Here is a 72089-nt window from a genome sequence, read left to right as displayed (position 1 = left end):
GTCTGTCTGATCCTAGGTGGGCTTACTAGGTCCTCAACTGTTTATTTCCTTCCCATAGTAGTACAATGTGTAGTGATCTTACTTATTTACTTGTTCACATGAACATTAGTATCTAGCTCTTTCCTCTGGCATGTAAATACCATAAACGTTAGAAACATACCACCTTGTTTACTGCTAAATCCCCAAAGCCTGGGAAAAGGCTTGCCTCTAATTAGTCACACACAGTATGTTGAATGAATAAACATAAGGCCTACCTAAGTCCTTAAGTAGACTTTCTTAATACTCTTATGAAATAAAGACAAATCAGTGAAATTATAACTTATAATTGCAATGCAAGATTACAATCCACGGGTTGAACCCTATGGCTTTTCAAATTGAGGCCAGAAATGTTCAGTATGTAACCCTAACCATGCTGCTGAATTTGAAAAGTAGGCTGTTGAATGTCAGCTCTCCAAATATCACTAATACCACCTGTTAGGACACTTAGTTTATTGCTTATTGTTATAATATAGAACATTATCTCTGACTCCACAAAGCTTGAAGGGAAAATGGCAAAAACAGAATTTATTAAGAATTGGGAATTTTGTGTAAGTTGAAGGAAAAGTGAAAGGGAAGACTTGATTAGAACTGCATAAGAACTGACCATCTTTTCTGGACTGCCGGAAATTGCAAGGTAAATATTTTGTCACAAAGGATTCAAAGATCTTTCAGTAATATAAACAGTAAGGTTTAGTTGTTTTGCTTTATTTTGTTTTGTTTTGGAGAGCATAAGAACTTAGGTAGCTTTGGTTCTCAGTGTACAAACAGTGTAGCGTAGATTATTTTGGTTTCAGGGTGAAGATTGAATCACAGTAACACTTTCCCAATCCCATGCTCCCACAACAAAACCAAGCCAAGAGTTTAGAAAATAAATGGATTATCTTTCCCTAGTCCTTCAAAATGTACATTTTAAAAACATGTTTCTAGAAAGAAGCTTACATATTTAATCTGATGAAGTAGGATGATTTTAAATGGGAAAAAATATGAACTCCATTATAATAACTTTGCTGCTCATGAGGTACCCCTGAGGATAGCTATACCTGCTAAGAGATTGATAAGAATTCCATCAATACATATTAATCTTTCAGTCTATTTAGAAAAATAAGAATATATTCACCTAAAAATGGTTCTTTGGTTTTGTCAGGTATAGCAGTAAAACATAAAACTTCCAATACTATTTAATATGTGGATAAATAATATAATTAATATGATATGTGTATTTTAGTGCCTAATGGGGGGACCACATAATTTGTATTGCATAATCTATGCAGTAGAGAGTGTCTTTTGATTCAACTGCTCAATGAAATCACTTAAATAACATGCTTAATTGATTGCTTTTCTCTTCCTTAAAAATAACCTTATTGGACTGAATATGCCAAAATTTCAACCAGATATTTTTAAGTTACTTGTAGTCAGAAATCAGGATATTCAATATTCCATGTCAAAAAAAAATCTCATAGGTTTTTACAAGCATCCATAAATTCTCTCAGTGTAAAATTATTTCGGTTTAACTACATGTCCTAGACATTTCTGAAAACAAAAATGATCAAATATTGCAGTTTTATGTGGCATACCTTAATAGAGTTTGAGAGCTGGATGAGGTCTTCGAAGACATTTGGTGCAACCAAGCTTCTATTGGAAGCTAAAGCTGATTAGAGATAAACAGGTTGCAAGAGTCAGTCAGCTTGTGGTCAGACTTAGGACTGAGAATCCAACCTTCTGAGGTTTGCCCACTGCATTCTGCTCAGAGTTCATGCCTTGACTTCCTGACAAGTTTTAAAAGTAACATCTTTTAAAAATAATTGTTGCATTTTGGATAATCCAGGCTACTGATTCATTCAATATGTTTAGCTTGGAAATGGTTGGATTTTTGCTTCAGTCCTTAGTTAGCAGAATATTTTTTCACAAGAAAGTGAGATTGTTCTGCCATTCTAGCTTGGTTCAAAATCCTCTTGAAAACATATTTGGAAGAGCTAATCTTTTTAGCAGACTCATTGTCCTTTGACTATGATCTAGTGTGCTTAGGCACATACGAAGGAGTTTCTGTTAACTGGCTAATGACAGACACACAAGACTCAAAACTCAATCACTAACTAATTTCAGTATTGATGTCTGTAGAGCATTCAGTTCCTAGGGCATTAAAACAATGGCAGATCAAAGTCTAACAACTTGATACTTTTATAATAATTTCTTTTATAAAGTTTTTTTAAGCAGGTTGGAAATCATTTCCTAATTCACCGTAGGGCCCCATTAAAAGAGTCAACAGAAGTGTCGTTATGCCTATTTAAACTTATTCTAGGCTCTGGGATTAAGTCATAAGATAGAGCATCACATGCTGATGGAAGCATTCTCCACACTATCCCTGTGTCTCTGTGGCTTCACAAGAGGTGGAAGATTGTAATCGCTTCAAAAGGAAATAAATAAATTTAGTAGCCTCTCATGCTATTTGACTGCATGTTTATAATGGTTCCTTAGTGGGGAAAATTTTTGCTAGAAGAAAAATAGATTTAGAAAAAAACTCCAAATAATAAAATGAGAAATAAATAATAAAATAGGTTTTTTTTATTGGCAAAAACATGTGTTATGTAAAATGTGGGAAAATGAAGACCTCAGGGTAGGAATGTAATTTATAACAACAGCTTTAGAAAACAATATAAGAAGATCTTGAAAATTATACAAGTCCATTCCATATGGCCCAGTAATTTCATTTCTAGACATACACTGTAGAAACATTTCCTAACTGTGCAGAAGGAGAGTGTTGTATAAATTATCAGTGTTGTATAAATTTATATTTTATTGGTGTTGTATACCTTTATCTTGGTGTTATATAAATTTATAGTTTACTAAGTTTTCCAGAATTTGAGCACCTTCTTACTTCTGGTGGGCAAGGGAAGGTCATAAAAGTTCTGTTTTCTGTCAATTGCCTTTAAGTTTTCTTTGTCTATTTTTAGATGGGCTGGTTATCTTTGTCTTATGATTCAGGAAGCATTTGTTTCTTAAGTCTAACTTATTGAGTTGTTTTTTTTTTTTTTTTGAGACGGAGTTTTGCTCTTGTTACCCAGGCTGGAGTGCAATGGTGCGATCTCGGCTCACCGTAACCTCCGCCTCCTGGGTTCAGGCAATTCTCCTGCCTCAGCCTCCCAAGTAGCTGGGATTACAGACACACGCCACCATGCCCAGCTAATTTTTTAAAAAAATATTTTTAGTAGAGACGGGGTTTCACCAAGTTGACCAGGATGGTCTCGATCTCTTGACCTCGTGGTCCACCCGCCTCGGCCTCCCAAAGTGCTGGGATTACAGGCTTGAGACACTGCGCCCAGCAGATTTATGTTTATATACACTAAAATATATCTGTTTTGAGTGTAGAGTTAAATTAGTTTTAATGAACATACTCCTGTTTAACAAATACCATGGAACAGATATAAAATATTTTCCTTATGGCAAAAGTTCCTTATGTTTATTGGCAACCAATCATACCTCTCCCCTCCTACCCTTGAGTCCCTGGAAACCATTGATCATTTTAATTCTCTGGAAATTATAATTTTCTCCTGGGCCCTGACAATCTTCCAACAGATGTTTTGCCACTGTTTTTTCATGATGGACAAATTCTCTCAAGGCAGGAGCTGGACCAACCTCTCTGGGTTCTCTTTTCTTAGATTTTGCATCAATCCTAAATCCCCTTACTAGATGGCTTCCTGCTAGTTTTGGCTAATAGGAGGCTAAAGCTTTCCTCAGATGACACCTTCTTTATGGCTCTAATTCTCACTGGGCTCCAGTAACATTTTTCAATACTTAGTTTATAACTCCTTCTTACTCTTCATTTTTTGTTTGCACAGCCTCAAAATCAATGAGAAGAGCCTAAGAAGTTTTCACTTCTGTTTTGAGTATGCTTTACAGTCACATGTATGTCTGCAGTGTTTTAGAATCCCAGGAATATCTTAGAGCTTTTCCAAAACTCCTACAGAATTTTTGTTAAACTGATTTTTCTTTTTAGCTTCATGGTTTGTCTACTATTTGCTTCAACAGCTATTCATGGCTTCAGTCAGACATGAAGTTAAGCAATTGCCTCTGATTGTTTTTGATAAACACCCTCAGAGAAGAGGCTTTTTGCACTGGTAGCTCTGACTGAGGCCAAATAAAGACAGCCTTGCAAGTGGGGGCTTAAGTAAACCATCAAACAGGACAAATAATGGCAATGCTCTGGCAAGGGTCTTGGAAGAAGCTCCAAACCCTTTCTACTGCCAGTTGCAGTCAGGCTGCATGTTTTCACTCTGATGCAGACTGTCAGTTTTCAAGGCTACCACAGAGCTGGACACTAGAAAATGGGACTATGATAAATTAAAACATCGCAAACTTTCTGTTCTTATTTAAAATTCTGCCACATTTCCTGGGATAAGAATGTACTTCATATTCCTTCAAGCTTTTTGTTAGTTTTTAGAGTTCTGAAAGTTTTGATTGTAACAAGTTTTTGCCAGTTATCTCATTGCTTTTATGGAAGAGAGAATTTTCAAAAATATTTAACCTGTTATTTTCACTAAAGTCCTACAATCAGTTTTAAATTCCCCAACTGTCTTGATTCACGTTAAAAAATTGCCTTAACCTAAACTTTGTTGATGATTTATAAGGAGTGTTTTTCCCTCCCCTTCTAGATATAAATTATTATTCTGACTATGCGGTCTAAAATCTCTATTTAATAGCTTACTGTGCACTTGGCATGAGCTAAAGACTTCATCGAGATTGTGTATGAAGTATGATTCTTTTGCAGTTATAAAAACAAGAATATAAATGCCGTTTTAAAATAGTAATAGAAATTACACAGTTCTTTCTTCATTAGGAGTAAAACCTAGCTGATAAAATTATATCATTTTCCTAAAAAAATCTAGTATTCTAATTTCAATTGGCACTATTTTAATGACAGCCTTCAAAATAAATCATTTGTCGAATTTATAAATATGCTAAATTTCACACTGATTGATCTCTGAATTACTTTAAGTTAGATAATTTGTAATGTGATTCATCTTTTTCAGGCAATACCTCTCGTGGCAGTGAAATGGATCCATGCATTCTTTTGTTTGCCTCCTTGCCCTGTTCTGATACTTAAAGCCATCATGTAAGTTTCTTGGAAAACAAAAATACTTTTTTAAGAGTTTTTTTTTTTTCTTTAATATTTTATTTTGACACTTTCTAACAATAACAGAAATACACCATATTTATCTATTCTAACTCTCTAGCATTGTGATGAATAGGCCATAAAATACCTACCAATTAATGCTGGTTTGACTTTTTTTTTTTTTTTTTTAATTTTTTATTGGATTATAGGTTTTGGGGTACATGAGCATAGCATGCAAGACAGTTGTGTAGGTACACACATGGCAGTGTGCTTTGCTTTTCTTCTCCCCTTCACCCACATTTGGCATTTCTCCCCAGGCTATCCCTCCCCACCTCCCCCTCCCACTGGCCCTCCCCTTTTCCCCTCAATAGACTCCAGTGTTTAGTACTCCCCTTTCTGTGTCCATGTGTTCTCATTTTTCATCACCCACCTATGACTGAGAATATGCAGTGTTTCATTTTCTGTTCTTGTGTCAGTTTGCTGAGGATGATGTTCTCCAGATTCATCCATGTCCCTACAAACGACACAAACTCATCATTTCTGATTGCTGCATAATATTCCATGGTGTATATGTGCCACGTTTTTTCAATCCAGTCTATTATCAATGGGCATTTGGGTTGATTCCAGGTCTTTGCTATTGTAAACAGTGCTGCAATGAACATTCGTGTACATGTGTCCTTATAGTAGAACGATTTATAGTCTTTTGGATATATACCCAGTAATGGGATTGCTGGGTCAAATGGAATTTCTATTTCTAAGGCCTTGAGGAATCACCACACTGTCTTCCACAATGGTTGAACTAATTTACACTCCCACCAACAGCGTAGAAGTGTTCCTTTTTCTCCACATCCTCTCCAGCATCTGTTGTCTTCAGATTTTTTAATGATCGCCATTCTAACTGGCGTGAGATGGTATCTCAATGTGGTTTTGATTTGCATCTCTCTGATGACCAGTGACGATGAGCATTTTTTCATATGATTGTTGGCCTCATATATGTCTTCTTTCGTAAAGTGTCTGTTCATATCCTTTGCCAACTTTTGAATGGGCTTGTTTGTTTTTTTCCTGTAAATCTGTTTGAGTTCTTTGTAAATTCTGGATATCAGCCCTTTGTCAGATGGGTAGACTGCGAAAATTTTTTCCCATTCTGTTGGTTGCCGATCCACTCTAGTGACTGTTTCTTTTGCCGTGCAGAAGCTGTGGAGTTTCATTAGGTCCCATTTGTCTATTTTGGCTTTTGTTGCCAATGCTTTTGGTGTTTTGTTCATGAAGTCCTTGCCTACTCCTATGTCCTGGATAGTTTTGCCTAGATTTCCTTCTAGGGTTTTTATGGTGCCAGGTCTTATGTTTAAGTCTTTAATCCCTCTGGAGTTAATTTTAGTGTAAGGTGTCAGGAAGGGGTCCAGTTTCTGCTTTCTACACATGGCTAGCCAGTTTTCCCAACACCATTTGTTAAACATGGAATCCTTGCCCCATTGCTTGTTTTTGTCAGGTTTATCAAAGATTGTATAGTTGTAGGTATGTTGTGTTGCCTCCGGTGCCTCTGTTTTGTTCCATTGGTCTATATCTCTGTTTTGGTACCAGTACCATGCTGTTTTGATTACTGTAGCCTTGTAGTATAGTTTGAAATCTGGTAGTGTTATGCCCACCGCTGTGTTCTTTTTGCTTAGAATTGACTTGGCTATGCGGGCTCTCTTTTGGTTCCATATGAAGTTCGTGGTGGTTTTTTCCAGTTCTGTGAAGAAAGTCAGTGGTAGCTTGATGGGGATAGCGTTGATTCTGTAAATTACTTTGGGCAGTATAGCCATTTTCACGATGTTAATTCTTCCAAACCATGAACATGGAATGTTTCTCCATCTGTTTGTGTCCTCTCTGATTTCGTTGAGCAGTGGTTTGTAGTTCTCCTTGTAGAGGTCTCTTACGTTCCTTGTGAGTTGTATTCCAAGGTATTTTATTCTTTTTGTAGCAATTGCGAATGGCAGTTTGCTCTTGATTTGGCTTTCTTTAAGTCTGTTGTTGGTGTAGACGAATGCTTGTGATTTTTGCACATTGATTTTATATCCTGAGACTTTGCTGAAGTTGCTTATCAGTTTCAGGAGTTTTTGGGCTGAGGTGATGGGGTCTTCTAGGTATACTATCATGTCGTCTGCAAATAGAGACAATTTGGCTTCCACCTTTCCTATTTGAATACCCTTTATTTCTTTTTCTTGCCTGATTGCTCTGGCTAGAACTTCCAGTACTATATTGAATAGGAGTGGTGAGAGAGGGCATCCTTGTCTAGTGCCAGATTTCAAAGGGAATGCTTCCAGTTTTTGCCCATTCAGTATGATATTGGCTGTTGGTTTGTCATAAATAGCTTTTATTACTTTGAGATACGTTCCATCAATACCGAGTTTATTGAGGGTTTTTAGCATAAAGGGCTGTTGAATTTTGTCAAATGCCTTCTCTGCGTCAATTGAGATAATCATGTGGTTTTTGTTTTTGGTTCTGTTTATTTGGTGAATTACGTTGATAGACTTGCGTATGTTGAACCAGCCTTGCATCCCCGGGATGAATCCTACTTGATCATGATGAATAAGTTTTTTGATTTGCTGTTGCAATCGGCTTGCCAATATTTTATTGAAGATTTTTGCATCTATGTTCATCATGGATATTGGCCGGAAGTTTTCTTTTCTCGTTGGGTCTCTGCTGGGTTTTGGTATCAGGATGATGTTGGTCTCATAAAATGATTTGGGAAGGATTCCCTCTTTTTGGATTGTTTGAAATAGTTTTAGAAGGAATGGTACCAGCTCCTCCTTGTGTGTTTGGTAGAATTCAGCTGTGAACCCGTCTGGACCTGGGCTTTTTTAGTGCGGTAGGCTGTTAATTGCTGCCTCAACTTCAGACCTTGTTATTGGTTTATTCATAGTTTCAGCTTCCTCCTGGTTTAGGCTTGGGAGGACACAGGAGTCCAGGAATTTATCCATTTCTTCCAGGTTTACTAGTTTATGCGCATAGAGTTGTTTGTAATATTCTCTGATGATGGTTTGAATTTCTGTGGAATCTGTGGTGATTTCCCCTTTATCATTTTTTATTGCATCTATTTGGTTGTCCTCTCTTTTATTTTTAATCAATCTGGCTAGTGGTCTGTCTATTTTGTTGATCTTTTCAAGAAACCATCTCTTGGATTTATTGATTTTTTGAAGGGTTTTTCGTGTCTCAATCTCCTTCAACTCAGCTCTGATCTTAGTTATTTCTTGTCTTCTGCTGGGTTTTGAGTTTTTTTATCTTGCTCCTCTAGCTCTTTCGATTTTGATGATAGTGTGTCAATTTTGGATCTCTCCATTCTCCTCATATGGGCACTTATTGCTATATACTTTCCTCTAGAGACTGCTTTAAATGTGTCCCAGAGGTTCTGGCACGTTGTGTCTTCGTTCTCACTGGTTTCGAAGAACTTCTTTATTTCTGCCTTCATTTCGTTGTTTACCCAGTCAACATTCAAGAGCCAGTTGTTCAGTTTCCATGAAGCTGTGCGGTTCTGGGTCTGTCTCTGAATTCTGAGTTCTAACTTGATTGCACTATGGTCTGAGAGGCTGTTTGTTATGATTTCAGTTGTTTTGCATTTGTTGAGCAGTGCTTTACTTCCAATTATGTGGTCAATTTTAGAGTAGGTGTGATGAGGTGCTGAGAAGAATGTGTATTCTGTGGATTTGGGGTGGAGAGTTCTGTAAATGTCTATCAGGTTTGCTTGCTCCAGGTCTGAGTTCAAGCCCTGGATATCCTTGTTGATTTTCTGTCTGGTTGATCTGTCTAGTATTGACAGTGGAGTGTTAAAGTCTCCCACTACTATTGTGTGGGAGTCTAAGTCCTTTTGTAAGTCATTAAGAACTTGCCTTATGTATCTGGGTGCTCCTGCATTGGGTCCATATATGTTTAGGATCGTTAGCTCTTCTTGTTGTATTGATCCTTTTACCATTATGTAATGGCCTTCTTTGTCTCTTTTGATCTTTGTTGCTTTAAAGTCTATTTTATCAGAGATGAGAATTGCAACTCCTGCTTTTTTTTGCTTTCCATTAGCTTGGTAAATCTTCCTCCATCCCTTTATTTTGAGCCTTTGTGTATCCTTGCATGTGAGATGGGTTTCCTGGATACAGCACACTGATGGGTTTTGGCTTTTTATCCAATTTGCCAGTCTGTGTCTTTTGATTGGTGCATTTAGTCCATTTACATTTAGGGTTAATATTGTTATGTGTGAATTTGATACTGCCATTTTGATGCTAAGTGGCTGTTTTGCCTGTTAGTTGTTGTAGATTCTTCATTATGTTGAAGCTCTTTAGCATTCAGTGTGATTTTGGAATGGCTGGTACTGGTTGATCCTTTCTATGTCTAGTGCCTCTTTTAGGAGCTCTTGTAAAGCAGGCCTGGTGGTGACAAAATCTCTGAGTAGTTGCTTGTTCGCAAAGGATTTTATTTTTCCTTCACTTCTGAAGCTCAGTTTTGCTGGATATGAAATTCTGGGTTGAAAGTTCTTTTCTTTAAGAATGTTGAATATTGGCCCCCACTCTCTTCTGGCTTGTAGTGTTTCTGCCGAGAGATCTGCTGTGAGTCTGATGGGCTTCCCTTTGTGGGTGACCCGACCTTTCTCTCTGGCTGCCCTTAGTATTCTCTCCTTTATTTCAACCCTGGTGAATCTGATGATTATGTGCCTTGGGGTTGCTCTTCTTGCGGAATATCTTTGTGGTGTTCTCTGTATTTCCTGCAATTGAGTGTTGGCCTGTCTTGCTAGGTGGGGGAAATTTTCCTGGATGATGTCCTGAAGAGTATTTTCCAGCTTGGATTCATTCTCTTCGTCCCCTTCTGGGACACCTATCAAACGTAGGTTAGGTCTTTTCACATAGTCCCACATTTCTTGGAGACTTTGTTCATTCCTTTTTGCGCTTTTTTCTCTGATCTTGGTTTCTCGTTTTATTTCATTGAGTTGGTCTTCAACTTCAGATATTCTTTCTTCTGCTTGGTCAATTCGGCTATTGAAACTTGAGTTTGCTTCGCGAAGTTCTCGTATTGTGTTTTTCAGCTCCTTTAATTCATTCATATTCCTCTCTAAGTTATCCATTCTTGTTATCATTTCCTCGAATCTTTTTTCAAATCTTTTTTCAAGGTTCTTAGTTTCTTTGCATTGATTTAATACATGATCTTTTAGCTCACCAAAGTTTCTCATTATCCATCTTCTGAAGTCTAATTCCGTCATTTCGTCACAGTCATTCTCCGTCCAGCTTTGTTCCCTCGCTGGTGAGGAGTTTTGGTCCTTTCTAGGAGGCGAGGTGTTCTGGTTTCGGGTGTTTTCCTCCTTTTTGCGCTGGTTTCTTCCCATCTTTGTGGATTTGTCTGCTGGTCGTCTGTGTAGTTGCTGATTTTTCGATTGGGTCTCTGAGTGGACACCCAGAATGTTGATGAAGTATTTCTGTTGCTTGGTTTTCCTTCTACCAGTCTAGCCCCTTCGCTGTATGACTGCTGAGGTCCACTCCAGACCTTGCTTGTCTGGGGTGCACCTCTAGCAGCTGTGGCACAGCGAGGGATGCTACCAGTTTCTTTTTCTGCTATCTTTGTCCCAGGATGATGCCTGCCTAATGTCAGTCTTTTGGATATAGAGGGGTCAGGGAGCTGCTTGAGGAGACAGTTTGTACTTTATAGGGGTTTAATTGCTGAGCTGTGCGCTCTGTTGTTCCTTCAGGGCTGTTAGGCTGCTATGTTTGATTCTGCTGCAACAGAGCTCATTAAAAAACCCTTTTTTTTTTTTCTCAAATGCTCTGTGTTGAGGGGTTTGGGCTTTATTTTTGGATGTTCGATGAGGTGTCCTGCCCAGCTAGAAGGCAGACTAGCCACTGTTTGGTTGCCAGGCTCCGCCCTGCTGTTTTGTGATTCGCCCTGTTCCTGCAGGCTCTGCTGTGGTCTCCGCCAGGCCCTGCGGCGGAGTCTCTTCGTTGTAGCGTGTTGCCTCAGCAACGGCAGGCTGCGTCAGCAGTGGGCGTGTATCTCAGTAGGGACAGGTTGCCTCGGCAACGGCTGGCTGTGTCAGCAGTGGGCGTGTATCTCAGTTGGGGCGGGTTGCCTCCGTAGTGGTGGACGCCCCTCCCCCACAGAGCGTCTCGGGCCGTCTGCTTGGGATAGTTTGAAATCGCGGTTTTGTTCGTCCCACTGGGTATCCCAAACGATCTGTCCCTGAAATCCCCTGGGCTGGGCTACTGTGCAAGTCTCGTTCAGTCTCAAGTCCAGCCCTCTCAAGTCTCAGGTTGCCGGTTCAACAAGGCACCCGGACAAGCGCGCCCTGTGGGGATTGCTGGGTAGGGCCGGCCGCCGCCGCCCCGGCTGCCGGCTTCGCCAGGCAGACCTACTGCCTGGCGTCCTGTGTCTTTTTATACTTGGGAGTTTCCCCGTTCTGTGGGCAACAAAGATCAGTCTGGAAATGCAGCACTGACTCACCGTTTGTGGATTCAACGCGGGCTCCAATCCTGGGTTGTTCTCACAGCGCCATCTTGAGTCCCCCCTCCGAGTTTTTGTTTTTGTATGCTTTCAACAATACTTTCGGGTAACCAAAACATTTGAAATGCGTTCTTCATTGTCTCCTTCAAAGTACTTGACATGGTCTAATTTATAAAACAGACCCTCATAAATGTGACATATTTCAACAAAATATACTCCATGATTTACAATTTATGAACAATTCTATGGTTGGAAAAAGTTATACTTACAGTCATGTTACAGCCTCCCACATCTGTAGATGTCTTTAATACTAGTGCTTTTTGAAAAATTCTGACACAAAGTATCACTTGGCTTAGAAAAGATGATAAAAAGGAACAGGCTATCTGAAAGAATCAACATTCATTCTCTATCTTTTTGTTCTTTCTTGGCATATCTTGTTTTACCCTTTTTATCTGGGAGAGTTTTGTGGAATTAAAAATCTAGCTTCACATTTGAGGCCCTGCTGGAAATATTGATGACAGAAAAATTTGCTAACATTGTCAAACAATCAGTAACCACAAGAAGATTGTAATTAGGTACAGAAGAGATGTATTTCCATCTGAATTTTAAACCATGAAACTGTGTGATAATTGTGCAAAGTTATATTTTTTCAGCAAACAAGCTGAATTGGCAGTTCCTAGAGTCAAAATGCCAGACAGCTCATATTCAAGGGAATTGAAATCTTGAAAGGAATTTCTTCCCTTGGTTCCTTTCATAGCCTTATATATCTGTTATAGTTAGAGGGAGAACACTTGAAATCATTTTTCGAAGACATAGGAAATTTGAGGTGAAAAAGGGCTACAGAATTTTTGCCTGTAAAGTCATGCCAATCTCTGTACAGAAATGTCTGACAAGTCAGAAGCTGAAACACAGCAAAATCTCTAAGAGTAAGATAAAGCCTGAAGTCAAAGGAAAGGGCAAGAGTCTCAGGAGAGAGGTAAGCAAATAAAATGAGCTCTACGATAACAATAATGTTGTTTAAAAATCTGTAATATCCCTGCCAGATTAAGTGTACTGAGAATTTATCAACTCAAAAAAAACTATAGAAAATGTCCTTTTACTGAGGGTATCGGGGCCCTGGAAACATTGTCTCCTTCTCTAAATTTTCTCAACAAACTCTAGAATTCTCTTACATAAGCTGCATAGAATCATAAAGTTGTTTATCTAATAAATTACAGAGATGACTAGCAGCATAACAGAATTAAGGGGTAGCTTTCACCTATCGCTCTCAGCTTTGGAGCTCTGGTAAAATCTGAAACAATTAGAAGTCTCATTGTACAAACTGTTAAACATATATTTGATAACAGTCAGGGAATAATCATAATAGTCCAGACAACGAAAAATGGCAACTTGAACTAAGCTTCTGTTGATGTAAATAGATTTGGACAGAAAGATATTATAGAATAAATATCCATTTTTAAATTATCTAAGTAATAAATTTGATTTATGTTGGAAGATGGGGGAAGATAAAAGTTGACACCTAGATTTTGGGCATGATGAAATGGATGAATAACAGTTCCATTTATCATATAAAAAATAGTTGAAAAGGATCATATTTGATGCAACAAAATCATGAGATTGATATTGTACCTTTGTAGTTTGAGAATATTTTCACATATCTGAGGGACAATATTAAGTGTATAGTTGAATATGTGTCAGGAGTTCAGAAAATGATTCTGGGCTAGAGAAAAACATCTGAGAGCTATAAACAAATAGGTACATGGTAATTGAAGCCAAGGTTAAAGATAACATTTCCTGGCTGGATGCAGTGGCTCACACTTGTAATCCCAGCACTTTGGGAGACCAAGGCAGGCAAATCACTTGAGGTCAGAGGTTCAAGACAAGCTCAGCCAACATGGTGAAACCCCATCTCTACTACAAATACAAAAATTAGCTGGGCATGGTGGCATCTACCTTTAATACCAGCTACTCCATGGTGGAAGCATGAGAATCGCTTGAACCCAGGAGGCAGAGGATGCAGCTAGCTGAGATCATGCCACTGTACTCCACCCTGGTGACAGAGTGAGACTGTCTCAAAAAGCAAACAAATGAACAAACAAAAGATGAGATTTTCTGATATTAAAGGAAAGAGTATAAAAATAAAAAAGATCTACAAATGAAATTTAAGAAATTTCAGTAACTAATGGCCAATATGAAGAGAGTATCCTCCCAGTGAAGACAAGAGATGAAATGCCAAAGAGGTTGGAGAAGAAACCAGAAAGGTGTATTGTTTCAGTAGCCAGTAAAGAGATCATTTAAATAAAGAGGCATATTCAATAATGTCAGATTGTGCTCAGACACTTATAAAGAATACCTTTGGTAACTTGGAGGTGGTTGGTGACCTTCGTCAGAGTCAGGCTGGAACAGGTTAAGGAATGAGTGAAGGGTTGAGAAAATAGTAATTGTAAGTAGATACAACTCTCTTGAAAGATATGCTAGGAAATGAGAGAAAACTGAGATGACAGAGGGAAGAGGTGGTGGGGTCAAAAAAAAAAATATATATATATATAATTGTACTTTGGGATCTGGGGTACATGTACACATCCTGCATCCTGCAGGATTGTTGCATAGGTACATACACATGCCATGATGGTTTGCTGTCTCCATCCACCCACACCTGTTGCCTACATCAGGCATTTCTCCCAGTGTTATCCCCATCCTCCCTGCCTCCCTGTCCCTCCTTCCTCTCCCCTCCCTTCCACCCTCCAACCTAGCCCAGTGACTGTGGTTCCCTTCCCTGTGCCCAAGTGTTCTCATTGTTCATCACCTGCCTATGAGTGAGAACATGCAGTGTTTGGTTTTCTGTTCTTGTGTCAGTTTGCTAAGAATGATGGTTTCTAGATTCATCCTTGTCTCTACAAAGGACATGAACTTGTCATTTTTTATGGTTGCATAGTATTCCATGGTGTATATGTGCCACATTTTCCCAGTCGAGTCAATAATTGATGGACATTTGGGTTGCTTCCAGGTCTTTCCTATTGTAAACAGCACCACAACAAACATACATGTGCATGTGTCTTTCTAATAGAAAGATTTATAATCCTTTGGATATATACCCAGTAATCAGATTGCTGGGTCAAATGGAATTTCTATTTCTAGATCCTTGAGGAATCACCACACTGTCTTCCATAATGGTTGAAATAATTTGCACTGCCACTGACAGTGTAAAAGTGTTGCTTTTCTCCACATCCTCTCCAGCATCTGTTGTCTCCAGATCTTTTAATGATCACCATTCTAACTGATGTGAGATGGTATCTCAATGTGGTTTTGATTTGCATTTCTCTAATGACCAGTGATGATGAGCATTTTTTCATATATTGTTGGCTGCATATATGTCTTCATTTGAAAAGTGTCTGTTCATATTCTTTGTCCACTTTTGAATGGGTTTGCTTGTTGTTGTTTTTTTTTTTCTTTCTTTCTTGTAAATCTGCTTTAGTTCTTTATAGATTCTGGATATTAGCCCTTTGTCAGATGGGTAGATTGCCAAATTTTTTCCCATTCTGTTGGTTGCTATTTCACTCTAATGATTGTTTCTTCTGCTGTTCAGAAGCTCTTAAGTTTAATTGGACCCCATTTATCTATTTTGGCTTTTGTTGCCATTGCTATTAGTATTTTAGTTATGAAGTCTTTGCCTATGCCTATGTCCTGAATGGTATTGGCTAGGTTTTCTTCTAGGGTTTTTAAGGTGTTGCTCTTATGTTTAAATCTTTAATCCATCTGGAGTTAATTTTTGAATAAGGTGCAAGGAAGGGGTCCAATTTCAGCTTCCTGCCTATGGCTAGCCGGTTTTCCCAACATCATTTATTAAGCAGGGAATCCTTTCCCATTGCTTGTTTTTGTCCAGTTTGTCAAAGATCAGATGGTTGTAGATGTGTGGCATTGCTTCGAAGGCCTCTGTTGTGTTCCATTGATCTATATCTCTGTTTTGGTACCAGTGCCATGCTGTTTTGATTACCGTAGCCTTGTAGTATAGTTTGAAGTCAGCTAGCATGATGCCTCCTGCTTTGTTCTTTTTGCTTAGTATTGTCTTGGCTATGCAGACTCTCTTTTGATTCTAGAGGAAGTTTAAAGTGGTGTTTTCCAGTTCTGTGAAGAAGGTCAATGGTAGCTTGATGGGGATAGCATTGATTCTGTAAATTACTTTGGGCAGTATGGCCATTTTCACAATATTGATTCTTCCTAACCATGAGCATTGCATGTTTTTCCACCTGTTTGTGTCCTCTCTTATTTCCTTGATCAGTGGTTTGTAGTTGTCCTTGAAGAGATTTTTTTTGAAGAGTTGAACAGATCTGAAGATATTTAATTGCTGGCATAAGAATATCAATAAGAAATACAATAGAGTTACTATAACAATGCACTGCATATTTTAAGATAGCTAGAAGAGATTTTGAATATTGTCACAACAAAGAAATACTAAATGTTAAAAGTGATGGATGTGGTAATTACCTCAATTTGGTCATTGTAATGTGTGTATATGCACTAAAACATCACATTATATTCAATAACTATATATAATTATTATATGGTAATTAATTCTGAAGGAAATAAAATAAGTATTAATTCTCAAAAAGCAACCTAAGCAACAGGGTAAATTTCTTTGAAAGGCAAAAGAGAAAGAAAAAAAGGAATGAAGAGAAAGAAAGAAAGAAGAAAGAGAGAGAAAGAAAGAAAGAAAGAAAGAAAGAAAGAAAGAAAGAAAGAAAGAAAGAAAGAAAGAGAAAGAAAGAAAGAGAAAAGAAGAAAAGGGGGGAGGGGAGAGCAGGGGAGGGGAAGAGAGGGGATGGATAGGTAGGGAAAGGAAGGGAAGGGGAGGCATGGGAAGGCAAGGGGTCTCAGATAGGATATGGGAATATCCTCAAATAAAACCAAAGGGAAGAAAAAGAGAATGGGTATGTGTTATGGCTAATTTCATGTGTCAACTTGACTGAATCACAAGATGCCCAGATATTTGGTTAAACCTTATTTCAGTTGTGTCTGTGAGAGTATTTCTAGAAGAGATTTATGTTTGAATCAGTATACTGAGTAAAGCAGATATCCCTCTCCATGTGAATGGGCATCATCCAATCCACTGAGGGCCTGGATAGGACACAAAGGCAGAGGAAGAGAGAATTTTCTTTCTACACCTGACTGCTTGAGCTAGTACATCAGTCTTCTCTTGCCCTTAGACTGGGACTTAAACCGTCAGCACTACCAATTCTCAGGTGCTTGGACTCATACCAGAGCTATACCACCACTGGCTTTTTGCTGGGGGTGTGTGTGTGTACGTAGGGTGTGTGTGTAACATATATATGGGGAGACAGAGAGAGAGAGAGAGAGAGAGAGCGAGAATGCACCAAAGGGGAAAAATACAAATAAGAATGAATGCTGACTTCATATGAGAAATAATACTTTCCACAAAACAATGAAACAGTTTTTTTTAAATCACTGCTAACCTAAAATTCTATATTCAGTAGAACACTTTTCAAATATGAAGATGAAATATAAACATTTTCAGATTAACAGTGCTGATACACTTCACTGCCAGCAGACTGGCACTATAAAAATTGTTAAAGGCAGTACTTCAGCTTTAAGGAAAATGATACCAGATAGAAACACAGGTCTACAAAAAGAACTGAAGAGCATTGGAAATGGCAAGTATGAAAGACTTTAGTTATTGATTTTTTAATAAAATAATTACCCACTTAAAGCAAAAATAATAATCCATTATGTAGTTTATAATATGCATAGAAGTAAAACATATGAAAAAAGTAGAACAAATACCAAATGTTAAATATATTTCAGATGAGTTATTAACAAATATTTAAACTAAAATTCTAAAGATTTTAGAAGCATGTATAGAAGAATATAATTTATGAATTGGAGTAGTAAAGTATTATTTAAATGAGAAAAAAAGAACAAAACAAAAGAGAATTATGGATAAGTTCAAATATACTGAACTGAGTGGGATAGGGCACTATAAACGAAAATAAAAGATAAACGATAAACCAGAAAAAGATATTTATCCACAAATTGCAAAGAATTAGTACTTAGATTACTATATAAAGAATAATGAGCAAGTCAATAAGTAATCAAAGAGTGATCCAAAACAAATAAAATGGCCAAAAGATCAGTATTATTTATGGGGAAGAAACTGAAAGTATTAATAAATATACTGAGTACAACTCAAAGAATTCAGGACAATTTTCACTAAAACAATCATATGACACTAGTTGATGTTCATTCAACTGATACAAAATTTGGAAGTCTGACAATAAGGGGTTATTTTATTTCTGTTATGCTGCTGATGAGTGTGAATTTGTACATTCCTTCTGGTAAACGATTTGGCATTAGCTGGTAAAGTTGAAAATGCACTTTTCCTATGACCATGTAAGTTTCCTCCTGGAAACTTTAACACACATAGCCATAAGGAATATGGACAAGAATATTCACGACATCTTTATTGATAACAGCAAAAACCATTAACAGCCAAAATTCTGACTAATCAAAAAAGAAATAAATATATTTTATATATTCATATAAGGGAATAATTCACAATAATTAAGCAATAAATACAGCATGTAAAAATAAGTACAAAAACAAAATCTCAAAACAATAAATTCAGAATACCATTTGTATAACTTTAAAACAAAACAAAGCTGTGTTTATGAACCCATATCTATGCATATTTACACCTCGTATGAAGTGGGCAGATGTCTCACAATAACAGACAATTATAATCCGCAAGGTTAGACTACTTTTGATGACAGAAACGAGTCTAATCCATCCTGTTCCCCCGTAACAAAAAAAAATGTAGTAGGGGCTTTCTAAATAATTGATAAATAAATTAATGAAAAAAATTCAGGTTTCATGACTCTTGACTCTAATTCTCATCATATTTATGTGATACTAGGTAAGGCCTTTGCAAATATGCAATATATGTTGAAAGAGAAAAATTAGATTGTCTTTAGAGTGGCTGAAAACAAATACCAAAAAACTTTGCTAATTTTAGCTTTTAAAGAAAATCTCAAAGATTATGGGTAACACAGTAGCATTCCTAACTTAAAGGACCGTAGATTTGAAACAGTGTTCTTTAAGTAACTATGCTTCCATGTACTAAAAGGAAAAATAATGTCAAAATCCCAGGCTACTTTTATGTATAATTTCAACATCTTTTCTTATGAATTTCTGCAAGTACATTGTTCTCCAGATACCAGTCGCAAGACCAAGTATGACCCATGAATAGTTTACTATAGACAAGCCCAGATTGTCACAAATCCAGAGAGACAAACCTCACTTTAACATATCACTACATTCTTAATTGAGGTCACGATCATTGTAAAGAAAATCCATTTAATAGTAATTTTCCACCTTTTTTATTCTGCTACACCTCATATGTGAATATGTGTAATAATAATTCGATGGGTACACCTAGCAAGAGGCATCATTCAATAGACCCTCCAACTCACATTTTAGTTTCTCAAAAACTTTTATTCCAAGCAGAAAACACATCCTGACTAGTGTATCCTCCCCACAATACATCTTCCACTTACTTCATTGGACATCTGTCCTTGGTCTTTTAATTTGCATTAATCTAGGCCGGAACCACTATGGGGTGAAGAAAATGATTACTATTTTACATTTCTCTCTCCTCATCTGGGAGATACACAGGACTGTGACAAAGGAGTTTTAAAAAACAAAACAAAACAGGGGATGTAATTTACACGCTATCCAAAATCTATTTTATTCCAACAGGAACTTGTCTAAATCCACAATCACCTATGAAAATGTTTCATACGTGAGCATATGTATTACAGTGGAAAAAAGGCAGAGAACCACAGTTGTTTGGTAAATCTTAATTGCTTTGAGATCTCTTAGTGTAGTACTGCCAGAAAAAGCCAGCCCAACAGGAAAATGTTTTTCCCTCCATCACAAAGTCAAATTGTAAGCTTATTACATAGGCTACCAATAACTTTCTGCTGTCCCCCTAAATTATACAATTACCCTTTTAATTCCTACAAAATAAAGTTCATAGCTAATAAGATAACAGTGATCTTCTCTCAAACCGTAATCTAGAACTTAGGGTGCCCGGCTAATCTACAAGATGAATGTGATGGTTAATTTTGAGTATCAAGTTGATTGGATTGAAGGATGCAAAGTATCGTTCCTGGGTATGTCTGTGAAGGTGTTGCCAAAGGAGATTAATATTTGAGTCAGTGGACTGGGAAAAGCAGACCCACCCTCAATCTGGGCAGTTACAATCTAATCAGCTTCCAGCTCAGCTTCAATTAAAGCAGAAGAACATAGAAGGACTAGACTGGCTGTCTTCTAGTCTCCATTTTTCTCCCATGCTGGATGTTTCCTGCCCTTGGACATCGGACTCCAAGTTCTTCAGCGTTTTGGACTCTTGGAGCGATACCAGTCATTTTCCAGGGGCCCTTGGGCCTCTGGCCTCAGACTGAAGGCTGCACTGTCCGTTTCCCTACTTTTGAGATTTTGAGTCTCAGACTGGTTTTCTTGCTCTTCAGCTTGCAGACAGCCTATTGTGGGACTTCAGCTTGTGATCATGTGAGTCCATGCACCTTAATAAACTCTCTTTTATTCATATATATATATCTATCCTATTAGTGCTGTTCCTCTAGAGGACCCTGATGAATACAATGTGTATGGATGTGCCCACAAGAACTCCCTAGCCCGTAGTGGTGGGGTAGAAGTGTGCAGTCATCTTTAGGCTCTGAGGCTAAACCAAGCCGAGCATGGTAATCTAGTACCCACAGTCTAGCTTCTTTGCTATGGTGGCCTCATTTGGGATGAACAGGGGCTTGAGGAATGGAAAGAGTGCTAAGTTGTCAGTGGATTTAACAATATCATTCTCAATTGCACTATGCTGACTTTCAGGGCCAGTTCTTGAGAATCTCCTTTTTCTCCTGAAATCAGGCCATGAGAAAAGAATATGTTGCCTTCTGGCATAGATAATTTACCCTGTCTGGTCCTCATTCAAGCCTCCAGGGGCTTGGGATATCTGAAGATGACAGGCCTAAGCAAGGCCTGGGGATACCCAACATACATTCTACAGCAGTAAGTGGGGAAAGTGGATGAAAATGTTTTCTGTGTGGAAAAGACAAATAACAGCTGATTTCTACTGGAAAAGTAAACAAAAACCATAATTAAAATTGCTCAAAAGTAAATTCCGATGCATAGCTTTGCTCTCTCGATATGTGTTCCAAAGCCTTCAAACCCAGAGTACATAACACCTTTTCTGTAAGCATTTCCCCGGTACCTACCAGGAATCACAGTTACCCGCTGCTCTGGACCAGATCATCACCCACCTTTCTAACATTATCTTGTGCTTAATAATGCATCTGAGTAGGCAATGGGATTCCAAACCGATCAAAGATTTTGTAAAGAATATGAGGTTGGTAAGGACCATGTCAGTTTTAAAGGTGAACCATGAACCCCCATCACCAGAGCCAAATAAGGGCCCCTTAGTTCAAGCTGTATCCAAACGGGATGTACAAAAAACTGCTTCTCGTTGATATTTGGCCACATTTTTCTGATGGCAGCATTTTTCTCATCAGACTGGTGTCATCTGCCAACTTGTAAATAAAATGTAAGCTTAGTTTTGAGCTGATTACGGGCAATATCATAACCTCATTTATTTAGACAAGTTACCCAAATCACAGACAGTTCTTTAGCCACTTTTGAGAAAAATACTTGCAAAATAATGGGCTTGTTAAATAGCAAATGTCAAAAACAGATTTCTAATGTGACTAACAGGCATTGACTGAAGCTGAAGCAAATGTTTGAACCTAGTGGAATATTAATCTCATATGAATATGCTTATGCTAGCAAACACTAAACCCAGATGAAAAGCATGACACAGTTTTAAAAACGGTAACCTCATGTAAATATGCTTATGCTAGAAAATGTTTTTAGCTGGACAATATCTTTTAAATGGCAAGCTATTCCTATTTTTACATATATATGCAAAATATCATGTAACTTAAATGTATTTTAAATCTCAATCTACTTCAGGATTACAGTGCTTTAGTAACTATCAAACCCAGCACAGATAAATTGAAAAGAATTGCTATAACTGGGTGCGGTGGTTCACATCCCTAATCCCAGTACTTTGGAAGGTCAAGGCAAGAGGATCAGCTGGGCCCAAGAGTTCAAGGCCAGCCTAGGCAACATAGTGAGATCCTGTGTCTCCAAAAAAAAAAAAAAAGTGTTTTAAAAAATAGCCAGACATGGTGGCTGTGCCTGTAGTCCTAGCGACTCAGGAAACTGAGCGGGGAGAGTCACTTGAGTCCAGGCTGTGGAGGCTGTCGTGTTGCCCATCACTGCACTCCAGCATGGGCAACAGAGTGAGACTCTGTCTCAAAAATAAAATAAAATAATGAATTGGTTTAACTTTCCAGATTTACAGATATTTCTGTTAAATGTCTGGATTGAACTTCCTCAAGAAATGGTAAAAGAAAATAAGGGATTCAGAAGCAGCAATCCAGAAGTTAAAGTAAGAAGTTGGGAGCTGGACAGACAGGAACTAAAATTCTAGCTCCTGTTCTTACTAGATGTAATATTTTAGACATGCTATTTAACCTTCCCAAGCCTCTGTGTTCTTCATCTGTAAAATAGAAGTAAAAACCCCTGACTCACAAGGTTGTTTTGGGTTGTTTTGAGGATTAAATTAGATATCATTTGTAAAGCTGTAACCCACAGTCTGACCCATAGCAAGTGCCAGTAAAGGGGAACTTCCATCACTTTGCATACATACTTCCCACGAACTTTCTTACTGGAAGATATTCCCAGACACTTGTTATATTCTGTGAACTCTAATCCTAGAAAAATAAAATACGTTCTTTTATCATAGTTTCATTTTCCTTACTAATGTCAAGTTGCATTCATATTTTTGTCACCATACTAAAATATTCCCAACTTAAGAATGTTTCTTCTATACAGTTCTTGTCCTCCTACCATTCAATAGTATTATCGTTCTTTACAAGACATGATACAGTACTTGATTCCATTTCCTAAATTTCCTTTTTCAAGAAACCTCATGTGCAGGTTTCTTGAACCTGCCAGGAGTCATCCCATGACCACAAAGGTTGTTTTCTAAGAGTGAGGCTTAACCATTGCCTCCAATATGCCGATTCCTGTGATTTTCCCAAATGAAGGAAACTCGATTGCATAATTTACGGTAGTAGGGGCCCGAGTTTGCACTCTCCCCCAATGTTTTTGATATAAGAAAAGAAACTTCATGTCCTTAAATCTTTGGGGATTCGTAAAATATCTATTTACAATTATATGCTATTATTTTCATTCAAAGCCTTTCAGACAAGAACTGATGTGGATCTTAATTTTTTCTAGGATAATGCTGGGTTATCTTGACCATGAATTCAACTTCAGCTAATTTTTTGGGGAGCCAAAGAAAAGTTCTTCACCCAATAATCTCAAATTTGACGAGGGAGCCTTATCATTAATCCAGGACCCCATTAAGAAGCACTTTGATCCCCAGTCAGCATGCCTAATTTAATGTTTTAGAAACATTACTCTGCTCTCTATTCTGCAAGACTTATTTTCCTACATTTTGTCAGGAAAAATTTTTTAAAGCTTTGAGAGATTCAGAAGAACACTGAATGAAGCCCTAGGTCTACATTGTGGTTCTGACAGTCTGTTATTTTTTGGGTGTCTGCATTTGGTTTGCACAACTCCTCCCTCCATTTCACTCTTGGTTCGCTGTCTTTGAAAAAGTTATCAGAATCCCACCTTGCGCCATGAAGAAGGTTTGCTGTGTTGGATTTTGACCCTTGGGAAAGAGTTTTGTTATCTAGTCTTGGACATGGAGATGTGAACTTTTAAAAAATCATCTTAAATGGGAGTGAACATTTCTGACCCTTGGGAGAAAAAACTAACTTTGGCAAATGGGAAAAGCATAGGTTGAGATGAGAGAGAAATGCTTCCCTGGACACAGTGCGGATTGTTTCTACCAGCAATCACTGGTGGCGGCTCCAGCTGAGCAGGGTGGGGCAGGGATAGAGGATCACCCTCCTGCCACTTCCACATGGGTTCCTTCTGATACATGCAGCTATTTCTGCAACAACTAATTGTCTTCATCTGGACTCTGTTCCGATTCATGGCCCTCTTTTCTGTCTCATCTTTTAAAAGCATTGGCAATGATACAGCAGAAAATGAAAGTCACTGAAACCTCATTGGGGTCTAAACAGAAAGTGGCAGAAAACTGTGAGGTCTTGGGCAAATCATTTCCTTTTCTTGACATCAGTTTTTTTTTAACCGATAATGACTGGCTTAAAAAAAAAGCATGAACTCTGTGAACTCTAAAAGCCTTTTAGCTCTGGCATTCTTTCCTGTTTAAACATTTCTTTTTTTAATTTCAAGCATATTGTGTTTGTAATTGTTATTTTAAAGCGATATACACAGGCACACAAACATATACAGTTTAAATCTCTCTGTTAATGAACTGTGCAACCAGTGCCAAATGTAAGATAGTCTTCGCATTTGATGGGATGTGCCTTTACTATTCCAGACCCTCAGCTAACAGAGCACGGCGATGAATTTTGGAGTTGCAACCCAAGGGCATAAAGGCCACTCCCACAACAGTCTAAAATGGCAGACTGCTGGGCATTTAGCAGCATCTGCTTCATAAATTACCACATTTATGTGGTGTTCTCAGAAGGGTTCCTATTGTTATTTACTCCTCAATGTTCAATGCTAAACATCAAAAGAACCCGAACATCAAAATGTCAAGTCCGGGGCGGAAATGTTTCAAGAGAACTTATTTTTGTACCAATTTAACTTTCCTCTGAATTTCAAGAACAAGGGTGTGGACCTGACATCAGACCATTCTATCAAATGAGATTCATCCAGTTCTAATTAGTACTCCCTTTGACAGGCGCAAGGACGCCATGCTACGCTTGGCACTTGGAAGTTACTGGCTGGACAGATTGTACTAAACAAAGAAATCTCCCTAATCACAAATGATTAAAAAGGAAAATAAAACCTGCACTACAACTCTGAAATTTGTATTACTTTATCCTGTGGTGTAAAGGATTTGAGAGAAGGAAGAGGAACTGAGATTTTGTTTACGACACTTTTAGGGTGTGTTTTTTCCAAGGAACTTAGAATGCCAGGAGTTCTGTCCTGGAGTAGTTATTTGTGCACAGATTTTTTTGTTTTTGTTTTTGTTTTTCTTTTGCAATCTCCTCTTTTCATTTATTTCAATAAAAAACAGCTGAAGAATAGTTTTATTAGTTCTGGACATATGAGTGGTAGTTTCTGGAGTGGCTGTTTTCACAACTTATTACAAGCAAGATGTCTTTTTTAAAGAGTCTTGCTTCTTTTCCACTAATTATAGTATTAGTCTTTCTCTTAGTCATTTCTCTGTTCTCTTTTAGTCTCATTATTTGATCATTTTAATCTTATGATACAGAAAAAAGAACTAAAATTTTGCAAATTTATACCTGTGAAGCTTACTATGTGCAGAGAGATAGGCCAGTCAGTCTCCACATACAAACAATGAAGAGCCAGATACTGCACAGTGACAGGGGCACTAGATTCAATAGAAATTCAGGAAAAAGAAGAAAGTTTATAACAATGTCTGATCTAGTGAGCACATAACACTGAAGTTGAGGGAACAGGTTCTTCCAGGGATCAAACTTGCCCTGAGAAGCGTAATAAGGAAGAAAGACTGAAATAGTAGAAACTTTGAGGGTTGTACTTATCTCCCACAATTGAATTAACCAAAACTTTTGACCTCATCCAATTCTGCTTCATTCATCAAAAATTCATCAAAATCTAGCCAGATCTTATTCTGGGTGTATATTTTCTCAGCTTACATTTTCTCTTTCAAAGAGCAAGGGCTTTTGAATGCCAAATTTTTTCTGCAATCTAGCTCACAAACACTTATGAAGACAGGAATAAGAAGGTAATGTTAACCTGAAGAGTCTTGCCATGGAATTAGAAGTGCACAATATGCAATATGCAGTAACACACTCATTATGCTATATGAACATATGTACATTATACTTTAAAGCACATGATACGGACGTGCTTTAAAGTAGGTACTGGGAGGAAGAGAGACTGTTTTTCAATTTTCTCGAATCCATAAGAGTCTTTAGGTATGGCATGCTGAAGATAACTCCCTGAGGATTGGAGTAAAACAAGAAGAAATGTGGTCAGAACATGTAACATGGGATTGAGGGGCTGCCCATAGGAAAATAGATGTAGGTCAAAAAGCATGAGATGGAAAGCTGGGCATGACACCTGAGGCAGCCTACCAAGTTGCAAAAGAACCGCCATTTGCTTGGTATATCAGCCACTTTGCACTCTGGGTAACTGAGTTGCAAACAAAGACACCTTTACTTCACAAAGGATATAAAATACCTTTAGTAATCTATCCTTTTTACTTTGCTTTCTACCATGGGATACAAAAGCTTGTATACATACACGTATACATACATACATACATACAAGCTTTTGTATCCCATGGTAGAAAGCAAAGTAAAAAGGATAGATTCCTAAAGCAGTGATTTTCCAAGAGCAGTTCCTAGGCCAGCAGCAGTTGCTGGGAATTTGTTAGAAATGTAAATTCTAGCAGAATCATAATCAGAAACTCAGGGAGTGTGACTCAGTGACATCTGTTATGACAAATCTTTCAGATAAAGTTTGAGGACCACTGTTTAATAAATAGGTAGGAAACACCATGCTTTAAAGTTCAACTTTTTAAGAGACCAAGACTTTATTTTTAATTTTTTTATTTCCACAGGTTTTTGGGGAATAGATAGTATTTGGTTACATGAGTAAGGGGTGAGTTGTCAGATCTTGGTGCACACATCACCCAAACAGTATACAGTCAACCCAATTTGTAGTCTTTTATCTCTCAACCCCTTCTGACCCTTTCCCACTGAGTTCCCAAACTCCATGTGCCACTCATGCCTTTTCATCCTCACAGTTTAGCTCCCACTCATGAGTGAGAACGTACTATGTGTCCCATTGCTTTCATAAAAGGTAAACAATGGCCTCCTTTAGGCACACACTGATTACCCTTTTCAGCCTCCACTTTCTGTCCTGGATGTACCAGAGTTTACAGCCAGTTAAGCAGCAAGAGGTGGACATGCTCCTGGATGGGTGGTTTCAGGCAACAGCCTGCAACATCAAGTACTCTGAAAAACCTCCCAGTTCTGAGAAGGACGATGAGAAGAGTGGGAAAACAAAGTGTGTTGGGGCTGCTTCTAGCCAGATCCTGTTCAGAGTTCCACAGCTGAGCTTCCCTTTGGACTGTAGACTGTGTTTAGAGTTCCTAAACAAAATAGATGGGAGATGTGCCCCACTGAGGAGCAAAACAGACAAAGTCATTACCCCTCTAAGTAAGCACAGCCCTGAGCCAGGAACAAAAATTGGCCCAGTGTGTGGGAACATGGGCCCGCCAGGCCTGTGTAGAATCCACTCCCAGGCAGTGGCAGTAAGGAACATGCTGGGAAATGTTATGCTACACCCCCTTGGCTTTCAAGTCAGAGGTTAAGGAACCACCCTCATTTCCTTGAATTAGCCACTGTGAATTGTTAAACGTGAGTCTAACCAAATCCTTTTGAAGTTACTTATATTTTTACAGAGGCCTGGGATTTGACATTCTATAGACTTTACTTCCTGGATTGTAATGGGCTTTGAGACTGACATACCACAAATATACATCCATTCTTGATAGCAGACAAAGGGAACCATGCCTCACTTTAATGTTTACTAAGTATGGATTGTTAGCCATCTATATAAGAATCCCTCAGATTCTTGTCAGAAAACACTGGTTCACAGGTCACACCTCAGACTTATAAAATCAGAAATGTGTTAGGGTGGAGACATTGGGACTCTGCATTTTTACCAAAACTGCCAAGTAATTTGTATTTTCATTCATATTAAAAACATGGTCAGTTGGCTTAACAGTCAATCAACTTTTCAAAAAAGCCCAATCATACCCACATGCATCAAATTATTGTTTTGTACTCTGTCTTGGCAATGATACAACGAGAAAGAGAGTGCGTGAGATTTTCATGAAGGGCACAAATGGACAAATGCACAAAAGGATAGAAAAACTTAAATGGAGAAAAAAAGAAAATGTAAAGGATCATACTACTGTCCTTTGGAACACGTTACCACAAACTGGGAAGCATAAAGCAACAGAAATGTATTCTTTTGCAGTTCTGGAGGTGTCAGCAAAGCCATGCTTCTTCCAAAAGCTCTAGGGCAGAATCCTTCCCTTGCCCTTGCCTCTTCAGGCTTCCGGGCGATCTTGACAATCCTTGATTCGTGGCCTCATCACTCTCTTCTCTGCCTCTGCAGTCGCATTGCCTCCTCCGCTTCCCTGTATGTCTCCTATGCACCTATATTCTATAAAGATACACATGATTGAATATCCCTGGAAAAGCTGCTTCTCCCAGGATCCTTAATTTAATTACATCCGCAAAGACTTTTACAAAATAAGGTCACATTCACAGGTGAGGAATTAAGACATAAAACACAGACACAGCTTTGAGGAATTAAGACATAAGACATAGCTTTCTGTGGCTACCATCAAGCCCACTATAGAATCAAAGGTGGGAAAGAAGTGAGGAAGGTGTAAGAGAAGAAAACAGCAGCTTCTTTGCCTTGGTCACATTTAGCCCTCTTAGCCAGGAAGGCTGGAGTGTTTCAGATTGAAGGTGAGACCTAGTGTCAAAAGAGATTGAAATTTAAATAAATAGATAAGCTATCCCTATGACCTGTGTTCTTTTAGGCATGCTTCTCTGTTCTACATGACATGAGGAGGTCCAACTCCTGTTGATATTGACAATAATTTAGCCAAAGGAAAATTGCAAGCTGAAAAGAGTAAGTACAGCTAACCAGATGCAATTAGCCTGAGTAAGAAGAGTTCCGGAAATGTGATGTCCACATAGTAACATAACATCTGTTAGTGTATCAGTCATTTCCCTCATCGTTAGAGAGACTTGGGGGAGGGGGTACCTAAAATGAAAACTTTAACCTCTTATACTTGCCAAATCCTCTAGTCTTGGAAAACTTACTTCACACTAAAGCACGCTAAAGTCATGTGTGCCAAGCAATAAAAGCTCATTGTGCAAATCACATGTTCCATTTGCAATAGGAGACAGTAACACTTGTCTGAAATTATATTTTGGCAAATATAAATGGCTTCAGAAGTATGGGAAAGCCCAATCAATTCATGTGTAAGACATAAAGAACTTTAGAAAGTGCAACTTAATCTAATTCCGAAAACCTTGCTAATGCACAGGAAGTCACTTTAGCAGAAAATGGAAGGAAGGTCATGACTGTCAGCACATTGCCACATGTGATTCACTCATACTGAAGTGTGCATAGCCTAAGGTATAATTCTTCAGAATTCTGATGGTTCACACATTTTAAAAACTCACATGACAGGATTTCCTATGTATGGGATATTAGATCACAATTTGGACTTCACTAATGCATGTAAAGGGACGGAAATTCAATCCTGTGTCCAAGGGATCATGTTGAGATTGCGAAATATTTTTCAGAACTTTCTGGAAACTTAGAGAGCCAGGGTGCTTATGCAGATTTCTCCATGCCTGAACATTAGACACTGGCCAATCCTGTTCATGGCTTACTTCTTCCTGTGTCAAGACAGCAAGGAGAGCGAACCGCAGCTAGCAAAGCCACTCTTGAGCAGTTAATTTCACATTAACCAGTATTATTGGGAAGAACTTTTTCTTTTTTTAAATGTGATGCATCCACCTTAGGACAGGGGCTTCCTGAACGCCTTTTTGAAAACAAGTGTTATCTCATTTTTTATAAGTTATTTCGTTTACTTACAAACTTTAAGGAGTAGATGGCAACCCCAGTTTTACAGAGAACAAAACTAAACTGAGAGAAGTGAAGCCCCTTGCCCAAATGCACAGGTAGGAGGGGAGAGAAAGGTTTCCTTTCCAGTCTCTCTGACACCAAGCCCAGGACCCTTGTCTGTACAGCCTCTCTTCTTTGACCCCCACTGAAGTGATTTCTACCTGGGCCCAAGTATCACTTTGAATGTTCCTCATTTTCTGGTGCTGCTGGCAGAGGTGTGGTATGATCTGCTCATCTGTCTTGACTAAGTTTTTCTTTTCAGCTCCTTTGATGTAGATTCAAATTTCAAATCCGTGATACAGAAGGTAGTATGAAATCATGAGCATCTTTGTTTTCTTCCTCTCTTAGGTTTATAGAACATATCTCTAAATCTTCATCAACTCCTTTTCTGCAAACTCTCTGTCTTCTAAGAAGTAACATAAATCCTGGGTAAAATGATCATTGTACCTTTGAAGTGAGTCATCTTAGCCAAAGCAACTTTCTCTGGAAGCTCAATTTTCTTGCAGCATCTCACTGCTTTTTGAAAAAACATGAAGTATACGTTTGGCCTTGGGGACTTCCATCTCTCAGCCTTCTTTTTTTATTTTTTATTTTACTTTAGGTTCTGGGGTGCATGTGCAGGTCATGCAGGGTTGTTGCAAAGGTGCATACTATATCCAGCATTTCTCCCCATGTTATCCCTCCCCACCCTTCCCACCCCCTGCTATCCTTCCCCTAGCCCCCGCCAACTGCCCCCGGTGTGTGCTACTCCTCTCCCTGAGCCCACGTGTCCTCATTGTTCAACACCCGCCTATGAGCGAGAACATGCGATGTTTGGTTTTCCGTTCTTGTGTCAGTTTGCTGAGAATGATGGTTTCCAGATTCATCCAAGTCCCTACAAAGGACACAATATCATCATTTTTTATGGCTGCGTAGTATTTTTCTACTTGTTTCTCAGCACCCAGAACACTGAGGCTCAGGTTATTATAAAGAAATTGTCCCCTGCCAATGTACTTTATGAGCTCAGTTTTTTTTTTCCAAGCTTTACCTACACCTTGCTGAATTCTGTAGCTAGTTTCCTGGTAAAAATTATTCCTTTGCTAATAATGCCATAATTTATTGTCCCTCCCCAACATAAGTTTTACAAAATAACCTCTAAATGTGAAAATTTAAATAAAAGGACAAGCTAACAAAACAGATAATTTTAATAAAATTGTCTTAAAATCATGAAATTTTAGAACTCAGAACTTTAGAAACCATCCAGATGAGATTTGCCTAAAATTTTTAAAACTTTAAAGTTAAATTAAAAAAAAAAAAAGAACTTTAGAAACCAGTGCTTTTACATCTCCCTATAGCCTTTGGTTTATGGTTAGGAAATTAAAGCCCACAATGGGAAAATTTATCTTTAACCTGCCAGAATGCAATCCAGTCCTCCTATTCAATGACTTTCAGTGAAAAAGTAACCTTACAAATTTATCCTACATTATGCCAAATCAGAAGCTGTTGATTCTCACCTTCAAGCTGCCACTTTTGGTAAGTATTTGGGAATATAGATCAAGTCATTTAAATTCAGGCTCTGCTCATGGACCAGGCTCAACCAAGCAGCACCTTGTTTTATTTGGTCTGTGATAATGCCCCATAGCTAGTGAGAGGGTTTTCACGCGTCCTCACATAGCTGAGACAATGTTGAGAGACACACTCTCCCCTTGTTGGGCTTTTTGGTACCTGAACCTCAAATATTCCCCCAAAGTCTTTTACAAGTATTCCCCAGAAAGTGACAAGTGTTGCAAAAAGGGAAAATCAGGTCAGTGAGGAGGGGAAATTGGCAAGAATTTAGAGTTAGAATGAATGGCTGGAAAAGAGAGCTCTGGAAGTAGATAGAGATGAGGTGTAGGGAGGTAAAAGAGAAAACCAAAGAGATGATGCGAACATACCTAGATTGTGCTATGTAAGTGAGCAGTGGAGAGGCCTAATGCTGATAACAGGGAAGGAGCTGCAGTTGTCCAGGCTGAGGGAGGAGGGTGGCATGCTGGACGTCTTCAGCACAGCTGTTTGGGGTTAGAATAACCTAGCAGAGTACTTTCTCCACAGTTGTTATCCCTGCCTTTCTCTCTTATCCATTTCCCGTCCATAATCAACAGTTAAATAAGACACTCCATTTAGATAACACTTTCTCTCTTTTTACAGGACTTGACAGAAAGCAGTCGGCTATTTAAACATACTTTCCATGGTTGGTCATTTGTACACACTTTGTGGAAAGGAAATGAGTGTCATGGCAAGGCAAAGGAAAGGGATCACCACTTTTAATAATTCCCCCGTCTTTCTTCCCCTGAGAGATTGCTCAATCCCTGAACTAATGGACACTCGTAAATTGGGAAAGAAGAAGTCATCAAGAAAACCCACTGGACATCCAACCATACTAAATCCTCCACTCTAGTTGCCTTACACAACCCAACTTTTTCCTCCTTTAAATAAGAACAGGAGAGCAAGAGTTGTATTTCATGAAGAAAACTAAATTTGAAAGATGACTCAGGTTGACATTATATTCCAATCTCTTTTACATGTCTCACATAATTTATTAGACAAATTAATGTAATTATGTACTCTTGAAATCAAACCAAAAATAACACAAGTTATCGTAATATGTCAAAATGTTACTGTAGGTCCATAAAAGATGATAGTAGTTTTAATATAAAAATTGAATAAATAATCTAGTCCTTAATTTGAAGCTACCCTCAACACAGTTTGAAGAATTTTTTTTTTTAATTAAAGCTACACCAAGTCCTAACAACAATTTGAAATTTTTTCAATGTCTCTTGTTGCAACTAAATTGCTACTTCCAGCAGGGTCTAATGGCTCACACTTGTAACCCCAGCATTTTGGGAGGCAAAGCACTAAAAATCGCTTGAATCCAGGAGGCAGAGGTCACAGTGAGCCGAGATGGTGCCACTGGACTCCAGCTTAGGCAACAGAGCGAGACTCCATCTCAAAAAAATAAAAATAAATAAATTACTACTTTTAGTTTTATTTAAATATGCTGCAAGTGCACCGAGTCATTATGAGAAAGTGAAATAATTGGCAGGACTCAGCAGTTAGTGTTTGGTTTGGTTAAAAAATAATTTGATGTCTATAGTCGATAATACATTTAAGAAGACAAAAAAAATTACATGTCTGCTCTGCAAATCTCTATAAAATCTGATCAGAGTCAGTTGTTGTATAAGCAGAGAATACAAAGAAAAACTAAACAGAAACTTGAAAATTTTTAAATATCTTAAAAGCCCTTTAAAAAATTGGTCAGCCTTTCCTGGAATGACTCTTGCAGACAAACTCTTCTTTTTGGTAATCGGCCTGGAATCATATCAAACAATGCTGTTAAGAAAACACTATCTTTTTTTAAATTATGAAACTAAAATTCATCAAAGGATGATTTAGAGATCTATGGGAACTATTTTAAAATAACAAATGCCAAAAAATTATAGTCCTTAATTTGTTATGTTAATGATTTGAAACATATGTGGTAATACCAAAATATTTAACTCGAATGTGGCAACTCCACGTGGTGTTGCCAAGATACTCTGTATCCCACACTCCTAGAAAAAAGGACAGAAACAGGTATAAAATTTTCTGCTTATGTCAAACCTATGTAGGTATTGAAAATTAAAAACTCTTACTATTGTGGTAGTCTCTGGACCTCTTTAAGAATAAGAATCTTCTTCTAGAGAAAAAAAAATAGACCTACACAAGCACAGAATTCTGAAGGCTTAAGAACTTGTGAAGCCAATTTAAAAAATCCATGCTAAGAACCCTGGATCCTAAGGTAAACCCTGATAGAGAAACAGAGGTCAAATAAGTCTTTAGATAATATTTTGCATCAGCCGTGGCAAAGTGTGATCTCCATCTACCCAGAACTACCCAGGTGCTTGATGGTTTTTTTTTCTGTGTTACCAGCAACCCAGCACTCCTGAGAGCTATGGGACATAACTTAATGGCCCCTATGACACTGGGAGTATAGCCTGGGCTACTGGTAAGTGTCAAAGAAATGGGATTTTTTTTTTCAGGAGCTCAGAACACTCAGTGACTTGAAGGTTTTAGGCTGGTACTGAAAATTGAAAATTGCTCACTTAGCAGTGTTCATCCCCTTGCACCCTCCACCCCTACCTCCACACTCACCCAGGTCTCTCAGTAGCGGGAAAATGGGATAACTTGTCATTGGTTTCTTTAGACCTGGATTGATGTGGGTTAGCATTTTCCCATTATGTCTTTGAAGAAAGCAGGAGTAAAATCACAATAGTGGGAAAGGTAAATTCTTTGACATTGACATCTTGATTCTAAGTACTCCTCATCCACTGGTACACTTGGGGTGAATTTTATCCTCTGCAACAGGAAAGAAAATGGTAGAACTCAACTGTCAATCTCCAGCAGGTGAGAGACAAGACCAGAGTCTTCACATAGGAAGAAGCAGCAGCCATCCACAGTAATACCCAGACTGGTTCTGCCCATAGCACATAGTTGATCCTGGCTGCAGTGTAGCCTCCCACAGTGCAGGGATCAGGAAGGTGAAGGCATTGCTCTGACCCCAGTGCCTAGGATAGGGCATGCACAGGGTAAGGTGATTTCCGAGCATCTCTGGAAGGAAGGCAGAGAGGAGAAATGGAGGAAAAGGTGGTAATGAACAATAGTAAAATACATGTGGAATGTGATCAGAGGCTTTATTAGTTTGTCAGGGCTGACATAAGAAAATGCCCCAAACTGGGTGGCTAAACAGCAGAAATTTATTTTCTCACAGTTCTGGAGTCTGGGAGTCCAAGACTGAGGTGTCAGCAGAATTGGTTTCTCCTGAGGCCACTCTCCTTGGCTCACAGATGGCCACCTTCTTGTTTTTGCCTCACATGGTCTTTCTTCTGCACTCATGCACTCCTGCTGTCTTTTTATATGTCTTTTCGTGTGTCTTCTTTTTATAAAGACACAGGTTACATTGGATTAGAACCCATCCTAATGACCTCATGTTAATGCACTCAACTCTTTAAAGGCCCTGTCTGTCTCCAAATGCAGTCAGATTCTGAGGAAATGTGGGTTAGGCCTTCAACACATGAATTTAATAGGGATACATGTGAGTCAAAAACAGAGGAAAATACTAGTTCTGTTGAACCCTAGCCCCATCTCTTCTCCCATTCACATCCCAAAATCTTAGCTGGGAGATTAGGTTCTGAGAGATGAGGCACAGCCAAGGGTCCTAGACGCACAGGTGAAATGAGCAATGGAGAAAAGAAGTCTCTGCAGTTCTTCCTCTAGGACACCCTACTGACTCCAAGATGGAGTCATAAGTACCAGAAGTGGCCACAGAGAGCCACATAGAAAGCCACTCCCAGAGGTACGGAGGTCCCCAGACACAAGTAAACCATTTGACTCTTCCATAGAGAGCCTCTTGCTTTTAGAAAAGTCAAATCTTAGGTACTTTCTGAGGTTGGTATCTGACTTTTGTCTATATATAAAGAACATATAAAGGACTCCTTCAAATTAATAAGGAAAAGGCTATTTTTTTAAATGGACATATTTCAACAGGCCCTTCAAAAAAAGAGGAAATTCAGATAGCTAGTAAATATATTGAAATATAGTCAAAGAAATACAAATTACAACCACTTTCAGACACCAATGCACACCTTTCTGAATGGCCAAAAACGAAAAGACTATTAATATCAAGTTTTAGCAATGACATGGAGCAACAGGAATGTGTTTATAAAGCAGATGGGAGGGGAAATTGGGAATAATCATTTAAAAATATATATATAATGTTAAGATATTATTAAAACCTAGTAAGACAAAACAACACTTTGAAATATTATATTTTCAATATGTTAGGGGAATAAGTCTGTTACTTGATTTTGGATTTACTTTATTTTGCTCTATTCAAAATAGAGCAAAATGTGAGAGTCTTTGAATTAATGCAAATTAAGTGTGTTACATTTTAATAGTATTTCTTGTACTTGACCAAAACGCTATTTTTTTTAGAACACTTGGAGTGAGTCTAATGTCGCCTTCACATGGCAGTTCCTCAAAAATTACAAGATAGTGTGTTTCCACATCCCTCTGGGACTCCTCTGCCCTGGGTAATGCCTTCAACATTCTTCTGCAGCACCCTGATCACTTGCCTGTGAACGTATTCTTATTTGGTTTACATCTCTTTAGCTGTTGGGGCTCAAAATAAAACACCCCACTCTTACTGTCTATACATTTTGACAAAGCAAACTAGAGTGAGACTGCTATTTCTCTCTTATTAGATAGTGTATTTCCAGTAATGTTAAAATCCCATCAACTTTTTGATAGTCACTTAACACTTTACCCTTTTGGATATACATTGCCTTCTCTGAACTAAAACCTTTAAGTCTTTTCTACACACATTGTTACAAAGCCACCCTTTCTTTTGTGTATTTTTTAACCCACCTGCACACATTTATATATGCCAATTTTTAGATGCATTTTGTTAAATTCAACACAGTGCTTCAAACTCCCTTTGGGATTTTGTTTTTGCCATCTAATATGTTCGTTAACTAACAAAACAGTACAGCATGACCTCCATGTGTGTATGTGTGTCAGTGTGTGTGCATGTGTGTGAAGATGGATGTAGATAAACACAGGTAGAGATATACATATACAGATAGACATGGACATATAAATCTATATTACTATAAAACTATATGGCAAGTTATAATTACAGTTATTACTAAGTGACAGGATTGGGTGTGATTCCTATTTACTTGCACGTGATTTTTATATTTCCTTTGAAATGTGTATCTAATGAGGCAGAATGCTCAAAATTAGTTCCGTCATCTTCCATGTTTAGAGGTGGAGAAAGCAAGCCATATGGGAACAGTTTAGCCTGGACCGTGCTGGGTTACAAGAATCTTAAAAAAAATAGAAGTTTGCTTCAAGTTAATGGGTACCACCAGCAAAGAATATAGATTTGTTTAGAGATTTAATAGAAAATGTATTATGGCTTGATCAGCAGTGACTTTGAATGTATACCGAAGAGTTTATTATATAAATAATTTATTCTAGAGACAGTAGAAAAAACTTAAATGGTTTTCAGGAAAAGGATAACATAATCTGATCTATTTATGGAAAAGAGACAAGGGATTAGCAGTGAAAACACTAGATTTAGAGATGAGAGGTTAGAAATAAGGATAACTGTTAAGTGTTCACTACAGAAACCTATAGCAAGAGGATTGGTTCACATAGAAAAGTGTCAAGAAAATAAAGTGTGGATTCAGCAGTATTTCCCAAGCTATATTCAACAGAACACAATTATTTGCTAATAAACATCTTTAAATGTTTATTAGTGTCAACATTATTATTAATATTCTTATTATGGCAAGTTGGAGGGATTGTGTTTGATCAGACTTTAGAAAATGCCATCTATTACATTGTCCTGTTAAACATTTGAAATGCATACAAACATACTGAAGACCTGAGAAGTCTTGCCATAAAGAAGTAAGTTTAACATTCTTTAATACACCATTTTCCAAATTCATCAGATCACATGAAAAGCCTGTTGACATCTCACTGTATACTAGTATTCCATGCCCTTGAATTTGGGAAATACAGCATTATAGAAATATTGAGAAGGCAGAAACAACAAAGCTAGTATTTGATTGCCTGAGGAAGAAGAGAATTCAGATGATGTCAAGTTTTTAGCTGCCCTGCCTAGGAAAACAGGCTATACTGTAATTATCAGGTTTATGAGAACAGATTTGGGTGGGAATGAGTGTAGGTTTGGGTTAGGTGCCAATATTTTTGCAGATATTAATTAATATAAATATTATATATAGATATTAATAAATATCAAATTTATAAATATAGATAATAAATATAAATATCTGCAAAAGTTACTTCAAAAGCAGTAATAGAAATTTAGGTAAACTATTTGAAATTGTTTCACAAATTTTCCTACCAATCAAAATGCAACACCTAGCAGAATGCTCCAGTACATGGCACAGCTGGACCACACCATACCCCACGAAGTGTCGCGCACTGCGGGGTAGGAACGACAGCAAAGATGCTGCTACAGAAGCCACAATAAATGGTTCTCATAAATGCAAAAGCTGAAAAATTATGTCCACAGGGTGTTCCTTTCCTAGGCACCATATCTAAAGAACTGAGAGCCTCTTGCCCAACGGCACATGAAATTCCAGGAAACACCTTTAATCTGTACTCCCATCTCCTAGAGTTTCTTGTTATTTAAGAGCTTGTTATGACTGTGTTAAGGTAAACTCAGGAAGGTAAAAGGAGATGTTAACTACTTGGAGCTGAAATTACGGAGCATGAAAAAAGTTCTCAGAAAGAACATTAATTTTTAGTAGCCTCAGATGCATGTCACACTTGGGAAAGAGTGTACTTAACCACCCTTTGGCACGCTCAATCCAATCAAGCCCTGAACGTGTGTGAGAAATCCATTCCCCTTCAGAAAGGAGAGAAGGAGAATGCATGGACAGTTTGTCTGATTCCAGTGGTTTTGCTGAACTACTCTGTGAGCTAAAGCGATTCCAGAAATTTGTTTTCCTCAATTCCACATCTCAGAAGGGAAAGAACAGCAATAGCAAGGTACTTTGGGGTCAGAAGGACAAAGATTACATTCCACAACTCCTTTACCAATTTAAAAATGTGACTTTAGGTAAATGTTAGCTTTTGGGCCCTCTAGTTTTGTCATCTGTAAAATGAAAATAATTATTCTAAGATTGTCGGAAGTCATAGAATTAAATAATATTTATACACATTTTTAAAATTATTTAAAATATTTGCTAAATATTGTAGCTCTGTTATCTATTCTATATAAGTAAGATTAAAGGAACATACCTGATTTCTATGTTAGAGAGACCGTACATACATATGGAATTCCCAACACTAAATAATAAACCATTTAGTTCCAAAGTTGAATGCCTTTCCTCATATTCAATTATTTTCAAAAAGTTTATTTTATAATTAAAGCACTTGTCTCTTTTTCTCGACCTTTAATTGATATTTCACTGTTTTTATTTCCAAGCTGTCCTTAAGTCATTCATCCAAAGAAGAAAGAATTTTGCCCTTAAGAAGGAGATTTTCTTAGTCCTTTCTGTTAAATTTAGAAGTGGCTCCCAAAGAGTGAGCTCTTTCAAAGACCCCTTTTTCTCTCTGATTAATGAAAGTTTAAGACCACTCAGGGTGCAGGCTTTTGTTTGTTCATTGAATTTTCTAGTTAACAAGAGAATAAATCAGATTTGTTTGTTTTATATATTCATGTTTCTAATAAGCTGATCTCTTTTGTAAACATAGTTAAACTTGTCTTTGCTGTATGAAACTCTTAACTGACTCAGGGCTGTCATTTCAAATGCAGAGATTTTTATATTCCAGAAGTCAGGGAACAACTGTAAACTCAGTTCATTTTACAGCATTGACCATGTGGAAGCAAATTCTTCAACGCTGTCACACTCAATACCTTGTAGACAGGTTCTAAGTTAAAGTGAGAAATTGGTGCTTTTGACTGACTAAATTTCGTGCTAACTTTGCTACTATTTTCGGTTTCTTTTGAGAAGTGTCATGCCTGAAAAATTATCGTAATTAGTTGAAACTGGTTTAAATTCCAATACCTTCACAGATCCAAAATGGTTCATAGAATAATTTTAGTTCATCATTTATTCTGTACCCTCAGTGAGCAAGGTACTTAATTGGGGGTGGGGAGCTAATTTCAAATGAAATGATTTCCCAAAGTGGCTGGCTGTGTCCTGTGTCCCTTGGGGATTTCTGTCTTCTCCTCACCTTTAGCCTTTCCTAAACACCCAGCACTTTATGCCAACAAAAGTAGCCAAGATAAATATGCCCATTTATTAGGAGCAATAAATGGGCAAGATAACTGGAAATTTAGAAAGCGTAAATCTTAGCCCTTCATTTAGAACCACTAATCAAAGCATGCAAGTGACAATACCAGGTAGACCATGACCACAAAACTCCTTCTATACTTCTACTCCCTGCAGCCATCTGAATTGCCCTATAGCAAGCTGGAACAAAAGTGTAGAAATCACTTCCATTCATATCTATTTAGAGTCCCTTGACCCTCCAGGGAGCCTGTAACCAGCTGCAGGAAGGCCAAGATGCTCCCTTACCCCAACCTTGTATCGTGGAGTTATCTGGCTTTAAAACACATGCCAAGTCATAGCGCCTGTTTTCTCTGTCCTTCCTGCTTCTGGTCTCTTCCATTGTTCAGTTTATTTCTCTCCTGATCTTTGCCTCTGTTTAGTGGTAGTTTCTTTATACTGAAATTTTCCTTATTCTCATTTTGTTATAAATATGGGGCTTATCCAGAATTTTCATCTACCAGCAAACAATAAATTGAGTCTGCCATCTGTTGACTCTGTTCTTGAGATATTTTGAATAGTCATCATTCTCATACCTGACAATTATGTTTGAACATGGGGCCGATTAGTCTTTCTGAATACTCCTGAAATACCTACACAATTGAGTGTGATATTTTTATGAGTACTGAGATTCATTTATAGCTATTAATTGAGTTTAAGAAATATTTTTTTAGCTATCACAGCAGATGCCGTCAATGACTCTCTTCAGTATGCATTGATGCAACTTCTGACTGCCAACCCCTGCCCCTCTTTGCCTAAGGACTTTCTCCAAAACCCAAAATGACCTTTCTTCCCAAGCAGAGCAGTTATACAATCTGAAATCCATCACTCCTCAAGAGCAGCCTTCACCAGATAGCAACAGGAATTGAGGCATAAATATCCCACCTCCCTTGGCCCTCAGGTGGAGTAGCTTTGAGGTACTTGTGCTTAAAGATTCCCAGAGTATTTTGGTGGGATTAATCTCCAACAGCCCAGCATGTACATAGCCACATTTTCTTGATACATACCCCTTATTGTCCTGCCTCCCTTCCCTTTTCACTTTCCTTCTTCCACATCAGTGTTCTCTGAATGTTCTTGTCTCAGAGTGTGTCTGGATGATGTCAAGTTAAGAAAACTGTCTACTATTTGCCAGACATAGATAAGCACTAAAATGACAGAGATGAATAAAAAATTGTCCCTGCTTCAAGGTGTTCACCATTTGATAAGGAAACAATAGCAAGAGGATAAGCCAAAAAAAACCTATTACCTGCCTTCCTTTCAAGCCTCACCCAACACCACAGCACATTTACTGCTATGTTGGGTCCTGACTCCTCCCCTGGCCTGGTATCTGATGATTCTGTCTGGCCAGTTGTCTCAGCAGGGTTGCCTAGAAGTGATTCAGTGGAAACTGCTTAAGAATATATAGGTGAGGTCTGAGGTTGGCTGTACCACAAAAAAAGAATATCCTAATCATGATTGAAGAGAAATTTGGTGTCATATTGATGATGTCCACTGCTTTCCATTGTTCTGAAAAACAGGTTGAGATTTTCAAGTGCATCTTTCAATACCTAGCATTGCCCAACAGTCAGATAAATGATTATATTGGACTCCAGGTAATAAATCAAACTTTGGTCTGTATATCAGACTCTGATATAAAGTTTTACATGAAAGATGTTTCATAAGGAGTGTTCTTGGAACTAATATTTGGGGAAAGGAGTGGAAAGAAGAAGAAATGGGAAAAAATAAAAGTCTAACTGCAGTGATGGCCCCAAAAGAGCATTGGCCAATGCCATGAGGACCCTTAGCGTTAACATTGAACATTAGAGTTGTCCTAAGCTAAACCAAGGTATTTATATTTTTATTTGCCATCTGTTATTGGACATGGGTCATCTGGGAAAGGACTTGACCTTGGGCAAGATGACTATCCACAGTGGAGTCAAGCCCTGGAGGGTGGACAACTGACGGATGTCTGCTGACAGCACGCCTGACCAGTCCTTCATTAAGGGGGATCTGGACTGTGCATCACTTACATTTGCAATATCATAACCCTTTGCAAGTTCGTCAGGTAATGATAATATAGATGCACTGCCAACTCTGGTCATGGTATTTACAGAAACAAGAATGATGTTTACAGAAACAAGCATGCCTTAAAAAAAGTCTTATGGACTTTTTCATGAAGTCTGTCGAGCTAGAGGCAACTCTCTGAAAGCGTACTTTAATATATCCTCCAGGGTTCCTGCTGGTGCCTCCTTGAGGAAGACTGTGGGATTACATGAAATTAACCTGGATATATTAGACAGTTCTCTATAATCCTATTATTAATGCACCACTGACAGGACAGGGCACCACCATTCATAACAGTGGTCATAAAAATAGTGGACAGATCAGAAATCCAAACTTTAAAACGTTGCTAATCTTGGTCAGAATATGTAACTAGTCAAAAATACTTCTCATAAACCAAATAAAGTTAATGCTATTTCAGTAGTTTGCTTTACTTCATAAACTTTCAGGAGTCGGCGTGATACTGTGCAGCTGTTGCATAGTGTTTATAAAGAACAGGGTCTTCTTAGCTACTGTGAACTATGTTCACATCCCAGTTAAGAAAAGACAAAGCACTTAGTCACAGAAAGTATTAATCACATTATTTATGTGAACCCCTACTTAACCTTATAGTTTGAGGCATTTCATAATAAAAACATTTGAGTTGTTTTGAGTTAGAGGCTGGTTGTGCTCCCGTTCATGTTTAAGAAAGGATAATCCCAGCCCAGTGTGGCAAGGGGAAAATATCACTAAGCTGAGAATTTGTGCAAGTTTCTGATATGCCTCCAATTGAATGGTGTGGAATTAGCCTCATTTTCTTCCCTATAAAAGGACGGGATTCGAATATTAGATCATCTCTAGAGGCCTTCCCAATCTAAAAGTCTGTGATCCTCTTCCCTTTCAGATTAGTTCACAGTCTAAATTGAGAGACACCCTGTGAATTTAATGTCATAATTTTGCATGATGACCAATCCTAGATTTTTTTTTAGATTGGAGATTTTTTCTTTCCAGTTGAAATTTTCCAGTTTTTTCTCTTTATAATGACAGTGGTCTCATTTCAAAGTGTTAATATTGCTATAATCTCTCTTGTAATGTTGTCCCAAACAAAAGAATCATTTAGATCAATGTTATCCATGAACTTCATATTTAAGAACATTTTTTAAACGTTGGATTTGTTATACTATCTCCTAAGTTTCACACTAAGATCTAGCCAGGAAAATAAGGTCGATTTTCAAGCACTAGATTTTAGTCAAGGGGCCACTGACTGTTGCACTCGAAGCCAATATTGCAACACTGGGTTTTTGAGAAAAGAACAGCATTTTATTTCAAGTCAACTAGCAAGGAGATAGAAGTCCAGCTCAAATCTGTCTCTCTGTGCTGGCTTTAAGGCAGTAATTTTATCTGAAAAGGTTTAGTGGGTAGATTCTAGGATTAGTAGGTGATTGGTGGAAGGAAAGGGGAGGTCTGGGAAGTCCTTGGTCATGCACAGTTATTCCATCATGCTACTTCATAGATTATGTGTGTGAATTTGGGGGAATTAATGTAAAACATGCAGTGGAAACTCAGGCTGGGACATCAGCAAGCTTGTTCTATGCAAACTCCAGTTGGCTGTGTTGATTCCAATCAATTTCTGCCAATTTTGTTATATTACAAGCAGAGGAAGTTTCAGCATTTCAGCAAGTTCTTTCTTTTATTGTCTACTGTGCTGTACACTCAAGAATTTCTGTTAGTTATTGGTTTCTTTAACTCTTTAGGGAACAATATCACTAGGATCTGGATCCTATCACTGTTGTATACACTTATAGCTGGTATATCAGTTACAGTGGGAGCCACTCTCAACACCCTCCTCAATTTCTACACTTCTCTTGGGTGAATACATATAAACTTATGGCAAAATAAGAGAGAACACAAATAGATGGAGAAACATTTTATGCTCATGGTTAGGAAGAATCAATATTGTGAAAATGGCCATATTGCCAAAAGTAATTTATAGATTCAATGGTATCCCCATCAAGCTATCAATGACCTTCTTCACAGAACTAGAAAAAAACCACCTTAAACTTCATATGGAACCAAATGAGTGCCTGCATAGCCTAGTCAATCCTAAGCAAAAAGAATAAAGCTGGAGGCATCACACTGCCAGACTTCAAACTATACTATAAGGCTACAGTAATCAAAACAGCATGGTACTGGTACCAAAACAGACATATAGACCAATGGAACAGAGGCCTCAGAGGCAATGCCACACATCTACAACTATCTGATCTTTGACAAACTAGACAAAAACAAGCAATGGTGAAAGGATTCCCTGTTTAATAAACGGTGTTGGGAAAACTGGCTAGTCACGTGCAGAAAGCAGAAATTGGACCCCTTCCTGACACCTTACACTAAAATTAACTCCAGATTGATTAAAGGCTTAAATATAAGACCTAACACCATAAATACCTTAGAAGAAAACCTAGCAAAACCATTCAGGACATAAGCATAGGCAAGGACTTCATGATCAAAACACCAAAGCATTGGCAACAAAAGCCAAAATAGACAAAAGGGATCTAATTAAACTCCAGAGCTTCTGCATGGCAAAAGAAGCAGTCATTAGAGTGAATCAGCAACCAACAGAATGGGAAAAAATTTTTGCAATCTACCTATCTGACAAAGGATTTAGATACAAAATCTACAAAGAACTGAAACAGATTGACAATAAAAACACAAACAAACCCATTCAAAAATGGGCAAAGGATATGAAAAGACACTTTTCAAAAGAAGACATATATGAGGCCAACAAACGTATGAAAAAATGCTCATAATCACTGGTCATCGGAGAAACGCAAATCAAAACTACATTGAGATACCATCTCACGCCAGTTAGAATGGTGATCATTAAACAATCTGGAGACAACAGATGCTGGAGAGGATGTGGAGAAATAGGGACACTTTTACACTGTTGGTGGGAGTGTAAATTAGTTCAACCATTGTAAAAGACCACTGTGGCAATTCCTCAAGGACCTAGAAACAGAATTCAATTTGACCCAGCAATCCCATCACTGGGTATATATCCATAGGATTATAAATTGTTCTATTACAAGGACACATGCACACATATGTTCATTGTAGCACTGTTTACAATAGCAAAGACTTGGAACCAACCCAAATGCCTATCGATGATAGACTGGACAGGGAAAATGTGGCACGTATATACCATAGAATACTATGCAGCCATCAAAAACGATGAGTTTGTGTCCTTTGTAGGGACATGGATGAACCTGGAAACCATCATTCTCAGCAAACTGGCACAAGAACAGAAAATCAAACACAGCATGTTCTCACTCCTAGGCAGGTGTTGAACAATGAGAACACATGGACACAGGGAGGGGAGCATCACACACTGAGGTTTGTTGGGGGGGACTAGAGGAGGGACAGTGGGGGGTAGGGAGTTGGGGAGAGATAGCATAGGGAGAAATGCCAGATATAGGTGATGGGAATGGAAGCAGCAAACCACATTGCCATGTATGTACCTATGCAACAATCCTGCATGTTCCTTACATGTACCCCAGAACCTAAAATGCAATAATATATACATATATATGTACGTATTTATATGTATAAATACATAAAAAATAAACTTACAGCATCAGTAGACACTTTTGTGGCTAAATCTTATCTTTTGCCTAGACTTTTCAACAAGCTCCAAGCACATATTTTCAGTTGTCCACCATATGTATTTTATGAACGTTTCATTTGCAACACATTGTAAACCTGAATTTATCAAGTTTCTCAGAAATATTATCTTAGCGTAACTATCATTTCCATCATAAACTAAACTGCATCTTAGGCTAATGCTAAAGCCCTCTCTTCCTTTGTGGTTTATATTTGAGTACTGTAGACCAAAAAAAAAAAAAAAATTAGATCAAAGTAAGGGTAATCCTCTACAGATCTTTAGTGTTAACTGTGAAGCTAATGTCACAGAGAACCAGGGGGTTGCATGGATCTTCTACTAGCAAGGATCAGCCTGAGTTTTGGGGTGTGCGTAGGGGTTGGAGATGAAAAGTGACTATAATGACCTTAAGAAAGAGAAGAGAATTGCAGGAAGAAAGATGGTCAGCCTCAAAAACACACATCACTGTTTTACTACTTTGGAAGGGGCTTGCCCTTACTGATCCCAGACCAAGCAAAGCCATGTGATAAATCTCAGTAAAAATTCATACTTGGAATGTACGTCCCTAGAGACTCTGAGCAGACAGAATCACAGGCATTTACAAAGTTAAATATGACACTTAAGGTCATTAGGATACTCATGAAATTGTTGCTAAAATTGGCAATATAATAATTTTAACCAAAACTCACACAGAAGCTGTGTTGAAATCCATCAGTAAGTATTCGTTGAGCACCCACTAGAAGCCCTGTTTTATGCTATATCTATAAATAAGTAAAAGTCAGAAGACTTGGTTTTGCTCACATGGAATGTAAATCTACATAGGGAGAAGAAATGAGCAACAAACGCCTCACCTTCTGTGTGATTCATACATTCTGTCTCTTCTACATTTTGGGTTTAGCTTTCCTAAATTTGTTGCTGGATTCTTTACATATTCTGTTGCTTGTTATCTCTGAGCCTTTTCTTATTCCCTTTCTGAAGTTCATCTTTCACATTCCTGTTTTATCTAATTCCTAATCAGTTCTTTGATTAGAAAGCCTTCTAGACCTCAAGTTGAATGTGGATATGTGAGATTAGAGCATGAAAAAAATTAATGGAAAACCATTCACTCTGTTTGGTTGCTAATTATTTATTCATGTTTCCTACAATGCCATGAATTCTGGGACACTGTTTTGTTCATTGCATACATACGCACTTGATAACTATTTGTTGAAAAAGAATGGATCATTGATTTTTATTTAAACAATGTAGGAATTCAATAAAGAAAGTGGCATCTGAGTTCAGGCTTATAGGACACATAGGAAACCAAGTGGTAGAGGAGACAGCTGAAGGAGCCAAAATCTGTTAACAGAAAGGACCACAGACTTGTATATGAGGATTAAAAGGAGATTTAATTCATGTTAAGGCAAGTCTATGCCATATGTACATCTGTGCCATATGTACATATGTCGTTATCAACATTCTAAAAAAAAGATAATCAAAAAAGAAAAATGAAAAGATGTAGGAGTTGAGTGAATGCAAGAAGCCTTCATTGAACAGTTTCTCTGTATTATTTTACTTAATCTTTAAAATAATCTTTTTTTCTCATTCCAATAGATGAGAAAACAGAGGCACTAAAAAGTTACTAATTAGAGCTTCTGCTAAGTTAGTTTTTATTATAAAATCATTTAGAAACAAATTATTTCATATAGTTTCATCATTTATAAAAGACAGTACAGTATGCCCAGGATTAAAAAGTGATAAAAGGTTAGATTCATAGGAAATGTGCAGGAAACTAACATGCAAAGGAGAAAAAGTTAGATCCTTAATTGTCAGGCTATGAGGTTTAGTTGCTGTGTTCATAGAACATGTCTATTTTTGATTAAACATTTTTGAAAAATTGTTTTTCTCACTACAACAAACAATACATTTGTCTTAATGTCAATAACTTAGTTATATTTTTATTGGAACACCTGATGACAAAGACATTTTTCAGGCTATCTAGGCACAATACAAGATTTAGCAAGAAACCTTTTGAAAAATTGAAAGGGGCTACTTATAAATATCTTAATGTGGGAAGGAAAAAAAAGAGGTTAGAACTTCTCTTGAAGTACGGGTTTATTTTTCTATGTGAACACAGTTTTCTGGAGAAGTGTCAAGAGAAGCACGTGACTACAGAGCTGTCCTGGGAACATGCAGAAGTCTAACAGAATAAAAATTATAGATATTCAAATCTGCAAAACAAAAATGTAGCTATAGTATTTTTTTTGAAGGAAACTACTCATATATTTATATAGATACTCCATTTTTATTAATATGTAAATGTGATTTTTAACGTATATATTTTCCAACATTCTTTTCCCCCCTTTTTTTTTGCTTGTTTTCCTTTCCTCCTACCATTATTTTTCACACACATATCAGGGCACCCTGCCCTGTACCTGTCTGACAAGCCATATTAACAACCTTTTATCGTCTTTTAATATTTTTCAACTGCAGCCTCATGTAACCTAAAACAGACATAGGTTCACACATAAATGGGATGTTTAAACATTATTTATGATATAAAAATGGAATTGTATAAGCACATGATTTTCTGTATGTTACTCTTCTCATTCAATACTATCTCATAGAAATCCCTCCAGGTCAACCAGAGAAATAATTCATTCTCTGTAATAGCTGCATAATATTCCATGTTGTGAACATGTCATATTTTTTCCTTCTACTTCTTCTGTTCGTGGGCATTAGCTTCAGCTTGAAAGATTGGCTTTCAGTATTTTTCAAAAAGTCTCTTTTGATATTCCTAATAGTGTTAAGGATTTCATTATAGAAAGTTATAACTATTTAACTTGAATTTTCATGATCATTGGAAAATAATACTATTTCTTCTTATGTTTCTGATCTTTCTAATTTATTCTTTTGTTATCTGTTTATCCACATTCTTTGCTTAATTTTTTACTAGATTACTTAGTTTTCTCTTGCCAATTTGAAAAAAACTCTATTTTATAAGATAGATATTAGCATTTTTTTTCATCGCTGGTACTAATATTTTTGCCCAGTTTCTTTCACTACTCTTTACTTAGAGTAGCTTTTGAATACAGGATTTTTTTTAAAATCAAATATTTATATTATTTTGTTTCCTATGGACTCTGAGTTTCTAGTCCTTGTTACTAGAAACCTAAAATTAATTTAAAATATCACTTCCCAGATTTTTGCTTATAGCTTTATAATTTTAAGTTATTTATTTATACTCAAATCTTTAAGTCATTTGAGTTTTTGTATATGGGATATGTGTAGAGTTCAACATAATTAAATCATTCAATTTGAAGACATATTTCTTTTCATTTTTTTGACATATTGATTTATGAATGCTAACAAGTTTTATAGTTTCCCATGGTGTTCCAGTTAAATTTGTTTCTAAGACTTTTATGAGATTTTGTTGCTATTGTGTATTGACCATTTTTCCCATTCCAGTTCTGACTGCTTACTGCTTAAACAAAAAATAAAGACTATTGATCTTGCATAGTTTTCTTTTCTCCATCTATCTTACGTAATGCTCTGACCAATTCTATTTGTTTTCATAATAAAACTTCTTGTTTTGTAGGTAGTTAACTGTGTCAATTACAAAGAATATTAAAAACACATGCATAGCCAAGCATGCACAGAATGTATTGATGAGAAAACCAATGTTCTGGATGTATTGTCTGTATGTATTTTCATATACCACTAGAGTTGTTTTGTATATTATTCTTGGGAAAATAAAACTTACTTGGTATATGTGCTTGGTCTTCTTTGAACTAAAAAAATAGAGAACTAGAAATAGTTATTGCCCATTTCCCCGGATATCTGATTTTGAACATTTCCAGGAAGAATTAATAGACCCATATTGCAATACCCTGAAAAGAGTCTTAACGATAATTACACCAAATGACACAAACAGAGTCAATGGAGCTTCAGTGTTGCCTCCCTAAAGCAAATCAAGGTGACTTTGATCAAGTTGCTTCCATGTCTTGTTTAATGAAAAAACTATTTTTGTTCAGTGACATCACCATTACTGGCTTCCCTCTAGTAGTAATACTCTCTCAGAGAGCTAGCAGAGAGGTCCATGTACCTTAGAAATGGGTTCATAAAAAAGTGCATGTGAAACCCCAGCCTCTTCTAAGGAATTTTTAATGAGTAACCAAGCACAAGACAAGGAGAGAGCAGGGATTTTTTAAAAATCGGGAGAAGCTTCAAAAACCACTGGTGCACATGTACATACATACATACACATCACACCCATGGATACACTTGCATATGAAGAGTCATATATGAGCAGAAAGTTATTGTTGCCCTGATTATTCAAGGCAATAGTAGAGGAAAGTAGAAGCTGATATTTTTATCTTGTCTCCTATGATGGTTATTTCCCACAAGATGACTTTCTGAAATTGTAGGCTCAGAAATTCTGCAAGGGATTCATGACCAACCAAAACATGTGCACAGAAACCTGAAATTAAAATACTTAATGGAAACGGTAGCCTGGAGAAAAAGGAGTTTACTCCCAAATGGGCTTATCTCCTTAGTTAAAACATCCCCATATCAGGAGCATGAACTGGTTCATCACTTTGGATTCTCCAGATGAAATGGTGGACCAGGAATACCCAGTCCTTACCAATGAAGCAAGTTTCTATATTAATTCCATCATCTGTGGGTGTCCTATTATTTCAGTCTGTTACTTATGAGCTTAAAAAATTGGGGACTGACTCATGATTGCCTTCTAACAAATAAAGTTGAGAAGCATCTCATTGGCAATAATATTATTAACATGTAATCAAGTAAGTTTTCCAAATGAGTCTCGATCTTCACTGAAGAGTTGCCATCTTTCAGTTTTATATCCTTAGAGCTCAAGGAATAAATCTCGGAAGCTAATACACCAAGAGTGCTATAAAAGACATACACATACTGGAATTTTGGTGAGATAATGTACCCTTTTGCAAGTATGCCATATGTTCCTCACAGTGCAGCTTCTTATAAAAGCTGTGTGGTGCCATTTTCTTTCTCGTTTATGTTAGAGTTAATAACTTTTTCCTAGCACTACAAGTCCCAAGTTTGTGATCATCCAAGTCCTAAACATTGTTACTTTTCTTATAAAATGTTTCTTGCAATTTTTTTGGTAGTGTCTCTTTATTTATGCATTGAAAATAGTGAGCTAAAATATATAGTGCTTGTTAATTATTCTTCTGTGATCATTAATTGCTGAATGATTAATCAGAACCCATTATTATTTCTGTTGTTTAAGTATAATTCAATAGCACCTTTTTAAGTCATTAGCTATTTCATCATAATCTTTAGTCACCATTACCTCTACCAGAGTTAACACAGATGTCCTAGTCTGTGTCCTCACCCAAAAGCACAGCTTATGACAAGGGCTTATATATAATTGATTTATTTAGAGAACTCCAGGGAAAAGGAGTGAAGGAGAAATGGCCATTTGAAGAATCTATTGAATTGGCAACTGGAGCTTGATCCACTGGGACCCTTTGAGAAGCTGTGTAGCATGTTCTATGGAAGCTGCACAGAATTGTTCTTCCAAAAGAATGGAAAGGGAGTATATAGCCACCAATTCCAATTTCTCACTGGGCACAGGTTTCCCATGGCATTAATTTCTACTTCCAGTTTGCACCTGTGCCAGAATTACTGCAGAAGTTTCTGAAAGCAATTCACCTGTGCCATCAGAAACACCTCATAGTAGAAAAATATGTATATATATATATATATATATATATATGTGTGTGTGTGTGTGTGTGTGTGTGTGTGTGTGTATATGTGTAAACTTTTGCTGCAGCAAGAGCTTGCAGAGACTGAGGTGAATGGGGAGGTTGTGAGGCTGGACACAAGAGGTATCCAATAGAGTTAAAAGTCTAGTTTAAACATAAGTGAGCAAGTAAGTTGTTCATATAAAATCATTGGCACTTTCTCTATCTCTAGCGTTATAGACAGCCATTTCATCTAATGGGAACAATTGTACTATGATGATTCGTATAATGAAAATGCTGTACAGTTATTTATTTCATAAATCTGCTAATATTTCAATATGGCTAACATAGGATTCTTATGTTCTTTAAAGTTTAGACTTTATCCCATAACTGTTGAATGGTTATAAACAGAAATGAAATATTGTTTTATTTATGTCTTCAAATAAACAGTCTGGAAATAGTACAGAGAAAGAATTAAACAGACTATTGCATTCATACAAATTAGAAAGTAATTCAGAATTCAGGAGTAGAGCCATAAAATTCAAGAAAGGGGAAAAGACAGACAACATGTTGAGGTAAAATCAACAGGAAAATAATTGGATTAAATGAGCAGGAAAAATGAGGAGGTTGAGATACTCCAAGATTTCTGATTTGAATGGAAAGGTATATTTGAATTTCATTTCTATCTTCAAGACTACAATTCTTCTCTAAACAGAAATAATGAGATATAAGATCATAATCTCTCACCTAGAACACTGAAATATCCTCCTCACTAGATTCCCTGATCTACTCTTCCCCCTCCAAACTAGCCTCCCAACAGCAGCCAGAATCGCATCTTCAAAACATAAATTTTATTCTTTTACTACAATAATTAAACCCCCAAGAGCTTTTTATTGGTCTTAGAATAAGAGGAAAATACTTAATACATCTTAGAAGGCCCTACATGGTCTTGTTCTTGCTTGTCTAGTCTGCCCTTGTAACTTTAACCACTGTCCCAGATATACCAATCTTTTTTTTTTTTAAGTCTCTCTAATATGCTACGTTTCCTTCCATCTCAGGGCCTTTGCAAGTGTTGGAATTACTTCCTGGAATTATCCCCTGCCTAGTTAACTACTACTCATCTACTCATCTTTTTGATCCCAACTTAATTAGAAATTTATAGGAGAAACCCTTCTTTCATCCCCCTTCCCCATCTTCCCCTCAAACAAGGCAGGTCTTCTATTACATGCTCCCACAGCATATTGTATTTTCCCATCTGCACACTTATTCCGGCTGGGAATAATTGTCTATTTGCAAAATAATGTGATTAAGAAGAGTCTACTTTCTCTGAAAAAATAAACTCTATAAATGCAGAAATCACTATTATTTTCTTCAACATTTTATCCTTAGTACATAGGCTTCTATCTGACTCTCCATGATGCTTGATGAATTCTTATTGGTTGAATACATGAATTAATTGCCAAAAGGGAAGCAGAAATATTTGGAAATGTGTTTTATGTAGATTTGCCTTAAGAGGCCTATAGGAGATTCAAGGGAAGATGCTTACCAGGTGGTTGGGGACAAAAAGCACTACAATTCTTCTCTAAACAGAAATAATGAGATATAAGACCATAATCTCTCACCTAGAACTTTAGAGTCAACTTTAGAGTCAAACTGTCAGGATTTCAAACCCAGCTTCATTGTTTATCTGTATGACTCTAAGAGAACTGTGTGACATCACTCAACTTTAGTTTCTTCTCCTGCAAAATTAAGATGATAATGGCATCTACCTCACAGGTGGTTGCAAGAATTAAATGAGATAATACATGTTCATTTGTTAAACCAGTGCCCAGCACACAGTAAGTATACAAGGAATGTTGCCATTATTGCTATCGTGTGTGTGTGTGTGTGTGTGTGTGTGTGTGTGTGTGTGTGTGTTGTCTTCTTTGAGATGGAATCTTATTCTGTTGCCCAAGCTGGAGTGCAGTGGCATGATCTCAGTTCATTGCAACCCCTGTCATCTGGGTTTAAGCAATCCTCTTAACTCAGCCTCCCAGGTAGTTGGGATTACAGGTATGAGCCATCACACCTGGCTAATTTTTATATTTTTAGTAGAAATTGGGTTTTGCCATGTTGGCCAGCCTGGTCTTGAATTCCTGATCTCAGGTGATCCACACACCTCGGCCTACCGAAGTGCTGGGATTACAGGTGTGAACCACTATGCCCGGTCTGTTGTTATCACTCTGGACCACAAGAAAATGTAGGAACTCAATACAGGTTTCCAAATCATTCCAGATGAGTGAAGTGATGAGGGTGATTGAGATGGCCTAGAGAGAGAACACACAGTAACAAAAGGCAAAAGAGAGACCTTGAGTAAATGCCAAAAGAATTCAAAGGAATAGGAAAAAAAAAAAAAGTACTGATAAGATGATTAGAAAGAAGGCCCGGAAAGTCTGACATTAACAAAGACAAAAGATCTTATTCTTTTCATTTGTTAACTTAAAATAAACCCATTCTTTAGGTGTTAAGTCTTAAAATGTCTGGGAGGCAATATCACCACACAGAGCCAAAGAGTATTGTGTTCTGTAGAAATTATCTGTTTTGGCTTGACACCATCCAAAGATTCTTTTCTCTTTATTATAATCAGACATAGCTTCCTTGATACGTAGTTGATATAAAATAACACATTCATAGAGGAAAGAAATAGGTGAATTTTTCACTAAATGGGGTAATGCCCTACATAAACCCCAGGGTCCTTTTTGTATCAAGGAATTTGCTTCAGAAAATCAATTGATTTTGAGAAGATGACATTTTCTTGTGAATGGAATAATAGCAACAAGAAGCAGCCTGCTGAGTTTGTTTCTTATCTGATTCAATGGATTGTATTTTCATTTCTAATTGCTCTTCATTAGCTGTGACATTTACAGGTGTCTGGAAAACCAAAAAGTGCATGTTTACTTATGATATTGTCCACTTTTTTCCTAAGGAAAATAAATGATGGTTCAAAGGCATTCCCTGAGGAATTCATCTCCAAGGGCAGCTACTCTTGGAGATGACCATGCCTTCTGTAACCATGGCATATTGGGGATCATCTGGTAATTAATACATTTTTTTGTGATTTTTACATTGCTTGCTTCCAGCTGGTAAACAAACAAGTCTCAGAATCAGAACATTTATTCTTTAATTAGATATGAAAATGACAGTTGGATTACGTTATGACATTTGCTATTAATAAATAACAGCGCTCATAATTTTACAAAGAGTGGATATGACAATTCTAATTATTTTCCCACATCAAAAGTGCTGTATCAGAGTCCCATGGGTAGCCAGTCATCTATTTATCATGAATAATTCAGAGAACTGTGGCTATAATTCTGGCTCAATTCTGATTGAAAATTTAGAGTTGTTAGACAAGATTTCTACAGACTGTTCTCTTGAGTGCTATTTCTGGATTTTGTATCTTTGCATATGCAAATTCTAGGAGGAATGTAAGCAATAATATTGTTTTCCACTCATTAGTAGAAGGACTGGCCGTTTTATTAGAGTCCACATCAACAAATACAGGCTGTACGGAACAGGACATGAAGATCATGCTCAGTTAATATTTGCTGTGCTAATTTTTAAAAAACGTATCATTATGAACATGTATACAATACCATCTGTCTAATTGTATTATATGCAGTGGGGGAAATGCTTCCTTTTGGAGCTGGCTTGTATTTTATAGAGTAATGGCAAGAGTCACAGTAGTTCTAGAAAATATTTCCAAATCATAGTGACCAGAATTACAGGCTTTAGTTTGGAAACTGCAACCATTATTTCTCTAAGTTTTCATTTACTTCTTTCTCCTTTTTTTGAGACATGGTCTCCCTCTGTCACCAAGAATGGAGTGCAGTAGCATGCTTATGGCTCACTGCAGCCTCAACATCTGAAGCTCAAGTGATCCTCCCACCTCAGCCTCCTGTGTAGCTGGGACTATAGGTGTGCATCACACACTTGGCTAATTTAGTATTTTTTGTAGAGACAAGGTCTAGCTATGTTGCCACGCTAGTCTCAAACTCCTGGGCCCAAGTGATCCTACTGATTCAGCCTCCCAAAGTGCTGGGAGTAGAAGATGTGAGCTACAGCACCCAACTCTCATTTACTTCCATTACAGATCACTTTATTATCTAAATCACTTTTATCTATTATAGTCTCATACATAACCTGGAATAATTTATAAGTGTCAAACACCATGTTTCAGCATTCGGCAAGCATGTCTGTTTTGTGACCAATTACTTAAATAACTAAACAAAGGAACAAAGAAAGAAATGGACACAAATAATAATGAAGTACATTGAATGACAGACAGACCTTACCTCCAAAGTTACAACCTGTCTGGACATATCCAGTACAAATCCCTTTACACTCAAACACATTCTGAGAAGCAGTAAGTGAATTCAGAGAGAATAGAGAATGAAAGAAATTACTCATTTCAAGCCAGGCACGGTGGCTCACACCTGTATTTCCAGCACTTTGGGAGGCTGAGGCAGGTGGATCACGAGGTCAGGAGATTGAGACCATCCTGGCCAACATGGTGAAACACCATCTCTACTAAAAATACAAAAGTTAGCTGGGAGTGGTGGCGTGTGCCTGTAATCCCAGCTACTTGGGAGGCTGAGGCAGGAGAATCTCTTAAACAAGGGAGTTGGAGGTTGCAATGAGCCAAGATCGTGCCACTGTACTCTTGCCTGGCAACAGAGCAAGACTGTCTCAAAAGGCAAAAACAAAAAACCTTCATTTCAGAATTTGCTTTTCTTTGACACAATCAACAAATCTAATAGCCTGTCACAGACAAAGTACTAAAGGCACGACTGAGAGCATGGTCTCTACCTTTCAGAGGCCCAGAGTCTAGGCCAGTTAAATTCACAGAACTATACTCTCCAAATAACTCTATCGTTTACATGGTCTTTTATTTCGCCAGCAGGCAAATTTTTGTCCCTGGGCAGCCTTCTCGAATTATTTATAGCCTGAGAAACAATTTCTTTCTTCTTAGTAGATTTCTGTTCTCCTCCTTTGAACTCTCAGCAGTACAAACCTGATTAGCAGAAAGGCCAGGTCCAAATATTAATGAGATAATTATGATTGTTTTCTTATACCAGGCAACCAGCTACTTCTGGCAAGGACCAGTAGGATAAAAAGCAGGAGGTCAAGGGTAAAACACTGGTTTCCAGAAATTACTTGGGCTCTTGGATATCTTCCTTGAAGAAGCAAAATCTAATAACGAACATCACAAAGACAATAGCACACAGGAGTGGGATGAAAAGCAATGAGTTCAAAGCCCGGAGAAGGAAAAGGTACTTGTTAGAAGTTTGTCTGCGACCTGGCATCTAAGGTTTATGAAACTTTTTTATGAATATATCCTGGCAAATATCTTCTATAACGAAAGTGTGTTTAAAATTTTTTTTTCCTTACTGAGCGTGTAGCAAGGTCACAAAAAGTCATACTACCACTCGGAAATACATACAAAATTTAATTTGTTGATTTTCTTTAAATACCTTTCTCTTAAGCCCAAGATACTGTTTAGCAGAAGAAAGAGACAAAATGTTCCATCTAGTTTAATGTTAAAGTAAATCCATTAATTGATAGACCTTTTCCTAAAATTGTGAGTAGATGGCACAAGAAGTAAGTGGCTTACCTTTCCCTGTGGTGTGAGTCCTCAGGAATGTTCTGGTACCTGTATGTACCCAACACCATGCCCCTTGTCTTCCTAGGCAGTAGCCAGTGCTAGAGTTAAAATAAGAAAAAGTTACGCAAAATTGAATGGCTATCGAGGTGTTCCAGATGAAGGCAGGGTAAATGAAAGGGCAAGAAAGCAAATGGCAACATGACATCTTCAAGGCAGCTGCAGATGGTTCAATAGAAATGAATGGTAGGAGCTTATGTGAGAACGTCAAAGTTAAATCTGGGAGTGCAAGCAAGGCCTGGGGTCAATGTTTCATCCTGTGCATACACGACAGGTATGCATCTTGAAAATATTGCTCAATGTCTACCCCAGGCCTCTGTAAATTTGTCTTTACATAATTATCATTTATAGTTTTTGACTGTCATTAAGAGCTGAGGTAAAAAAATAAAAATAAAAACACTGAACATGTAATCTGTAAGAACTTTTAGTAAAAAGGAAAGCACCATTTAGTACATAATTTTCTGCTTGACTGTATTTATAGATGTATTTATAACATGCAGGTTGAAGTTCATAATATTCAATGCGGTCATAATACATAAGGACGTCATAATACATTCACCTCTAATCATAAATAAGGACATCCTAATGCATTCACCTCTAATCAATGAATCGGGAAAAGATTAAGGTTCTGTTTAGCAAGGTAAAATGTGGTACATCTTGTAGTTAGATAGTAAGAACTAATCATCATCTAGTTTCCCTCTTGCCTCGGCTACTGAGAATCTAAGTATTAAGTTTGGGTTTAATGATGATACTATTCTTAGTCTGAGATTTGTTTTTCTTTGTGTGTGTGTGTCTCTTCTAGACATCTGTGATTCCCAACATTATTACTTTAACTTTTATTCTGCTACTTGTCTCATCCATGTTCTCACTATGAGCCAATTTAGACTTCTTCAAGAACTAGCAATTCCTGTGCTACTAGAGATCATAGAATCCTGCCTGCTACTAGGAGGCTTCTAGAGTTCTCAAGCTATATAAATATTTTGGCAGGATCTTTTTCTTTTCCCTCAAAAGCAATATCAAATCTCCAGCTGCTGGGGAATGGTGCTTTTCCCTATTATTGGAATCAATGAGTCAAGGCATATGTCTTTAATGGAAGTTTTGGCAAGCATGGTATTAGATTTAGTATTAGATTTCACTGAAGTAAACTGAATGGTTTGTTTTCTGCTCTGCAAGTACAAATCAATGGCTTGAATCAAACACTGCAGTTTATATCATGGGAGAAATATTTACACAAAGAAAAGCACTGATAGATGCACAGCACTTAAGACAAATGTAAGTTTTTAGAAGTCTCAGCAGCATAGATTACAGAAAAGGGAAGACACACACACGAAAAATCTCCCCAGCCAAAAATAGTATATAAGCCTATGTTAGGAAATGTGCTTCACCCTCAAAGAGTCTAGTTCAGTTAGCATCTTCTGGTTGCAACAAAAAATATTCACTTTAGTTATCCCCAGAAATATTGGGGATGGCAAGATTGTACACAGTAAATACAAATGCACTGGAACACAGGAAAAGTCAGACAACTTGAGTGGGATCCACAGCAGAGCCAGGCTACCGAATTTCCACCAATAGGCTGAATTTCAAATCTGTAAATGTAACCAACACATAATTAATACTTCATTGATACTGCATTAAAATGTACAATAAAATACTGTTTCCAGACTTCATGGCTGCCCTACAGTGATATGTTACTAATATTTCTGCTTGCCTTTTTCTGCCCATCACCAGTGTCCTGGGATTTTTTCCCTTTTACCTTCATATATTTTCTTGTTTCTCCTTTAATATTTTCTGCTTTTGTCCAACTCCAGCTTGACCTTGACTTATGACCCCAAGCATATATTGTGAATGCTCTCTATAGGTCCTTTGACATACCTCCCATTTCTCTCTGAATTCCTAATTTGGTCTACATGAAAAAAGTCGGATTGGCCTGTATATCTTTTTATACCAGGACCCATTGTAGGTAATTGGCTAATCTCTGGATTTGGGTAGGGAAGACTATGGGGTCACATGGTATACCTGCCCTATGAACTATGAACAAAGAAGTTCTACTTAGGAGGGACACAGGGCCGGTGCCATCACTGGTAGGTCTAACATACAGTCCTCTACATGTAATAAGAAAGGGTCCAGTTCGACTATCATGTTCCCTTTTTAAAAAAAAAAAAAAAAAATAGGCCGAGCATGGTGGCTCACACCTGTAATCCCAGCACTTTGGGAGGCCGAGGTGGGTGGATCACGAGGTCAAGAGATTGAGACCATCCTGGTCAACATGATGAAACCCCATCTTTACTAAAAATACAAAAAAAAAAAAAATTAGCTGGGCATGGTGGCGTGTGCCTGTAATCCCAGCTACTCAGGAGGCTGAGGCAGCAGAATTGCCTGAACTCAGGAGGCGGCGGTTGCGGTGAGCCGAGATCGCGCCATTGCACTCCAGCCTGGGTAACAAGAGCGAAACTCCGTCTCAAAAAAAAATAATAAAACAAGTAAAACTTCATCTTCTGAGTTTTAAATAGATTTTCCCAATACTCAACATTGGCTTCTGCAGTGACTACATATAGCCTAATCAAAATATAATTAATATTCAATAAAGTAAAGCAAATGTCCCTAATGAGAACAAGTTACTACCTTTAAAAATAGTTTCACATGCATTCCAGAAATAAATACAAATGAATTTCTGATTCTTGAGTGGTGTTCTCTATCCTCATTGCTCTTCAAGTGGCATCGTCTCCTGCAGCAATTGATAGCTCTAAAGGCATTATTACTCAACTCCTAATGCTTTCATTGCATATTGTGCGTCTTGCAGGCTTCAAGAATTTGTGAGAAAAAAAATCTTTGTTTCAAAGTACTAAAAACATTAAAGTTGCATGTACTAATAAATGTGAATTAATAGAATATAGTATTATAAATACACAAAGTTCATTGAAAGCAGGGACTGTGTCTCTCTTGTTTACTACTCTGCCCCAGACACTAGTACAATGTCTGATACATAGTATGTGTCCCATATATTTTTCAAAATAAACAATCAATCTGTCAATTAATGACTGATAGATCTAGTTGCCCACAACTTCTAAACAATGGAGATGAGAGTCTAGTGAGAGCCATTTTTGTAAATATCAAAAAGTACCTTTAAGTTCTACAGAATAACTTAGTAGAATATTAAACGAGAAGTGGAATAGCTTCAAATGCAGATCTTCTAATTAAAAATTCTAGATAAAAGCAAAAGTAAAACAAAACCCTACAGAGGTATTTAATTATTCTTAGCCTCTCTCTCTCTGTGTCTGTCTCTGTCTGTCTCTCCCTCTCTCTCTCTCTCTCTGTCTCTCTCTCTTTCTCTCTCTCTCTCTCTCTCTCTCTCTGTCTCTGAATGCAACTTCTAATAACCAAAGCTTAATGTTTACTGTTTAATCTTCTTAGAAGAAAAGATTCTTAAAAATCGCCATGAAACCCCTCAGCAGGCCAGGGCAGAATCCATCCTCCAGCAGGAGTTAGTGTCCCATTGCCTATCTTGGAGCTGAGTTTGAAGGAAAAGTCCTTGCTCTGGAGTTCCTCTCTCATCTCACTTGGTCAATGCAGCATAATTAGATTTCTAAGCTCATATTCTCTCACCAAATAGGAGTAACAGAAGGCAGAAAACCAACAGAATGTTATGTGTTACTCATGTTCAACTTAGTGTGAATGATTTGGCAGAACTTGATAAGAATAAAAGCATGATTTTGCTACTGATGAGAAATAGTTACATATGCTTTCATCATACAGCTGAGCACCCAAATGAGAGACGCTGTTCTGAACACTGTCATTGCCTTTCTCCTGAAAGTCTGTTGTCATCAATGGCAACCAGAGAAAGGGGCTGATTCACAAACCTGAATCACTGATGTTATGACCAGAGTTCTAGAAGTTTTTGCCCTGGGGCCCTGAGGCTGGATTCTTTCTGCTTCTGATTTGGCAACTAATACCAGCTCATTTGGTAAGGTTTAGAGAAACTCTTTAGTCTCTTCTTTTAAAATCAAACCAAATTTTGCCGTTTTGTTCTTTCACAAAGGACAATCTCTTTGCTAAATGAAAAAAAAAAAATGTTAATTCTTCTAGCTGTTGAGCCATGATCTCTGATAACAGGTACGAGTATCAGAATATTCCCTTTCACAAAGTGTATTAATGGTGTCATCCCTGTTTAAAGGCCTGAATGTATTGTTTCTGCCTGGTTTAATGTATCGTTTTTAAACAGTATGTCTCTGAACCACTAAGGGCCAATGAGCGGGGGCTGGCAGATGGCACACAAGGCCCTCGACCCTTCCTCTTGATACCCTTAATCCTCCTCCTTCAACCAGAAAAGCTCTACTTTACTTCTGTTTCACATGTCGAATTTCTGCACAGGATTTCATTTAACAAAATGATTTGGAGATTTGGAAAAGATGGAAAACCAGTGTGAGGGGAATGAACTCCTAACATAGAAAATCTGGATTCTAGTCCTGCTGCTGGCCCCAATTAGCTAGTAGACATTGAGAAATACTTCAACTTTGTAACGTCTGACTCCTCTGCTGTTAAAATGAGGCATCAAATGGCGAAACTCAAGCCAGGCATACAGTGTCTTAGAGGTTTCTGAGAGGGCCTTGGGCTTTACTCAAGAAAGAAGGGTGGAGGCTCCATTTCTTCAACCACTGCAAACAGCAAACTCTATTATATAGACACACAGAGAGAAATTTTATACAAAATGTAGTTGGAGAAAAGCTTTAAAAAATTGAAAAGCATTCAATTCTATATGAAAAAACCTCCTTCATTCTAATATTCTATTGTTCTATAATTCCAACTTTCCACTTGGTTAAAAAAATACTTTTTAATGGCTTTCTTATTCATAGTATTATGCTATCTGTTGGTACTGATTACCTATATGACACAATAGTATAACACACACACACACATGTATGTATGTATATTCAGATGTTCCTTGACTTACAGTGAGTTACAGTCTGATACGCCCATCATAAGTTAAAAATATTGTAAGTGAAAAATGCATTTAATACCTAGTCTATCAATCATAGTTTAGACTACTTCAAATGTGCTCAAAATGGTTAATTAGCCTACAGTTGAGCAAAATCATGCAATCCAAAGCCAATTTTGTAAGAAAGTATTGAATATCTCATGCAATTTATTGAATACTGTACTGAAACTGAAAAATAGAAGGGTTGTATCAGTACCTGAAGTATTATTTCTACTAAATATGTATCATTTTATCACTGTAAAGTAAAAAAAGTCACAAGTCAAACAATCATAAGTCAAGGACAGTCTGTATAAAACAAAATTTTTTCTAAGCACTGAGAAAAAAATATATATATATACAAATTTATACATACATGTAATTTCATATGTATTTACATACATACATATTTTTCTTTGGTTAGTATTAGCATTCTATAAATTGTCTTTCTTGAAATACTTTTCTGGGAGATACTAGTAAGCATGGAATGAAAAAAATACCATATTCAGATGAGTTTAAGAGATTATGCATATTTAATCTCCTTGTAAGTAATTCACAGTATACATGTGCATGTTTAAGGCAGCATCTTATTGAGAAGAACTTCAATGAAAAAATCTATTTGATCTGGTTCAACTCAGAGTTCCCAAACTAATTTAAGTGAGGCATTCTTGATCAATATCCTATTGAAATTGCATGAACCATGATTATGAAGCAAACTGGGAAACAATAATGTAGTATTGATCTAGTGTGATGGACTGCATATTTTTGTTACCCCAAAATTAATGTATTCACTGAAGCCCTAACTCCCAGTATGATGGCATTTGCGGTGGAGCCTTTGGGAAGTAATTAGGTTTGGATGAGGTTATGAGGGTGGTGCCCTCATGATGTGATTAATATCCTTATAAGAAGAAGAGACATTAGAGTCTCTCTCTCTCTCTCTCTCTCACACACACACACACACACACACACACACACACACACACACATTCTCCCTCTCTCTCTCTCTCTCTCTCTCTCTCTCTCTCTCTCCTCTCTCTCTCTGCACTGGCACAAAGAGGAGGTCACATGAGCCACAATGCCTTCTTCAAGTGGCCATCTGCAAGCCAGGAAGGGGGCCCTTACCAAAAGCCAAATCTGCCAACACCTGAAACTTGGACTTCCCAGTGCCCAGAACTGTTAGAAATAAACATCTGTGCTTTAAGCCACTCAGTTCATGGCATACTGTTATGGCAGTCCAAGCAGACTAAGATATCCAGGTAAGAAAATTATGACTAGTTAATTGATTTGGCCATGGTTACAAAACCTACTGACAGAAATAGCATTCTCAATTTCTAACTAAAAATCAGTTTGAAAATTCCAGTCAAGATGGTGAATTAACTTCATACTGTGACATCTTACTTTTCCTCCAAAATAACTATTGAGAACTCTAAGAAAATAAAATTTAAACTATATGCATATGCTTAAAAACAAAAACATCATGATGGACCATAGTTGGAACAGAAACACAAAGCAGGGAACATGGTTAAATCCCAGAACCTGTAGGATCTATGATCAGGAAACAGGTAGATGGGACTGCAAGTGAGGAAGACTAAAAAGTCTATGCTAGACAAGGGACAGGATCCAGTCTCACTGCTTGAAGCCAGGTGCTGGGATGGAAGTAGTTCATTCTCCTCATTGCTCTTAAGGAAATGCTAATAAATTCCTTTCACCCTAGACCAAGACTTTATACACAGTAGAATCAGCAAAGCTGGTTTACAAAGCATCACCTGACACTCAGGAACTGGCTCTCAGACTGGATATTTATTATTTCCAGCATCATAAAAAAGCATGAGGAACAACACATCAAAACACCTGATTCCAGACTAGGGATCCAGAGGGCTAGATGAAGACAACAAAAAATACCACTGGACTAAGAGATGAGTGCAAAAGAGAAAAGACAGAAGATAAAATCATCCCACTCTGGAGGGAGACTGCATACCATGGGAAGAAAACAGGTGCTAAATGTGGCTGCAAAAAAAAAAAAAAAATCAAAAAATCACAGTGGGAATAATCATTCCCTTTGAGTGAGTAATATTCAAATAATATTCCTTCTAAAATTTTATAAAAATAATTTGGAATATTCAGAGAGAAATTTCTTTATATTCAGAAAATTTCTTTAAAGGGAATAATAAATTGAGATAGAAAAATAGGAAAATAAAAAGAATGAGTACATAAAAAAACAACTCGAACTTCTTAAAATAATGAAACACACACAAAAATTTAGATGAATCCAGTATTTGACAAAGAAGGAATTAATGACTAGGAAGAAACTTCTCAAGATGCAGCCCAGAGGGACAAAGATAAAAATTCTGAAAGAGTAACTAGGACACAGGGTCTGGAATAAGAGATGCCGATGTCTGTCTGAAGGAATGCAGGCAGAATGTCAAAAGAATGGCAGATGAAAAGTAGTGAAAATCATTTCACTTCTGCTCAAAATCCTTCACAAGCTTCTACATCATTCAGAGTGACATCTATCGTCCTGAAAATGTCGTGCAAAGCCAACGAGCTCCCACACCCAGTCTTACCTGCCAGCTTTCCAACCTCACCTTCTCCTGATTTTTGCTTTGTTCTCTTTCCAGTCACACTGTCCTCATTTCTTTTCTCTAAACTTTCCAGGCATGCTCCAGTACCAGAACTTTCACACTGGCTGTTTCCCTCTGCCTGGAACTCTCCTCCTCCAGAATGCCATGCGCCTTACTCACTCACCTGTTTCAATTCTTTGCTCACATGTCATCTTCCCCAACCACCCGTTTAAACTTGCATCTCCAGCCCCTTCCCTGCTTTACCCTTCGCCTTAGACCTCAGTGTTATCTCACCTACTATATGCTTCAAACATTTACTTATGTCTGTCTTTCTGCACTGGGATTTAATTTCCTTAAGAACAGAAGTGTTTTCTTTGTATTTACTGCTGTACTTCCAGTGCCTGATATATTGTATACACCCAGTACCTAATTACTGATATAATTCATAAATGACCCCTGGCATATGAGAAGCACTCAATAACGGTTAGTGCTGTGATAAAGCTCTGTGCATTAATGAAGGTTAGATATTGCAATTTAGCCACACCCTTCCAATTACAAATAATTTCCTGCTTAGACTGTTCTTCTAATCAGTCTACTCCAGAAGAATCAGACACATTCTTCCAATAATGGCATGATCTCTGAGGTGCCAAGCTCCCTCTGACATTTCTTATTTTACTTTAGCATCAATTCCAAAATGGGGAAATTATCTCTATCTTATTGTGGTTATGAGACTAAGATATGGCAAAATTAATTTCCCCAAATTCATACACCCAGAGAATGGTAGAGAACATTGGAACCTCAGACTGTTCCTCTCCAGAGACTCTGCAGCCCTCTCCACTGGTGGATTGGTCTGCTTTCTTCTCTGGCACTAGAACCCTCTATAACCACAATCTCTGCTCCATGCTGCCTCTTGTTTTATCATCTCTTCCATAGTGACTCTAGTGAACACTGTTGCCATTCCTCCTCACTAAACCTTATTTATCTGGATATCTGCCTCTTCTAAAGATAACTCTGGGCATCTCCAGCTCCAAGGGTAAATCTCCATTTATTTAAGCAAATCAGAAAACTAAGGTGACATCACCAGAATTGGCAGAATAGGGAATTCTAAGACTTTGTCATGCCAGGAAGCCAACTAATAAACTGGCAAAGACTGTCAGAATCTGAGCCAATCATGGCAATCCATTCTTCTTACCAGTGATTGGCTTAAGAATAGACATTTGATACAATTCCAGTCAATCAGATACAAGTTACCTGGAGTACTTCTGAGAATAGTTCTCCATTCCTGAGTGGAGGAAAAACAGGAGGAATGGACTCTCCTTCCTCCAGACATGTTCATATTTAAATAAGATGCCCGAAGTACTACCTCCATCTTTCAACCAACCCAAAGATGAAACTAACACGTTGAAGAGAACAAAACCAACAGAATCTCAGAAAAGTTAGAGACTTTGTATACCAAGCTCAATGCCTACCTTACCCATGAAAGTTATGTGAAACCTATTAAAATTGCATGGATGGTTCAGAAAGGTTGAGTTGATTTCTGTGGCTCTAACTGCAAACATCCTAATAATACATCATTCCATTTCACCTGAGAAGTAGCCCAACCTCCAAAAATCACTTAAATGAATATATCTTTGTCTCTACTATTTGACCACTGACAATGATTTGGAGCTCATGGTTTCTGAGATTGGATTCATTACAGATCTGCCACTAAAAGTCACCTAAGGTGGAACTTCTGATCTTTCTCACAGAGCAGTTGAAAGTAGGGGTGGAAGAGTTGAGGTAAAAAAAATCGAGCTCTAGTTTGTCATTGAGGATGACATATCAAGTGGTGCACTGAGGCACAAAGAAGTTAAGTGATTTGGCCACGCTCACCATGTTAGTTGATAGACAAACTGGCACTATAAGACAAATTCCTCACCTTCTGTCACAAGGCATTGCCCATGCCCAGGTTAAATGTGGCTGTATTCATACTCCCTGATGCATTGTGTAACTGAAAGAAGGGCAGAAGGAATGCAAAGATTTAATGGAATTCAATTATGCCTGGAAGATAAATAGTTTGCTTACCAAGGATTATTTTAGTAATGCAGAAAGAAACTACCATTTAGAAATATGATTCTACAGAGCTATTGACCTCTTGGTTGTATCTCTGTCAGGTGAGCAATTAAACTACAACATCCACCCTCTTTGTCAAGAACATTATTAGAAAACCTAAGCCTGTTTCACTTCTTGCATCTTATTTGGCAAATGATTTCCTTTTACCTCATTACAGAAAAACAATTGTCCTTTGACATTCAAGTATAGCTCTCATAAACCTGGCTGCTTTCTGACGTCTGAAGTCATTCTTAGGAGGATGTTTGTTTATGCTTATATTAGAATTGTTTCAGAGCCTTAGGTCTTCTTTAAATGAATACACACACACACACACACACACACACACACACACACGTGTACATGAGTTAATATATGTGAAGTTTCCAGAACTCAGTCTGGCACATGTAATCACTATACAAGTATTATCTATTATTATTATTTAGCCCATTAATGGTAGATACAAACAGCAATGCAAACTGAGTCCTTGCTGTATTCCGGGCACAGAGCTAGATGTCTCAAGTACAATTGTACATTTAATGGAAACACACAGTTCTTACCCTCTTGCTTCACTCTCAGGATAAGTAACATAAACAGGCAATTGCAAGGCAATGTAACCAGTGCTGGGTGGAGGTTGTATAGAATGCCACGCTAAATGTGGAAAACGAAAAGAAAGAAAAGGGAGGAAACATTACCTAAGTTGAAGGAAGCCTTTTTGAAGGGAGAGGCTCCTCAGCTGGGGTATGAAGGGCAGAAGGAAACTAAGCAAACAATTGAGAATGAAAGTGCCACAGGGAGAGAGAAAAGTGTTTTCTTAGCCCAATGATAAGATAAAACAGTTCTCCTGCTGGCTCCACCCTCATCAATGAACAAACTGAAAATGTCTTAGTTGTCTGCTGTTGCCCAGATGTAGGAGGAAGATGTGGTCTATTCCTTCTTTTTGCCATGTGAACACACACAAATTAGCTTCAATCAACTATTGACAGTGGTTTACAGTGCACATTTCAAATACAGAGAGCCTGGGAAAGGGGTGAAATCAAGAAGGACTTTTCACAACAGTCTAATTCCTCCCACTGGAGGGAGACCCACTCCCCAGCCCATCTATCGCACCCCATGTGACACACACCCATATTTCATCCTACTAACTCCTTTCCAATGCCCCACTTCTTTTAGCATTCTCTCCCAGACCAAAATCCTTTAACCTTCCCTTCTTTAAACAGAATTGTGCTTATTTACCTAGGGGGTAGCAAGCTCTGAGTTTCCTGTTCCTTAGAAATTTTTCTAGCTTCCTTGCAGCTATTCTTTAACTCTCATTCTGGTATAAGATAGAGAAACAGAAAGTTTGAGTAGAAAGGGGTTTGGGGTGGTCTTCTGCCACAGTTTCCTAATCGTTTTTTCTTTGGCTGCCTGAAAAAAAAAAAAAAACAGGGCCAGACACAGTGGCTTGTACTGTAATCACAGCACTTCGGGAGACTGAGGCAGGAGGATCACATGAGGTCAGGAGTTTGAGACCAGCCTGGGCAACATGGCAAACCATCATCTCTACTAAAAATACAAAAATTAGCTGCTCCTGGTGGCACATTCCTATAGTCCCGGCTGCTCAGGAGGCTGAGGTGGGAGGATGACTTGAGCCTGGGAGGAGGTGGCAATGAGCCAGGATCACGCCACTGCACTCCAACCTGGGCAATGGAGCCAGACCTTGTCTCAAAATAATAACAGTGGCAAAAATAATAATAATCACAGACAGTATACACTGAGAAAGTCAATTTCCTTCCAATAGCTGTCTCCAGTTCTATGCATCGTTCTCCCAACTCCAAGAGCATAAGTTTCAGATAGCAATTTGCTTAAGAGAATGTTGTTTCCTTTCCAATCACATTACAATGTCCTCCTCCAAGAATTTAACCTTAGGTGTGTCTTCTCGGTTCCTGGATATCTCCTGCTTCTGTACCATGAGTTGAACACATAAGAAATTGGAAAGTCTCATTCAATAAAAATATATTTATCAAAAGCACAAATTGAAATATTGAATAGTGAGATTTAGTTTTTACGGGTTTTGTTTTATTTTTTTTCTAGACCTAACAACATTTCTATAAGATTTTGACAATATAATGAGAAATACTATTTTTTAAATGAGTGGTCACTCACTTCAAAGGACACTTGGAGAATAAAGTAAGGACTTCTACCTAAAGAGGGTAGGCACACATGTATCATTTCCCTCAGGCCTGACCATCTGGGATTTATAAAAATGACATCTAATTATCTTTTCAATCCATAACTACATTCAAAATCAAGAACAGGAATGTCCATTGAGCAGAAACCATTAGAAATTCCCAGATGAGCAATAAGTAAAAAGAGGTCATCAAATCTAAGGAATAACATCAGGCTAATGGGAAAAAATAAATACCATGGGAAAATAGTATTAAAATCAAAATTAAAACATTTAAATAATATGAAATGCAGGGAAAAAACACAGCTGAAGGTGGATTGGTGAGTTAGAAGGCTGAATTGATTAGTTTTCCAGCAAATATTATAAAAGAATTCTCCAGAATATATCATAAATAGATAAAGAATTAGAAAATATGAACGAAAAGTCAAGAAACATAAAATATTCAGAATTTCCAGTAGTTACCTCCTCAGAAAATCAAGAATGAGAAACTAAGGTTTTAGAGAGAAAATTTCAAAGAAAAAAAGTGTGATTCTGATCATTCCTGGAGCCTTTTTTAATAATGAGGGAATCATTTTCAGAATAACTTATTCATAAGTCAGTTAACTCATATTTACTCAGACTTAACGATGTGTCAGGCACTGTGCAAGGTGCTGACAATCTAATAAGAATACAAAATCCTCTCCCTGGAAAGTCACAGATCAAAATTTTTCCACATTATTTTAGGGGTTAAGAGTTCATGGATCCATAATCTTTTATATTTTTATTTGGAACAGTTCACCTGTTTTGACTGGAGAGACTTGGCAAAAAAAAAGAAAAGACTATTTTCCCTATTGAATTGCTGGATTGTTTGACAAGGTGTATCTTAGCAACTGATTGTTTAAAGTCATGAAATCATAAAGAGACTCAGTTTAGAATAAAACTGGAATTGGTAAACTCACACTCTCAGTGCTATCCCACTACAGTTATAGAAAGGTCATACTCACATTCTGAGTGCTATCCCACAAGAGTTATGGAATGCTCATCTTTCATCAGTTGAGGTAAATTGAAGTATCTGAACAATTGTTAACTATGTTAAGCAATAAAAATTGCCAGTTTTCTACTAATGGTTAATAGACATCTCACAGAGAATCTCAGCTGCAAAGAAAGTCAGCAACCAGAAAAGAGAACAGTCACTCTACAAGATTTTGAGAGAGGGAAACTTTGTTGGCACCATCTAGGGAAACTAGGGGGAAAAAGCATTTGTTTGAGATAATAGTATGTAAATAAAGAGTAAACTACTGAATTAACTTCCAGAAAATTAAGTGTGTTTGAAAACATCACCAATTTATGGTGGAACATTTATTGAATTTTAGATCAGATATTTATTGGCACAGAGAAAAGCTGGAGAAAATTAGAAAAGAGTAATTTAAAACAGCATCAAATAGAAAAGACTGATTTGATAAGAACTAAAGATAGAAGAATAACTCTATCGATAGGTAGACAACCAACTTAAAAAGGACAAAAATACAGGTCAATCAAAATACTGGATTTGCCAATGATATAAGGAAATAACATGTTATACAATGGAACATAAATTTCGTAATCTAAAACAGAATAAAAACCCACTCCACTTGTGCAAGATGTGAATGTATAAGTGAAGAACTACAGTAGTCTTTCAAGGGACCAATACAATATCTACCTACATGTCTATGCCCTGGCTTCTATAACCCAGTGGTCATAAACATTATATTTTAAGATGTATTTTTATGGAGATTTCTGATTATGACATATTGAGTAAAAGCCATGATATTTTATTATCAGCTTCAGAGTACATCATGGAGGCAACCATTATAGTCTCTTAAATCATTGTGGGCTTTTTTGATATAGAATCTCACTCTGTGGCTCAGGCTGGAGTATAGTGGTATGATCATAGTTCACTGCAGCATCAACCTCCAGAGCTCAAGTGATTTTCATCCCTCAGCCTCCCAAATAGTTGGGACCACTGATGTGCCCCACCACACTGGCTAACTTCTTTTTATTTTTGTAGAGATGAGGTCTCACTTTGTTTCCCAATCCAATTTCAAGCTCCTGGCCTTCAAGGATCCTCCCACCTTGGCCTTTGAATTCACTGGGATTACAGATAAAAATTAAATAATTTTAGGTATTAGGCCAGCTTCTCTGAAGAGATGGGAAGACAGTTAAGTGATCAATAGAATACTATCTGATCTACATTTGTTGTTATTAATTTATACCTCTGTACACTCTAGGAATTAGTTTTATTTATTTTTTAGTTTTATTTTTCTCAGAGTTCTTAAAATTTGTGGTCCCTTCTGTGCTCCTGACAAATTATTAAAACTTGTCATATATTGTATTAGCACATTTTCACACTGCTATAAAGAAGTACCCAAGACTGGGTAATTTACAAAGAAAAGAGGTTTAATTGGCTCACAGTTCTACATGGCTGGGGAAGCCTCAGGAGACTTACAATCATGGCCAAAGGAGATGGGAAAGCAAGGTACATCTTACATGGCAGCAGGAAAAAGAGAGCAAAGAGGGAAGTGCCACACTTTTAAATAATCAGATCTTGTAAGAACTCACTATCATGAGAACAACATGGGGGAAATCCACCCCTGTGATCCAATCACCTCCCACCAGTTTCCTCCCCTGACACGTGGGGATTACAATTTGACATGAGATTTGTGTGGGGGCACAGAGCCAAACCATACCATATATGGTTTGACCAAAATATTGTTAAGGAGACACTAAATTACATTAAATCTGTGTGCAAAGAGGTAACTCACAAAGCTAGCCACCAAAGGTCAGGGTCCTTTAAGTATTTGAGACATGCCGAAGTCTTCAGAGTCAAACGCCTGTAGGAATTGCAATTGGGCTTGTTTGTAACCACTGACAAGTCATACTTTTCTGCCCATTCATTGCCTGACTTCTTTGCTTTATGCAACATTTAATAGCCATTTATTCTCTTTTGCATTGCCAACAAATTAATTAGCCAGAATAAGCAGTTGAGTGATATTACTAAAACATAAGAAACATGTCAAACTATAAGCTATCTTGTAGAAGTTAAACCAAATTTTAAAATCTGATAATGTTCACCATAGTTATATTTTGCTTCAAAATAAAAGTTAATTGCTAAGACTTGGATTTTTAGAAACAACAAAATAAATCAGAATTATTAGCAACTTATGATGAAGAAGGTTCTTATTAGGAAAAAGCTAATGGATCATGAGACCCAGTAACAACCTGGCAGGGCTCAAATGCTATTAGAGGCCTCTCCTTCCTAGTATTTATTAATTTTGCAATGAAAGAAGGTTGGGGCCTTTTCTAAGAAACAAGAACACTAATTAAAACTAATCAATAAAATTCCTCGCAAACCGTGAAATGACAGAATAAACGGGAAGCGCACAGCATGGTTAAGAATGCAAAGATAAACAGGAAATAAATCAAAGTGACCTCCTGCTGCTGTCTTGGCACATCTCCTGAACAAATGTTATATTTAATTCTGAGGTGATTATCTTTGATATGCCTGCCATGGGTGAGGGCAGATACCCCATGGAGGAGTGAGCAGTCTCTGTGTAAAGGCAGAGACTAAGAGGAAGAGGCAGGTCCTCAGAGAGAAAACCGGCACTAACAAAGCCATACTGTAGGAAAGAGGTACAGTGTGGTCAATGAGCCCTGTGCTTGCAATCAGAAGACCTGGGTTCAAGTCTTGGCATTACATGTTCCTATTTGGATGACTTCGGCTAAAGCACTGTGTTGCAGTTTCTCATCTGTGTAGCATAACAATGCTCACTTTGACCTCTCCATTTGAACGTTATAATGATCAATTAACCTATATATTTAAATTAAAAAGGTTTT

General features: G+C 37.5%; 1 long non-coding RNA gene across 1 annotated transcript; it reads right to left on the bottom strand.

The window, feature by feature from the left end:
- Positions 1 to 26403: 26403 nt before the first annotated feature.
- On the bottom strand, positions 26404 to 64274 carry LOC128931387 (uncharacterized). The gene is made up of 3 exons (XR_008479729.2): positions 63986 to 64274; positions 56405 to 56493; positions 26404 to 28021 (listed from the first exon to the last, which is right to left on the bottom strand). It is a non-coding gene; the product is annotated as an uncharacterized LOC128931387 (long non-coding RNA).
- Between the last annotated feature and the right edge of the window lie 7815 nt (positions 64275 to 72089).

The sequence above is a fragment of the Callithrix jacchus genome, chromosome 2 (assembly GCF_049354715.1).
Source record: "Callithrix jacchus isolate 240 chromosome 2, calJac240_pri, whole genome shotgun sequence".
Taxonomy (NCBI): domain Eukaryota; kingdom Metazoa; phylum Chordata; class Mammalia; order Primates; family Cebidae; genus Callithrix; species Callithrix jacchus.
Note: the sequence above shows the minus strand (reverse complement) of the source record. Positions and strands in the feature narration are given on the sequence as shown.